Raw genomic sequence first — 71588 nt, forward strand, 5'->3', positions numbered from 1 at the left:
GCAGCCAGGACTCTGTAGTAGAAATGATTGACCAGAAACCCAAAGGAAATGTCATAGAAAGGGCAGAGGAGGAGCAAACCTCCAAGGAATTTGGATCTGCCACCATCATTTAAGATTTCTCTCTGCTCACTGTATGACTGCCTGGAAACGCTGGACACAATGGAGCACCCCTGTGAGTTAATCCTTTCACATCTAAAATCTCTCCATAGCTGCCCACTCAATCACAAGGCAAGAAAACAACAGGTACATTCAGCTTTAATGAAATAATCATCAGTTCTATGTACAGCTATAACAGAGGGAAAACCAGATACAAGAGAGGATGCAAACCCAACCCCTGACATGGAGCAAGTCACAGCGCAGGGCTGGACTGGGCATTTTTGCCATTCTCCTCCTTCTTTGAAGACGTTTCACCTAGAAGGCAGTACTGAAATAACACCAAATCCTCCCAAAACAGCTTAGCAGGCTGACAGAGGCTGACAGCCTGGCCCTGGGGGGTAATTTTGTGTTTATTTACTAAAGCTTGGACATCCTCCTCTGCAGCTGACTCGAGTGGGATCCCACAGCAATGCTGCAGCCCTCTGCTCAGCACCGGCCTGCCACAGTGCCCAGTGTAATCCTGTAAGCCTCTCCCAGCACCAGGATGGCTTTTTCCCAGGGTGAGCTGTGGCAGCTCCAAAGGTATGTCTAAAAAGTCCTTTAAAAGTCCCTTTTCCAAAACTATGGCAAAATACCTGGAAGGACCAGTATGAAGTACAAAGCCATTAAAATTGTACACACTGAATTATCAATAGCTGATAACTTAATAAACAAATTCACAGGAAGAAAAAGACACTTTTTTTTTCTTTACCACCCTCTGGGTTTTTTTAAGTTTTACTTGCACAGAGATGAGCTGTGGCTCTTGCTGCTGGCAGTCTTCTCGTGACATCGAGGAGATGTTTTATCAAAGTTTAAAACATGTTTGTGCACCAGATAGGAGGGACAGGTACAGCCCTTGTATTTCAGCAGGAATCCAAAGCCTGTGCTGGGCAGGGAAATCTCAGTGCACGGTCAGTGAGCAATCACCAAGCACGGCTGCTATTTCTGTGCCAGCTGAGGAACACGCACGAGAATTCTCTCAGAGGAACACACTGCCTTGCCCACAGCCGGACACAAATCCCAGCCATGCAGATGCAATCCCATATTTTTAAAAGGCTCCTTTCTCCTGGGGTGCTGGTAGCTGGAGGTGATGCTCACACACACACATGGTGCAAACCCCTCGGGCAGGGCAGTTCTGGGGTCTGACAGCAGTAGGATTGTCCAGGCATTTTCCAGCCATGTCCTCATGTCAGGATTTTTTTTCCCTGAGGACTTTGCTAAGATTGCTCCAGCATTTCCCTGCATGTTTCAGAGCGAGCTCCATGGCGTGCCAGAGCCTGGTGGCAGCGAGCCGGGCACAATGCGATTCCCAAGGGACGCCTGGGCTGGATGGAGGCGGGAGGGCTTTGAGGGGGGAGCGGTGCGGGACAGGCTCCGCCAGCAGCCGGGGATGCCAGCGGCACTCAGACCAAACCAAAGCAATCCCAGCCTGTGCCGGCAGCACATTGCAGCTTCCCCAACTCTGCTGACTGCTAACACGCATGCAGCTCACTGCTATTTATATCGCATGCCATGGATAAAAAAATATGCTACATCCGAGGAGAGCTTCAGCACGACACCAGGATGGGGATGGAGGAAGGCGAGGGGGGCGAGGGGCTGCCGGCGGCAGGGCTGCTCCTGCCGGGCCAAGCCCGTGATCCCGCAGGGAATACTGCCCGTCGAGTTCAATGGTGCGAGAAAGGCTCCCCCAGCAGACGAGGCGCTGTCGCTTTCAGCCCGGGGTCAGCAGGGCGAGGCTGATGCTGAGCTTTAGCGTGTCTGGAGATGCACAGGCTGCTCCTGACAGGGGAGAGGCCGAGGGAAGGAAGGAGAGAGCTCGCTGGAACCCGCCGGCTTCGGGCCACAGCACTGACCGCGGCTCCTGGCGCCCGGGCCTAGCGAGGGCCGGTCACAGCACAAAGCACAGCCTGGCATTGATGGTTTCTTGTTAATATTGCAGACACTTCGTTCTTCCTCATCTGCAATAAAGGCCCAGCGAGGCTCCAGCTGTTTCAGCGTGCCCCGAATCCACCCCAGCAGCAGGTCGGCCACTTGCTGCCTCTCAGGGCCTTTCTTCCAACACATGGTATGCACAGATCTACAGCGAAAACAGCGGGGAAACAGGGCATGGGGGACAGCAGAGATGTGGCCGTGACAGAAATGTGCCAATAAGTGGAAATACAGTCACTGTAACACCTTAATGTTTCCGCAGCTGTGGCCAGTGGCGCTGTCTGAAGGCCCAGGGGACGCGCTGCCCTCAGCAGGGCCTGCCCACGTCCCGGGATCGTTTCACATGGACACAACTGAACGGGCATGCAGAATGAACCACGCTGCGGCCCCGGGAGCTCTCCCAGTTCTCCACACACCCCGCAGGCCAAACGGAGCTTGAAATCACTCCCTCTGCCCTTTCTCTCTGGGCAAGGCTGCCATCACAGAAAGCTGTTGTGCTTATTCTGTTCCAGGGCCATTTCGTTGACCAGCTGCTCTATGGATGACTGAATGGCCGCCTTCACGAGGGAGGAGGCAGTCTCTATGAGGAGCAGCTCATACTGCTCCCCAGTTCTGTGCCCCTGGTCACCGAGACCTTTCTCCTCTGCCTGGGGACCGCCACCAGCCTCAGGGCCCTCTTTTTGACCAACATCAGCGTTCCTGTTAGATTTTTTATTCCCTTTTTGCTTTTTTTGGTGCAAAACTGGGGAAGGCTCATAGGCCTGGTCAGAGTCGGTGTTGTCAGAGTCCTCAGCTTCAGTGATGGTGATGACGATGCTGACACCAGGGCCTGCATTTGCTTCTAGTATCTGACGGCTGGAGCATTCCTGCGCACTTGCTGCCTCTTGCACACTTGCTGCCTCCTGCACACTTGCTGCCTCTTGCACACTTGCTGCCTCCTGCACACTTGCTGCCTCTTGCGCACTTGCTGCCTCCTGCACACTTGCTGCCTCCTGCACACTTGCTGCCTCTTGCACACTTGCTGCATCCTGCACACCTGCTGCATCCTTCACACTTGCTGCATCCTGCACACTTGCTGCATCCTCCACAATTGCTGCCTCCTGCACACTTGCTGCCTCTTGCACACTTGCTACATCCTGGGCACTTGCTGTCTCCTGCACACTCACTGCATCCTGCACACTTGTGGCATGCTGCAGGCTTGCTGTATCTTGCATACTCTCTGCATCCTTCACACTCTCTGCCTCCTGCACACTCACTGCTTCCTCCACACTCACTGCTTCCTGCACACTTGCTGCCTCCTGTGTACTCTCTGCATCCTGCACACTTGTGACATCCTGCACACTTGGTGCCTCCTGCACACTCATGGCATCCTGCACACTTGCTGCATCCTTTGTGCCTGCTGCATCCTGCACATTTGCTGTGTCCTTTACCCTCTCTGCATCCTGCACACTTGCTGCATCCTGCACACTCGCGGCATCCTGCACACTTGTGGCATCCTTCACTGTCGCTGCATCCTGCACATTTGCTGCCTCTTGCACACTCACTGCTTCCTTCACACTTGTGGCATCCTGCACACTCACTGCATCCTGTGCACTCACTCCATCCTTCACACTTGTGGCATCCTGCACACTCACTGCATCCTGCACACTTATGGCATCCTGCACACTCACTGCATCCTGCACACTTATGGCATCCTGCACACTCACTGCATCCTGCACACTTATGGCATCCTGCATGCTCACTGCATCCTGCACACTCACTGCATCCTGCACACTCACTGCATCCTGCGCACTTGTGGCATCCCGCATGCTCACTGCTTCCTGTGCACTCACTGCATCCTTCACACTCACTGCATCCTTCACACTGTCTGCCTCCTGCACACTTGTAGCATACTTTACACTGACTGCGTCCTTCACACTTGCTGCCTCCTGCACACTCACTGCATCCTGCACATTTGCTGCCTCCTGCACACTAACTGCATCCTTTGCACTCACTGCATCCTGCACATTTGCCGCCTCCTGCACACTCACTGCATCACCTCTGGATGTCAACTCACTGAAATCAGTTACAGTCTCCTCAGCTTTGCACTCCTTAGAAAGATTTATGCTCTTTTCCAATTCATCCCTTTCAGGCATCTCTTTGGAGATATGAGGGATTTCCTGGCACTCTGTGATTTCAGGGGCATTGTCAGGCTGATCTTTAGAAGCAGGCACTTCAGGAGCAACTTCCCTGCCCTCCTCATCATCTGTGGCTGAGGGCAGACTCTCTTCCTGCAGTTTGTCCTGGGCTGTTTCATCAAATGTCTCTGAACTGGTTATCTCCAGCTGAACAGTGCACTCCGAATGTTTTGCATCCCGCGTGGGCTCTGTCAGGGGCTCACTCTTCCCAACAGAGGTGTCACTTTCCTTTGCTGTATGGTTGTCCTCTTTCACTGAATCCTGGTCCTTTTTTATTGCATCCTGGTCCTTCTTCACTGTATCCTGGTCCTCCTTCATTCTATGCTGCTCCTGCTTCACCGTATCCTGCTCCTCCTGTGCAGAGACTGGCCTGAGGGACTCAGATTTGTCCATCGGAGCCAAATCCTCTGGCTCCTCAATAGCCTTATTCACAACACCCATCACTTCATTTGCTTGAGCACTGCCCTCTGACTCCTCCACTGCTTCTGAGGGGTTGGGTTTTTTCTTACCTCTGGAGAACCTCACACAGGGCATCTTCACCCCAGAACTCGCCCGTTTCTTTGGGAGTTCTTGTGCACAGCTCTCCTCAGCGTCCACCTCCAGCTGCACTTGGGAATCAGAGGGCACCTTCTTCCGTGAGGAGGACTTCTGCCTTCTCTGAGGCCTGGCAAGGTTTTTGATGGCTGCCCAGGTTCCTCTGGAGGATCGTGGTGGATTGGAAGCCTTGGCCTCCCCTTGGTCAGCGCTGACACATTGGCTTTTCTCCTCTGAGGCTCCTTCACACGCATCCTTCACAGTCAGCCCCTTCTTACAGGACTTCTTTCGCTTCTTAAAACACAGCATGGAGGGTTTTTTAGCTTGTTCCTCTGGTGGGGAACATGTGGCCCCTGTGCTGGGAGTCTCTGCCTCTCTTGGGTTCTCCATTTCAATTTCCTTAGCTGCCTTCACCATATTCTCTTCTCCTTTGTTGGCGTTGTGCTGCCGATTTTCCTGATCAATGCTTCAGACACAAGAACTGCAGAGATGCTCAAAGTGCATTTTTTTCCCCAAACGGATTTCCAGATAACGTTTGTTGCTTTGTAACGAGCCTATGTGGCAGTGAGAAGAAGTTCTGCTGGAGCCGTCACATCCACTTTATAACTCCCACTTTGCCTTATTACTCACTTTATCACCTCTCCAAGGAATCCCTGGTAGATGTGCAGCTGAACAGGCTTCTCCTTGGCTTTGCTGGCCTCAGTCACTCTCATCTCTGGAGCAACCCACTTCCAGTTGGTCTAACTGTATAATGGCCAGGCTGACATACCTTTTTTTTCCCCCAAAGGATGACAAATCAAGCCAAGAATTAACAATTTTTATTCACCCCACGGACCTGGAAGGAACTTGCACTTTGTGAGCTCTCTGCAATTCCACATTGCCCAGGGAGCTTGATGGAAGCACCAGTGGAAGCAGTGGCTGTTTTCTGCCCCCCAGTGACAAGGTCAGACGCTGCTTTGCCTTGGCTTTGGTTTCTGCTTCAGTTCCCCTCGCGTGTTACATGAAATTTGCTGCAAAGCATGACCGAGGCTTTCATCTTTTTATCTGGAACACAATAAATGTGTGATAAGACCCGTAGAAAAATTTTTTAAAAGTACTAAAAAGTTTTTTCTCCCTAAACATTTCATTTTGGGAGGCAGACCAGGGCTGGATGCACTATAGCACGTTTTTTTTCACTAATTAGCATCAATACCCAAAGGCAAAATAAGGCCACAAGATGTCAACCCAGTGATGTTCCACCACAGAAAGTACTATTTTGCTATTTTATGTGGTAAAAAAGGACTTTTTTTTATATAACTGCCCATAATATGGTTAATACTTATTACACAGGCACACACATATTTCCTTCTCCTACGGTTTGCTAAATCCTTTCCCCACTGCTCCATATGCACTTATAGTTCCAGCTAGGGAAATTACACCCTGAGACAGCAGATATTTTTATCTTTAATGCACCATATGACAATATGCAAAAACAGAGAATACAAAAAGGAGGCTTGAGGAATACAAAAGCGAAATCACATGGCAAGAAGGGAGCTTATTTATACTACGTGCATGCCTCCCATGGCAACCTCAATTAACACCGTGTGTGCTCATCAAAGACATGATGTTGTAAGATGTGTGTCAACCTTAGCAAAAAAAAAGAAAAAAAAAAGAAAAGAAAAAAAAAGGAAAAAAGCTCTGCCTCGAAATATGACCAGAACCTTTTAGACAGAACGATGCAAAAAGGTGTTACCACAAACAGACCAACTTCTGCAGGACGGGCTCGGGGGCTCCGGGCAGGGCTTTACACGGCATTTCGTGCTCTGCTTTTCAGGAGTAGGGTGATTAAAAGGGGGTTCCGGGGCACGCTTCCCCCGCAGCACATCTGGGTTTTTAAGAGATTATTATGATTTTAATGAGGCTATTTTAAGGGGAACCGAGCGGAGCTGTCAGAGCCGTGCGAGCGCAGCAGCCGCTGCCCCGAGCGCATCCCGCATCCCGGCTCCGCCGCCCCCGCGCCCGGCAAGTTTTGGGGGCGTTCGCGGGGGCGCAGCAGGACCCGCCCGGCACCGCCGCTCCCCCGCCGGGTCCCCCCACGGCCGGACCCCTCCGAGGCCACGCGGGGCTCCCAGGGCAGCGACCGCCGAGGCGGCCCCGGGACCGCGCTGCTGCCGCCGCCCCCGCGGGTCCCCCCGAGGCGGAGCCGCCCCCGGCCCCGCGCCCCCCGCGCCCTCACCTGCAGCCCGGCCCGGCCCGGCCCCGCTCCGCTCCGCGCGGCTGCGCTGCCGCCGCCGCCTCCGCCGCAGCCGCGCCCCCCGGGCCGGCGGGGAGGGCGCTCCCGCAGCCCCCCGCCCCCCGCCAGCCCCCGGCCCGCCCCCCGCCCCGGCCGGCACCTGCTCGCCGCCTCCTGCCGCCGGGGGCTGAGCGCCGCTCCCCGCTCGCCGATCAGCGTCCCTTCCCCTGGCGGGGCGGGATCCCCCGCCCGCTGGCACAGCAACCTTCCGTCCCCTCCCAGGCTGTGCACGGCAGCTGCAGACCCCAAAACCACCAACTTGAGCTCGGGGTGAAGGTCCTCCCAGCAATCGAGCTGCGGTTTGTCGTTCGGATCCCAGCGGCAAGGGAGCCCGGAGCACGCTCCGCGGGGAGGAGGGACCGCTGGGGGTTTCCTGGCTTGGTGGGAAAGGTTCCTGGCTTGCTCTTGGCAGCTGTTTTTTGTGTCCCACCTAAAACCTTCGCAGCCTTCAGCACTCACTGTTGGAGGTGCTGCAAGAGCTACACCTTTGGAGGTGGAGATAAGGACAGCCAGCTCTTGGCTTCAAACTAATCCATGCCCAAAACACCAGAGAAAGTGCCTCTTTCATCGGAGCCTTTCTTCTCTCCAAAGCAGCTGAGATCTGACTTAAAAAAATCACATCTCCAGCTGTGATGATTGATGGGAGAGCCTTCAGAAAAAGGACTTCCCAGTGCAGCTGATGAACTACAGGAAACTGCAGTTGAGATGCCCGAACGTCCCCATTCATCTCCACGGGGAGCTGACGCCCACAAAGCCTTTACAGACATTAACTGCTTCACAGCGTGTTTGCACACGAGAAACTGAGCAAAGCAGCACTCTGAACTTGCAAGTGGCTTCCAGTGTAGGCCAGGCTTAGAAAAACACACATGGCCTCCCCCCTCCTCAGCTTCTTCATGGGAAAAAAGGTACAAAATGGATTAGTTGGGCTGAAACGCCAGCCAGGAGGGCTGAAAAAGTGCATTGAGCATCACAAGGAATTGCCTTCTTAAAAGCTCCCCTCTGAGATGTGTTTGCTCGCATTCACTCAGGATAATAAACTTCATTTGGAAACAGCTTCTCTCCTGAGGTGGGTGGTGGGTTCTAATTATGATCCACTGCTTTATTAAAGCCAAGTGAGGCCCTTCAATGCAAGGAGCTTTTCCCTCGTTGCAGTTGGAGGCAGGAGGGAGGGAAGCAGACAATGAGGATGGTAATTCGAGGCTGGGGAATGTGGTGGTGTGATGGAGGCAAGCTGCCATGAATCCCCTCGGGAGCACTGTGCATGGAATCCAATTATTGCCGACTCTCCAGGGGCAGATGGCAGCACCAGTGGCTGTGGTGAAAGGGAAATAAAAGCCAAACAAAGCATCAGGTCAGAAGCTGGGTAAGCTGGACAGGAGATCCTGGCCCAGCTGGATCCTGTTTTCTTTCTGTGGTGCTGGTGACACATAATAAGCCAACCAAGCAACACCTTCTCCTCTTTCTTGTCCCCAGCACTACCTAAAACCATAAGTCTGTGTTATTTCTTACAGGATGTGATGCAGTGCTCTCACAACAGCCCAGCACAGGGACGGATTTGTGGACCACCAGCTAAGGAGCAGACCCACAAATAGCCCACAGAGAAGAAATTTGTACATAATTAGTTTTTTCTCCAAGCAACAGGAGGGGAAGAGAACCAGTGAGTACTTAGGTAGGAGAAATTAAGTGTCCTCTGGGTCCTATTTGATAGGACAAGACCTAGCTGGCACCCTTAACTGCAAAGGCGAGTATTAAAAAAATAACCTATTTATGTATCCATCCTGCAGGAGAAAAGAGAGGTTGGAAGTGCAGGTTAGAAAACATTCCCCATTGATCTCTGGAGATGCTTGGGGCTGTTTTTTTGGCCCTTGTGCTTTGTTGTTGTGCAGCAAACCCTTCAAAGCTCGTGCCTGATCCGGCGCTGTGCCTCACTGCAGGAGGGGGACTAGCAACCTCTTGAACCATCTCTCTCAAGCACATGGCTATGATCTCATGCTAAACTAAAAGGAGGCTAATCTTAGCATAAATTTGCACTTATCCCATCTTTCATAAGCATGAAATGAAGGTGGAACACAGAGCACTTGCAGGAAAAGCAGTGTAGCAGGGAAGATTAAATGTAGGAACTGACAGCAGCCTTGGCAGCATCCTCTCTGGCACCCTGCTCCAGGGAAGGCTGGGCCCAGGGGCTGCAGGGACCCCCAGCCAGGCTGGGCAGCACTGGGGGAGCCCCTCCTGACCCCCTGCAAGGGGACTGAGCCTGCCAGGAAGCCCTTGGCTGGATTACATCAAAAGGAACATTTCAGGAGGCTGTGAATGCATCTCAAATGCTCTCATAACCATTTTAAGTGTTCTGTCTGCTTGTGTCACAACCAGGTAACTTTTATGTAATTATTCTTCCCTCCTGCATAACTGAGGAGATAGAGATCTTTCTCTCCATATCCATATATATATATATATATATATATATATTCACACACAGTATCTGTGTACTACAAATGCTCTCCTACGTTGGTGCACACCTACATCCTGATCCTCCCAGTTCTCACCAAATTTGGAATGTTTTTAGATTCAGTTCTGATACAAGCAGATGGGCCTCATGACTGTTAATTCAGATATTCTGCAGTCAGATGCAAGGATCTCACATTCACAGAATAATTCAGGTAGTTTATTTCCTACAGACAACATACATCATCCAGGGAAGGAACCAGATTAAAACACACACACCCTGGTGCATTGCAGGCTACTTATTACTGCAATAATCACTCCTACATGTCAATACAATGATTGCTGTTGTGTGTAGTTAATCACAGAAATAAATGCTAATTCAGTAATCTCAGTGCATACATTAAAACCCAAAAAGCACTTGAAGTATTTGCCAGTTTATTTGTATTAGTTAAAAAATTGGCAGCAATGCTATCTTCATGTTACAAAATGATTTTTGGCCTGCTGATAAAACCTGCTACAAATCACTTGATCACTATTCACATTCTCTATTGATCAGAAAGGTACCATGTGAAACAAGGCCTGTCAATGGTGTAACTGCACTTATGGTTGAGCAGGAAATGGTTCCAAGGACACATTTGGCAGAAGCCACAGATATGGGCCAGTCCTTCCAGATCTGCTCTGCAGAGCTTTCATTCCATGAAGAGAAGAACACAGCAGTCACAGCTGGGCTTGGGCTGTCTCTGATGTGGCTCAGGTGCCTGCAGGAGAGACTCCCAGCAGAAGGCAGGGGAAGCACTTGTGGAGAGCCCTGGGGAGCAAAGGGGATCCTCCCTGCTCCTCTCAAGTGACACTGGAGCAGTGCCAGGGCACAGCAGCTCTCCCGTGGTGAGAACAGGAACAGAGGATTCCACAAAGGGGAAACTGCAGCCAGCAAGACTTCTAAAGATAATACATGTGCAAAACCCTGATGGTTAAGACAATTAAAGTCCCAAGATTGTTTCAAACAGCTCCAGCTTTAGGATTTTTAATTATTAAAATCGTGTCACTGAATCAAAAGAGGTCATTAAAGCCAAGCTTCTGTATTCTGCTTCAGCTACAATCATGAAGAGGGAGGTTTGCAGAGGAAGTTTGCTTTATATGCTCAGTGTCAACTATCTTGGAAGGCAGTAGTTTAAAAATTATTACAGATTAAAAGTTACTGGTTGATTCTTCAGTACTCCTCCTTACAGTCACTTCTTGCACTATATTCTCACTGATGTCTTATTCTGACTTTAAAAAAGATCAGAGCACAGTTCCATTTACATGACTCATCAGGTGTTCTTCTGGGAGCTAAAAACAAAAATAAAATTTAATTACTATTATATAGTACTGCAGGCAACTTTCAGGCTGAATTATAATGAAATGTCATTTGGAAACATATGGCATAATATGGGATTGGCTTAACTCCATTATCTCAAGATCTTTGCAAAAATAAAGCCCAAATATTGAAGGCTTTCAAGAAGGCACCAACCTTAATCATTCCTTTCAGAAGAGCCCATTTACTTCTCCTGACACTGGGTCCAGGTCTATATCATAGAAGCAGGGTCTTGTAGGGAGTCCTGGCATAGTGCTCATCTGGACAACAAGAGACACAATGTTAAATGGCAGTGGCAGCATTTTTGGGCACAAGATCCAACACTGAAGACTTGGATGGCAACAGCTCCTGAACACCAACAGACCAGAGAATGATGGCCACGGATTGTTTTGAAGCACCCCATGAGAACTAGAAACTCCTGGCTCAGTAAACAGATACGAAGATTTGCTTTTTTTGAGGATTTAGTTTGATTTCTGCAGCTGCAAGTAACTGAGCCCAAGATCTGGCAAAATACTTGGCTATGCAGCTGACCAGTTCACTGTTGAAGGAGTGTTTATGGACTTTGCTGTGATGAGACAATTACTTCTGAAGTTTTCTGAGTACTAAAGTGAAGATACAAATTTTAATACAACTTTGCCAGCTGTAAAGGCTCAGTTGATTACAATTCCTTGAGAATCTAGAACTAGACATGTTAAATAATTAGGAATAATTACTGAACACAGTCAGAAGGGCTGTTCAGAGGCAGAACTGAAGCTCACAAAGCAGCTGCCAGCACTACTGCCTCAGGCCAGTCCTCTGCACTTGTCCCACTGCTGAGTACCCAGTTTCAGGGATGCAGAACAAGGCTGGCAGGAACTACACCTGACCTGATTTATCCTTGCAGCTGACAGCATTTCCCCTCCCCTGGGGCAGCATTTAGCCCAGCAGCACACACAGGCTGAACATGGACTCTACAAGGGTCCCTGACCATGTTTGGTAGCTTGTGTCAATGGTCATTAAATGCTTTTATAAAAAGGGAGAACTTGAAAGGTCTCATTTTCTATCTGCATCACCCTGCCTCAGCTTTCACAGTCAGTATTGTTATGCCTGTCTCCATTAGATTAAACATCTCTTTGGCAACCTGGTATTTTCTCCCTGAGCAAGTATTTTGCACGCTAATCAAATTACTTCCCCATCTTCCTTTTGATAATAAGCTAAGCAGCAAGAAGGCAAAGCTCTGTTGGTGAGGTCTTTTCTGCAGTTCTCAAAACTGGTCAGGGAGCTTTTGGAGTCCCAGCCCATTTTCCTCAGCCATTTACAAGTGCTAACACCAGTCCCCCATGTACTGTACCACTGCAAGTCTTTCATGGGTTATGCAGAGGTAACAATCACTAAAGTCCCCTCTTTGTAATGAATTCTGGGGCTGCATTAGCTTTTTATGAGAGCCACTGCCTTCCCAGACAGAGAAGAAGAGGGTCACAGAGAGGACCCCCATTCCTTGTCCTTGTGCTCAGCTGTATAAATATTTTGCTCTCAAGAACATCTCACAGAAGTATTAAGAGGTTCAAAGTGCCCAGAGGGGTTTTCCTGTTCTCAGCTCTCAGTCTCTGGCCACGAAGAGCAAGAAACTTCCTATTTATTTATGTACCACTGGAGACTCATGGAGCCTTGCAGATCTCCACCTCCAGATTCAGAGGGCCACAGCAGGAGCTCAGAGAGTGACATTCAATAGAGTAGGAGGTGCTGAAAATGTGCCTGACTTTGCCATTTCTTGCACTTTCTATTTTGAAATGAACAGTCAATTTTTCCTCCTTTCCTATCCAGAGGGCAGCCCACAGTGGCTACTCTGCTATCTATTACTTCAAGGCAGTCTGCTCAAACCCCAAATTTCCATGCAGTGCAGAATAATTTCCATCCAGGCTACTAATTTTCTGTACAAGTGTCTACAATGCTTCATGCAGTTATTTTCAGAGCTGAAGGAATGAACTTTTTCTCATTTATCCTCCTCCCCTTTAATACCACATGTGCTCAAAAGGAACACAGGGCAATTCACACTATTTACTTCTAAGAAAAACTTAGACCACCTGGGTATAATCAAACCCCTTGCATGATTTCAAATAAAACCAATACCAACCAAACATATATTTGTTGCTCTTGTGGATTTTTCAAAATAAATGACATTTAGGATCTAAAAAACAGAGCTGAATAACAGAATTGTTTTCAATTCAGCAGCAGCACCAGAAAAGAACCAAATCAATCTGAGTCCAATGATTTATTTCATTTAAATCTAGATAACCTTTGAAATTGTATTTCCTTAAAAATTTCACAGCATTTCATGGAGGTACAACAGTTTCAACTTTAAGCCAGAAAGGAAAATTCTAAACCTCAGAACCTGAGAAAAAAATAAAACATGATGTGCCTTTGTGATTAACTTCAGATAAAAAGAATAGGCACACACCAGTGATTAATTTCACCTCACATTTATCCTAAAAGCTTCTGCATAGAGCTACATATTGGTTGCATTTTCAGCTCACAGTTCAATGGCTGCTGCCTAAAATTTATTCTGAGGCTAACACATCCCCTGCTGAATGGGTTTAAAATAAGGATCTGATTCAAAATGCCCCAGATTGTTTCTCAAAAGGACATCCATTCCCTGGGCTTTAGACATCACAGAAGAGTGATCACGTCCCAGCCAGAAGACTTATTGTTAACTCTGGCAGAATTAACACCATGATTTGCTACATAGCCAAGAAAACATTAGGAAATGGGTACAGGAGCAGAAAGGAAAAAGTCCAACTCCATAGAAACTGAAGACATCAGAAAAAGAGCCAAAATGTTAGTTTTAATGTCTGAAAACATCTCCCTCTTGTTTACTCATTAATGCAGTGTACCCTTTCCTTCTCCAATGCTTATGGAATAAATAATAAAATAAATCATTGTTTGGACTAAATCTTGGCTTGCAAAAAATGCCATTTATAACAGGAACAGGCATGCTATCTTTCATTCTATCCCAAAACACACATTAGTCTTTAGAACATGGATGAGCCAGACTTTAATCAGGATGTGATTACCTTATTTATGCTGGATAATCTGGAAACCTTAACTACCTTTAAAAAAAAAAAAAAATTCAAAGAAAAAGGCAGCCAATATTTGGCTCTAGCTAGCATTTGAAGGAAGAAAGGATCCAACTCTTAAATCAGCAAACTTCATCAACTGAGTCATGCACCCTAATGCTTCTAAAACTTTATTACAACAAACATGTTGAAATGAAGACCTCAGGAAAAGATTCAGGGCTAGTAAACATGAAGAAGAGCTGCTTGCTCCACCTGCCTCATGCCCTAAGGTAATCTAACTAGTTGCTCAACATTTGCCCAGAAGAGATTCCCCAGGTAAGATTTCCAGTGGATCCTTTCATCCTAGGGCTGTTTCTAGAGATGCAAACCTGAAGGTGGGCTCATTTTGCACACAGCTCCTCTTTCTGCCAGGCAATTCACAACAAAGCTGCTCCAGGATCCTGTTTCCATTGTTGCTACTCTCTCCCCTCTCAGCTGACAATATGTCAATCATATCAAAGAACAGAAACTAAAAACTGAAGGGCACAGTGAAATGAGTTGCTGGAATTGTTGCAGGCTGAACAGCAAACAGATGGTCAGCAAAACCATGAGAACCAAAGAGGAGGGGAGCCTGATGAATGATTGATAGCAGACCTCAGCTTTGCTTTGGAGGGGTCTCATCCAGAGACATCTGCTCTGTAAGCTTAGCTTGCTGTGCCCTGATCCCCAGCTGTACACAGAGGTCACCTGCAAAGTGTTTCACCAAGAAAGGAAAGCCTCAACAGCAACCAGGTGGGCCAAGGATTTCTCCCTCTACCAGCCTGCTGTTCCTGCAACTCACAAAACTACAGAGCTCACCCTTTTCTCAAAACTGAGAAAAAGAGATGTGGGACCTGAGAAATACAGCAGGGGCTTGCTAATTATTCAAATGTGAAATGGTCTATTTCAGCCTCCCTCTTCCCCCTGAGAAAAGCCCCTATTAAGGCACCTGGTACACTGGACTGTTAAAACACCAAGTGTAAATGACAAGGGCTCTCCTAATGTAGGACACGTAACAGAAAGTGACTCCTGGAATGCACATGAGGTTTTTCCCTCACCCACAGCTGCCACATACCGTTCCCACCAGGGGATACAAGAACCCAGCCCCAACGCTGGCCCGAACGTCTCGGATTGGCAGAACAAAACCTGTAGGTGCTCCTTTTTGTTCAGGGTCATGAGACAATGACAAATGAGTCTTAGCCATGCAGATTGGCAGGTTTCCAAATCCCTGGGAAAAGAGAAAGAAAATGAATGACATAAGTGGAAAAACCAGTAATTTTTCCAGTACAAAAATCTAATTGCTCTATTGTGCCACTCTCTGCAGACATCAGGCATTTTATTCCCCAACAAGTGCTTCATCCTCAGCCTGTCAGATCCACTGATCATGCTACATCCCCATTGCTTCTCTCTCAAATTCTCTCCCCATCCTCCATTAAGTACTAAAGAAAGAACCACCACGTCCCTTGGCACATCCAGCTGAGGAAAAAATTAGTGGTATGGAAGTGTCGGATATACAACCTTGACAGCCAACTCTCTTCAGCCTACTCTCCTCCCGAAATGTTGAACAGCTCAGAGTTAAAGTTTTGTTCAGATGAAGTCAGTTAATTGGAAGTGTTTGATCAATACAACTGCAGGTTGTGAGGAAGTGGCAATTGCATGCCTTTGGGATGGACTTGTAAAGGAATATATAAGAAGCACGAAAGTGAGAAGCTCTATATACCAGTAGTAAATGGACTGCAAAAGGAAAACTGGTTACAGCACCCTGAAGCCAATGAACTCCCAGTCCTCACATTGCTTTTCTCTTCAAAGACCTTCAATAATGCAGAAGCAGGTAAATTGACAACAATTTCACATTTAAGAAGAGCAAAAGCAACACCGCAACCTGAAAACATTGAATTCAACAACCAGATGGTAGGTTCAAAACTTAAAAAACTTTCTACATTAAGTCTTGTATAACCCACAGAACTCTTTCCCCAAAATAATTGTGACTGAGAAAAATCCACATGGAATCAAAAACTGATTAGTGGAACTTGATCTCAATGGAACAAGACAGAAAAATAATCAGAGACTATTTAAAACCAGCGTAATGAGTTGTAATTCCCTAATTCTCTAAATGCTGAAAGACTGGAGAGTATAGCAGGGAAAGATCATTAAATCCTCCTACCCCTTCTCCCCAAAACTATCACAGATGGGTGGTACTGGGCCACATGAGTGAGTTCTGTCTTCTTCACTAGAAGACAAAGTCAATTTCTCCTTTCCTACATCCTTTTCTTTGTCTGCCATAGCAACATTTAATGAGTCCTGGATAAGGACATGATGTGAGTGAAGATTCCCTTGTAACACAGCTTCAACACCCCTGTTCAGTATGATGATTTTGAATGGAAAGCACCACTGCTACTAGGTGGTGTGGAAAACTCACCTGCTTGGTGTACAGGGCAACTTTCTCCTGTGCTTCTGGAAGTAGCTCAATGTCTCTTGCCCCATAGACCTGTTGGGCAATAAGCCTGATCTTGTCTACAATAGGTAGCTAGAAAAACAAAAAAGACAGGCAAGTCAGCGTGGCCAGGGCACAAAGCCCTGCAGCATCACAGCAGTTTCAGATCCTCCACACATCATCAAGTGCACTTCTACAGACATAAGGCTTAATTCCATTTGATGTAGAACAAAATACAGAGTAATTTGAGAGCTTTCAAAACATATTTCAATGGGTACCCAAAACAGTAAGAACTGACTAACTAGGTCTGTGAGACTCGTGCAATCAATGTTTCAGTTCTAATACCACATTTCTTCTCAATTTCTCAGGCAGCCTTTTAGCCCTAAACAACTTAAGCTAGTGAAACCAACTGATATAAACAAAGCATCTCTGCAATAGTGCAAGTTCCTACCTCCACATTGTAGAGGAACCTGAAGTTGTTGGGTGCCTGGGATGCTCTCTGAACAGCTCGGGCCAGGGCCAGGGCTCCTTTCCCTCCCTCTGCCCAGTGACTGCACTCCACAGCATCGAATGCTCCTGCCTCCTTTGCATGTTGGACTACAAGGGCCAGCTCAGCCTTTGTATCTGTCCTGCAAGGAGAAAGTTTGCATGTTTGTACCAGGATGCACACACAGTTAATTTAATGTTCATTCTTGACAAGATCAAAATGTGTCCCAAGAAATCACAGCCAGCAGAAAGCTGCACAGGGGTTATCCACCACAGCCTCCTCCTTGGCTGTCTTCAGCTTTAACACCACAGCTCAAAGTACCTCTACTGCATAAAAAGACCACACAGTGGTTGTTTGCTGTGCAGTACAACATGCAGAGCCCAATTCATGCATTTTCCAACAATGCAAAACTGTGACCTTCCAGTATCTGAAGGGAACCTACAAGAGAGCTGGAGAAAAACTTCTTACAAGAGCACGTAGTGACAGGAACAAGGGGGAATGGTTTCAAACTGACAGAGTAGGTTTAGATTGGATACTAGGAAAAAATTCTTTACTGTGAGGGTGCTGAGGCACTGGGACAGGTTGCCCAAGTGTTGTAAGTGTTCCTGTTCAAGGCCAGGCTGCTGGGGCTCTGAGCAGCCTTGTCTTGTGAAAGGTATCCCTACTCATGGTAGGGGAGTGGAACCGGATGATCTTTAAGGTTCTTTCCAACCCAGGCCATTCTGTGATTTTATGACTGTATGGAAATGCTGCCAACAACACATCAACAGCACTGAGAACGAGAGTTTGTGTCAAACATAGAACATGAAGTGGCACAGTGCTACACCCTGCACCTCCCCATCCCAGCTCACTCACTTGAAGGCATTGACAGCCACGACCACCGGGACACCAAACATCCGCGCGTTCTGGATTTGCTTGTTGAGGTTGCTGCAGCCTTTTGCCACCAGCTGAAGATTCTGTGGAGAAGCAGCAAGCAGAAAGTGTATTTTATCAGGGGCACGGAAACTTTTTTTCCAAACCCACTAAACCAGAAACTAACGGTAAAAATGTCAAATGGGAATGAAACCACAAAGGCAAATCCCCAGTGCAGCTTTTGGAACAGTCCAGACCACTGCAAGCTCTTGGACAGGAGACAGGAAAATGAGTGACTACTTCTGGTGATCACTGGTTTCAGCTCCCAAGTCAAGGTAAGAGAAAACATTTTTTATCACCTTTTGTTACGCTTAAAAAGTTAATGCCTGTTCTCATTAACTCCCCACAGAAAAGCCTCAGTTTCCTCTCTGACACATTTCTCTTTATATATTAAATATCACCAGCAGTGAATTTCATGAAATCCATTTGAAGTCTGTGGCAACAGCTTTTAGTTTACATATATTTACATTTTGCAGCATCAGAGACTATTCCTGGAAATTCAGACATTTCACCCCTTCCTATGCAAAGGATAATATATACAGAAGCTCCATGAGAGAACGAGCTGCAGCAATGTAAAGAGTCTGATCAATTATCCAAAGGGTACACAACCATTCAAGGCATAGGGATGGAAGGTGAGACTTTAGTTCACTTTCCTTGCTTGCAAATGAGGGGGGTATAAAAACAAAATCTGCTGCTAAGAAGAGAGTAATTAGAGAGGCACTCTGGATATTTTCAGAGACAGTATTTCAGCTAAGCAATTACTCCACATTGAGAGGGTTGGGGAAACAGAGTAGATACTACTATGAAAAACTGAGCATACAGAGTGAGTTAAGGAGAAAAAAGGCTCTGAACACTGGCTAGGTCAAGGACAATAAATATTTGAATAAGTAGAGCCAAGGTAACATTTAAAAAAAAAGAACATTACAGCTTGCATGAAGAAGCCTTTCTGTGGCAGCTAAATAAGTGACACACTAGTAATCCAGGCATGCACTGCATGACACCATCATGTCATGGCCACAGTTAGCTGGTCCACTGTCACAACAGCTTAAAGATTACCTCTTCTGTGTATTCCTTTGGCAAAGGTACCCCAGCAGTGACCTGTGGAAAAAGGGAAAGAAATGGAGTCCCGTAAGACTTTTATCCATGACAGCAATCCCCACTTGATTCTTATCAAGATACAACACTCTACTCCATGCTGATCCTTTTTATTTCTAAGAGAAAATAAAAGGAAGAAAAAAAAGACTGCATGGTAAAATACATGACTCACTCTGGAACTGTTACAAGTGGCCCAGCACGCAGGCACTTCACTAGGGCAATAAAATAAACAGGTATGAACCTGGAACATACTACAATGAGGCTGTTGACAAACAGGGAAATATCAATTCCTTTACAACTCTGAATTTCAAGCTGCTCAAATGCTACAAGGCTTTAAGTGACTGGAACAGAACAACAGGAAACCCCCTCAGACCCACTGAAAACCTTCCCCAGCACTTACTGCAGGTCCTCCCCCGTGCATTTTCAGAGCTCGGACAGTGGCGACCAACACCACCACGTGAGGCCGGAGACCAGAATAGCGGCACTTGATGTTGAAGAATTTCTCCATGCCTATGTCTGCACCAAATCCTGCTTCTGTAACTAGAGTAGGAAATAAAAAGAACTTTGTGAAGGATTTCTGGGTGGAGAAATCATACTCTGAGAATATAAATCAGAAACTTCTTCCAAGGGTAAAAAAAAATTTAAAAAGCCTAAAGAAAGTAATGATAAAAAAAGGCAGATCCCTCCAAAACAAAAAGCAAACAAAATACCCCACACTTACCAACAAAACCATCTTTGCCCACAAGCTTCAATGCTATTTTGTCTGCCAACACAGAGGAATTCCCATGTGCAATATTGGCAAAAGGTCCAGCATGAACAAACACTGGTGTTCCCTAGAACAAGGGGGATGCAGGAGAGAGAGAAAGAGGAAATCAGAAAGTGCAATTCTGCAAATATGCAGCATGTCAGGAGCTAAGTACTGTGGTATTTGAAAGCAAAGAAAAACACTTCTAGAAGACAGATCTTAAAGCCTTCTGATCAGACATTTGTTATCAGCAATAAGGACTACAGGGCAAACAGGATTATAATAATCTCCACAAGTGGAGGTATTAATCCGCTTAGGAAAAGGATGGCTAAATCCCAGCAACTCTTTGTCATTCTCCTTCATCCACACCATTTAAATTCCCAAAACACTTCTTGACATTAAAGACAACAGACCAAAGACACAGCAAATTTTAGTGCATTTGCTCAGGGTCATCCCATATGCCAGTGGCAGACCTAGGAGGAACCCAGCCCTGAGCACAAACCACAGCAAACCCCCAACTCTGAGCTGAGCAGAGCCACACTGACTGTGATGAATTAACTAAATCAGTAAGTGCCTTCTCAGAGCCAAGAACCAAATAACCTGTGCTCACCTCTAGTGTCTGCATGAGGTTTGGTTTAACAGTATCTTTCATCAAGACAGCCAGAGCTCCAGTTACTCCCTAAAAGAAAAAAGGACAATCAGTTCCCAGATGTACCAAGACCTTGAGATGGCTCCTATGCAGTGTAAAGGCTCTGATTTTGTCCTCAAGGGCTTTTGGTACCAGAAGTTGCTCAACATAGAATGAACTCCAGTCAGGGCAAAGCACAAAAATGACCTTTACATTCCTGTAAGAGGAGCTGTGATTTCTGGTGGGAGCAGCCTCTTGGTTCTGACCTTGCTGGGCCATGACTTTGTAGCAAAGGCATAAAGAACAATTAATTCATGTTTCAATGCTATGGCAAGGTCAGCAGGTAAGAGCAGCAAGGCAGTAACCTCTCAGTAAGTATGGTTTACTGCAGCCCATGCAGCAGCAGAAAGCAATGTTCTTAGATTTTGTAGGTCCATTTATCCTGGATTTTTCTTCCTTCTTTTCAGCAACTTTGTCTACATACTGGCCTTAAAATGTCATAACAACCTGCTACATCCTGCTCAAGTCACTTGTGCAGAAATAACTTTGAAAGTGAACCTTTATGCTGATGAGAACAACCAGACTGACATGAAAGGCAAACATTGGAGCCCACATTTCCTCCCAGGTGCAGCCACGTACCCTGCTGAATTCTGCTTCCTGAGCAATGAAAGTTTATGATTTCATCCCCATGTGCTTTGGGAAGAAAAGATGTGGGTTTGGCCATTTTTGTGACTGACAGTCCAGTGGAAACCAAACCAGCTGTTATCCAGCACTTGAAAAAGTAACTAAAATTGCTGTCATGAGTCCTGAGCCAAATGTTCACAGCAGTTATGAAAACCTTGACCCATAATCTCTTTCTTCCCTTTCAATTTCAACTGAATTGCAGCACTCAAAGACATGAAAGACTATTTCTTTCTAAGACATTCACTGCTTTGTTTCATTAGTTTCAATCTTGCCACATGAAAGCTTATTTAACATTTAATGGAAAAGCTTTAAACTTCACTCATCTCCACAATAATGAAAACTGCAGAGCAGGATTTCCGTGGTGACATTTCAGACCCACGTTGCTCAGCACACTTCATACATCCCATCCCTAAAACCTGAAGTCAGTTTTTGATTCCATGTTCCTTCCCAGATTTTTTTTGCACTTCCTGGTAGCACACTCATGACATTGATTGCATCACAGCAGCAGGACCCAGCCTGGTCTCTGCAATCACATTTCTGCCTGCATGAGGAGAGGGTAATATGGCCCTAACAACATCAGCCACTGGCTGCCATCAAGTGCAAACATAACAAACCAGAGAACAAGTTGGATGTCTGATACCATCCTCCATTCTGCAATTGGAATGGAGAGAATTAAATATAATTAGATTTTTTAAAAAGTTAAAAAAAAATTGAGATGAAAGACTTCTATCACCTGGACTCCACAGAAAAGTCAAAGAAACTCCCAAGCCAAGCACCATCTGCCTACAAGGCTGATGGGCAGTAAGAAACACTCTTGTTTTCCAGAAAAAGGGTTTAAGTCAGTTACTCAAGTTAAACTGGCAGCATGCTAGGTGTAGGAATTAAAATCTCAAAGCTACCTACAGAACTTTGGCTCATGCTCTTTCTCATTCCCAACCAATGTCTCACATAGGGATTTACAGATAAATTGTTCCAGCCAGGCACTTTTCCTGCAAGGCCAGAGTCAGGCCATCCATCTACTGTTTCTTAGCCCGATCCTGGGAGGAAGTAAAACAAACAACACTCTCACATCCCCCCCAGAATATAAGGAAACAAAAAACCTGCAGCAAGATAGCAAGAGCTGGGTAAGCCTTAATGCCCTGTCCCACCTAGCTGGGGACACAGGTCAGGAAGAAGTGCCTGGGACACAGGGCATTGCCCTGACACCATGCTGAAGCACCATTTGGGAAAATGCTGTTTGACACACTCCACAGACCTGCCAAGAACTAACAATTATTGGAGGGAGAGCTGCAAAACAGTGCTGCAGCTGGAAATGGCTGCTTAGGGCTGCTTTACACACTGGTAACAGGCATCACCAGCACTATGACATTCACCATTTCATGAAGGGAAATTAAACATTTGTGTCCCTATCAAAGGCTGCCTTACAGAGAACACACACTTTTTGCAAATGCTTTGGCTTTTATAGCATTCACAGACTCCCAGAAGAAGATATTTCATTGTCTCTAATTGAATATGCAAACACTTTGCTCCTGCTCAATGTTTTCCTCACTCCAGGGAGCCTAAGAAACAGGATGGCCAGCAGGATGCATTTTGAGTCCTGATTCATAAACATGCTTTTTATGTAGAAGCCACCACGTATTTCCCTGTAACTCCTTTGGTGCCAGGTGCAACTTGACACACAGCACATCCCACAGGACCCTTGTCCCTGCCCAGGTCACACACACCCCCTTTTCTGGATAAGGTGTGAAGGTGCCACACTGAAGGAAAATAACCTTCATTAACTGCAGGGGCCAGGATTTTATCTTTGCTCTTCTATATGTTAATTTATTTAATTTTTCATGCAACTATCTCACTGCTTTTTAATCCAAGGACTTTCAGAAATAACAGGAAAAGGCATTTAATGGCAATGACTCTTACAAGGTCATCAGCTGTAACTGGTTGTCCTTTTTTGCTGGAAGCTACCACCATTCTGCCAAATCGCTTTTTCATATCATCCAACCCATCAGCCAGGGCTAGGACTGCCATGATTTCACTGCTCACTGTGATGTCAAACTGAGCCTGCAAGAGATGAATGAAGGATATGAACTCATTAAGATTCCCTCCCAGCAATTCTTGCCTCTGTTCAATTCTTGAAACAAGGCAAATCATCACCATTGTAATAAAGAAAAGAAAGAAAAAAATACAGACATAGAATATACAAGTAATCCAAAGCATTGCTCTCAGAACACTTTCATTTGGCCATTTTAAACTGGATTTTTTTTCCTGCAAAATTAAACAAAACCTACTCATTCTGTTGCTATTACGTGTCTCTCCTGGCACGAACATTAGTGATTCATGTAAGAACACGTAACACTAACAAATTATATTTTTGAAGACTGAGCTCACTAACTCATCTGATCATTGCTAAACAATACAGTAAAAGACAAAAAGCCCACCAGCAGAAAAAACAGATTCTATAGGAAATGTAGGGTAAAATTCATCTGACAAAATGCAGACACTTCCACCTTAGGGAAGCTAAGGACCCTAAGGACACTTCAAGTGAAAAGAAAGAGGCTTTTCTGAGCACAATTCATTTGAACTATAAATGTAACAGTTACTTAAGGGATGAGGGGAGTCACAGCCCAATTTCCTCTTTTACTCTATTGATTATACAATAAATCTAGACAAGCTCAGATTCTGTGTCTAGTTTTGGCTGGATAAACCCCACCCAAAACACCTGCAGTAGTGAAGATGAACCACTGTCATGAGCAGCTTTACAAAGGGCACTCCTGCACCACTGTAATGCCACACACATCCCAGTTTGGGAAGCCAATACTGGGGAGACAACAGGGAAGGAGGGAAGAGAAAATCAAGCACTGAACAGTTAAAATTTAACTGTTCAGTTGAGACTTTCTGCTTTCTATTTAACAAGATAATGGTCAAAGATGAAAATAACTGGAGCTACAGCTAAACCTCCTTCAGGAACACCTTTTTCAAAGCACTTTTTAAACATGTGAGAAAAGGGAACAATTACCGTCCGTGAGAAGCCTTTCTCTGTTGCAGACTGTCCAATGGTGATTTTCCTAAGGAATCTGTCATTTGTATCCAGTACTGCAAGGAATGCAGAGAGGTAAGATGTCACATTGCCAAGCCATAAATTCTCATCTTTGCCCTGTGACAAACACCCAGCCAGGTCATCAATGAAGAGAAGATGGCAGTTTGAGAAATCATCCTCTCCTAAAGAATGGCAAGTGCTTCTCAACATGATTCTTAGACAAAAACTGCAATGAAATTAAGATACCCAGAGATACACCAGAGCCTGCACTGCATTCAGAGGGAGTCTGCATCCCTTTGTGTGCATTAACCACCAGACCAAAGCTTCTCTGAAAAGCAGAACTGATAATGTTATTCCAATTGATTTTTCACCATCATTAACCAATATAAATCCAGGAAACTACTGCAGTCAAAGAGAAATAAAATTAACACTTTAAAAGTTAAGTGATAAAATGGTCAGATACTATTATTTAGTGAGAATTGTTTTATACAGCTCCATTAAGTCAAATTACCTTGGAAACACAAACTATGAAACACTGGCTTAAATTTGCTGTTTCCTTCTATATGCTTGAAATATTCCAAATGTTTTATGAAGTATTTCCCATGAGGGAGACTACTTTAGTCTCATTAGAGGTTATGAAGCAAATTCTGGAGAATACATTTTATACTGTATTTTAAAAGAAAGAAGAAAAAGCAATACATTTGGAGTCTAGCTCAGGAAAAAAGTCCACTTTTACAATTCTTTTGACAGTGAAATGTTTAATCTGCCAGACCAGAGAATGATTCTACCTTCAACTATCCTTAAAAACCTTAAAAAAATCTGGTCTTGTTTGCTGTCCCTGATAGAGCAAGCGGGCAGATTGGAACTGAGTTTAATTCCAGAGCAGAACCCTCTTACTCACAGAACAGTAAGGTAAAAAGGCTGTTGGCTACAGTTGCCAAATTCAGCTCTCTCAGTGACTGACAAATCCAGAAACACAAACTGTCACCATTAGCAAACTCAATGTTTGTGAATTCAGAGCAGATTCAAGCCCCTGTGTAAGACCCTTCAGATATGTGATCCTAGCTGCAGGCAACTATCCCACCAAACCTGGGGAAGGAGGAACCAGTTCTGCCCCCTTTCCCATTTTCCCAGGAATCACAGTTTCAGCTGCAACTGCAAATGTCTCTTTTGACAAGTTTTCTTTTATTTAATGTCTCCAGTACCTCTTTGCCATGTTATGGTGCCTGGGTCAATGTCCAGTCTCACAAATGCATTTACTTCTTCCTTTGTCAAAGCCATAGGATCCGTTTTGTTAATGCCCAGTTTCTATGGGAAGAAAAGACAAATAAGAGGTAGAGTGAAAATATTAACAGAAATGAACCTTTTACTGCACCACTGAGGATTTGGCAGCAGCATTTGCACATTCAGAAATAAGGAGGGGCTGCCTTTTTGTGACCCTTTGTTCCAGACCCCACAACAACCTAAGATGATCCATATCAGCATATACTGGACAGAGTTTGCTGCTGTCCAGCTTGGGAAGGACAAAGCAGACAATGGAGCTCATTAGGGCAGGGTGTCACCAAGCTTTGTGCAAGGCACCTACAGAAAGAGTAAGAGACAGCTCTGCACTTCCTTCCACGCCTTGTCCTTGTCATTAGCCTCACATGCTCACATCCATTTCTCCTCAGTTTGCCTGGGGTCGCTGCACACAGCCACACGGATTTAAAGGCACGGCTTTCAGCACGCTGGTTAAAGCAGCACAAAGGAGGAATTAAACAATTCAGTCACAAGGCTGTCAGCATCCCAGAAAGCTGATCTTGAACATACTGAGAGGATGGGCACTTTGCCAAGTTGCTTAATTGAGAGAAGAATTATCTCAAGAAGCCTGATAGAAGCACAAGCTTAGGCATGAGGGAAACGATACAGTTGATTTATGAACGAGCAAGGTTTTTTAATTAACCAGACAGTTAAGTCATATTTTTCTTCTGAAGAACAGCAGGGAAGAAGAAAGTCTGTTCTTTTCCTCTTCAAGCATATCATTTGGAAAAGGAAATAAACAACAACAATGACAGAGATACCATCTTTCTGGAGTATTAGCATTCTGTTCGCATCTTGACATTTAATAACCAGAAGAGTGGTTAGGGTAGAGTTCCCTGCAGTCCATCAGGAACACCAAGCAGTATGACATCATTTCTTGCTCAGCAATGGAAGCAAACCACACACTCTCTAATGGTTTAAGACATTATAGCCAATTAATATATCAGTTGTACCTTCCCAAGTAGTCTGACTATTGCTCCTGACTTCCAAATGGGCAACTGAATCAGCCTGAACACTGTACAAAACAGGCTTGTACCTTGAATGAGCTCAGCAGGGCTCAGTCTCTCCTCCTAGCTGCAAGGTTCAAGCCCAGTGCAAAACTATTCATCTGCAAATCCTCATTTTCGCAGAAGCCAATGTGAACTTGCACATGCCCTTAAGTTTTGAGAATCAGAGGAGCTGTGGGCTGCTCAGGGACTGCCATTCAATGACAGGGCTACTTATCTAACTGGGAATTCTCTGGGTTTTTTTTTTTAATTTTTTTTTTGTGGGTTTTTTCGTGTTTTGTTTTTGGTTTTTGTTTGTTTGTGGTTTTTGGTTTTGCCTTTTTTTTTTTTTTTTTTTTTTTTTTTTTGTAGAGGAGAAATTGGCCACATAGAGAACAGGTGGTTGTTTTCATTTTTCTTTGTTTTCTCAATCTGGATAAAACAAAGAAAATTCTGTATGTTCTCTTTTTGTGCTGAATTTTATGAATTGCATTTTTTTTGTGTGCTGCATTATCTACACAACTGTCACATGGGAGCCACTAATCTCTAGCTGTAACTGTGTGTTAGGTACAGAGACTGATTCTGGTCCTTTCTTAAACTGCATTAAGGACACTGAAGTGACACCACTAATAAAGGACACTAAGCTCTATTTCTTCCCATTGTGGTAATCATAGAGTATCTGACAGAGTTATAGCAATGATTCCTCCCCTTCCTACATCTGTTTTCTGTGCTGTATGAAGGGTTACCACACTTCTGCACACTTTGTGCAAAAAACAAATGCCAGCAGAATGGCCTAAGGGACAACACAGGGGTTTCTGTAATGTAGCTTTGCCTACCTAAAGGATAAGTAAATGGAACCAGAAACCAAGGAGAAAGCAGTGAGCTCACCTGCAGCCTTCGGATCTGAATGTCTGAGAACTTCCTGACACCACTGACAGACGGCACCAAACGGTTGTAGAGAGCCTTGCAAAATGAAACAAGCATTTAATCAGCACTGCTGGCACACCCAGAACAGCCTGGCCAAAGTGGGCTGGGGTCACACACGTGGTAAGGAAGGACTGTACCTGGTCAGACTGAGTCAGCTCGTGGAACATGCGCGCGTCAATGGCGGCAGCGACCAGGTTGTTGGCTGCAGTGATGGCATGGATGTCACCAGTGAGGTGAAGGTTAAACTAGAGGACATGGAACATATCAGTTACCTCATCCTGCTGCAATTTTCATTTATTCCAACTCACCGTAGACAGATGGAAAGAGGAGTATTAATAGTAATGTTAAAGTGGGTGAGGGTGGAGGGGGAGAGATTGCTCAGTGCAGTATGTGGAAGAGAGGAAAGAATTTCTTTAAAACATAAAAATGCCTCCCCCACACTCATGTCATTTTACAAACTTCTAAAACAAAGCTCCCAAATAAAAAGTTGTTTGTTTTTTTTTTTATTTTCCCCTCCACCATAACAGCTCTCACAGGCTCCTTGGCCCTTAAAAGACCCCACTCAGAAGACTCTGTGTTCTGCATTGCTCCTCCTTCACCCTCCTACTGACCCCCTCATTTGCACAGCAGGTTTCACACATACACTAGCTGAAGTGGCTGCTGCTCCCACAAGGGAGTCTGAGCTAAACTGGAACTAACAACCTTGTGCAGCACTAGCAGTGGAGCTCTGTGGTTGCACGGAGCTCTGCTTAAGGTAACCACCCAAACAGAGAATCACAGGCAGAGCTTGTAGACCACGTACTACACAGTGACACTGCTAGTAGTTTTCTTAGTTCTATCTCATTAAAACATAGTTTGAGTGGGTTTGCCTACATGAGTTATCTGGCTGCACTGTAGCTGTGAAGCTGGTGAAGGATTTAGATTGGCTATGAGGGAAAATTTCTTCATGGAAAAGGTTGTCAAGCACAGGAACAGGCTGCCCAGGGAAGTGGTGGGGTCACCATTCCTGGAGGTATTTCAGAAACATGCAGAGGCACTTGGGGACACAATTTAGTGGTGGGCTTGGCAGTGCTGGAGGAGTGGTTGGACTTGCTTAAAGGTCTTTTCCAACCTAAATGATCCAATGATTATGGCAGGTGAGTAAAAGGTGTGGTTAAAACAACCCTCTTCATCTCTAGCCAAACAGCAAAGGAAGAAGATGAAAAGGGGATATTAGAAAAGGTGATATGACAGAATACCTTACAACACTACTTTATTGAAGCCTTGTTACTGTGGTCTCAAAACCCACAAAGCCAAAACAAAATGCAGCTAGTCACACACTGATTATAAATCCTAATCAGTAAATGATAATTGTGTTCTCATTCTGCATACATCCAACAAGAAGCAATTATTATTACCTTTGTTCTGCAGTATGAACTCAAAAGTTTTTCACTTGCTATTTTTTTTCATAGGATAAAAATTGCATGCAGAATTATTAAATTATGTATCAAGGTCATTATTTTAACTAGTGACTCCAGATACTGTGAGTTTAACCAGGCATGCATTGACTAAACCACTCCCACAAAACTCTGTGTATTTGTATCATGTGGATCATACTTAAAAAAGTCGTTCCAGCCACTTTGGCTCCCAGAGTGTGGCTGTTTCCCACTGCAGCACACAGTCAGGTATTTTGGCTTGTCTTACTAACATTCCCAAAGAGGAGGAGGTTATTTTTCCTGTCACATTTATTCTTCACACATGCTCTTGGCACGTGACTAAATCAATATTCTGCCTCTTGAACATCTTTATCTTTTATGGACTTGCTGCATCAATTAGAACAAACAGCTCCTTTTGATCGTTTTTACTTTTCTTCCTGAAATTGTCCCGTGTCAATCTACAATGCATGAGACAAAGGCAGAATTCTACAGGCAATTACTCTGAGAGCTGAGAGAGGCACGAGAGCACATGCTACACGTGCTTTTTAATTCTCTGCCTCCAAACACAGAATTTTACTTGTTGCCAAGTCACACCAGAAATATGCTCCAGTGCCAGCCCCCCACAGGCTGAGGTCTTGGCATTGCTGATTCCCAAATTCCTTTTTCCCAGTTCATGTTAGTAATCTAAAACACAAATACTCCAAAACAGCTCACAGAAAGAGTCTGTGGCCACTACAGCTGACAGAACTATGCAATATTCTTCCAAAATTCATTAAGCCATTATCATCTTCATTTCAGCACTGGGAAAATGAGGCACAGGATGTACTTTGCTCCAGGGTACACAGCAATTCAAGGCAGAGAAGGGGAAGGAAGAGAGGAACTGGGAATTCCTAGCTCTATGAAGTTCCCTGACCATGAAGGCACATTTCTGAAACGACACAAGGATGGTTGTTTGCTAAAAAAAAACAAGCTTTGCTGAAATCAAGCACCCAGTTCTATCAAGTGCTACACTAGGTCATAAACTCATACATTTTCTAAGTTATCTGACTGCAGTATCTCTTCAGGGTCTGTGAGCTGTGAGGGCAATGAGGCTTTGTATAAAGAATTACCTCTTCCATTGGGACAACTTGACAATAGCCACCACCTGCAGCTCCACCTGCAGAGAGACAACAGTCAGACCACACCAATCCAGGTGTCTCCAGCCCAGTGCTATTTCATCTGTTTGCTTAATGGCTCCTACAGGGCAGCTACCACTGAGCAGCTGAGTTTAAGTCCCAACACAGTACCTTGAAGACAAAACTGAAGAACTTACCCAAAGCTCTTTTTTCATAAAATAAATGCACTTTTAACTAGAAATAATGTAAAACTACAGTGCAGAGAAGAAGAATAGTATTTTTGAATGCCATTTTTGTCTATTTAGGCCAACTGCAAGCAACAGAACAATCATACCTTTTATGCCAAAAGTTGGCCCCTGAGAAGGCTGCCGAACACAGGCAAAGACATTCTGGTGAAGGTGGGCTCCTAAGGCTTGGACAAGGCCAACAGTGGTGGTGCTCTTCCCCTCTCCCAGGGGAGTGGGAGTTATTCTGCAGCAACAAAGCAAAAAAGACACAATTACACCCTTGAAGTGGGTGAGAATCAAATCCCAGGGATATAACAGTCATCCAGTGATTGCAGTTAATGAGAATTCAAATTCTGAACTGGCTCACACTTCAGCTAATCTTCATCAATTCAAAACTGGAAGGAGACTGGCAAATTATCACATAACTGCTGACAACTTTGCTCTGAAACAATTTATTAGTTCCTACTGAAAGCAGACTACTAGACCAGGGGAAGTTTGGCTAGGAACCAGTCTACCCTTCATAACCCTGACCTGCAGACCAAAACAATTCATCTGCTGGAGAGAAATGTTAAGCTACATCCCCACTGTTTGCCACAAGTGATCCATCTACTTCCCAAGCTACTACATTTTCACAGTGTGATTTACTAAAACCAGAGCACCCCATACAGTCACCCCACCAAAAGACAATTCAACAACAAGCCATGCTAATAAAATTTCTTTTCATCTTGTAAGTGATGTGTCAGCTCAGGAGGCCCCTACCCAGTCACAACGACGTATTTGCCATCGGGCTGGTTCTGCAGGCGTTTCAGCACTGAGAGCTGGACCTTGGCTTTGGTCTGGCCATAGAGCTCCACCTCATCAGGGAAAAGGCCAACTTCTTTTGCAACTTGTTCAATGGGCTTGGGCATGCAGGACTTGGAGATTTCAATATCACTTAAAGAAAAAGAGCAAGATGAGTTTATTAGACAAAGACTTCCACAAATTCCCAGCTTCTGTGTGGAATAAACTACAAACACTCTATATTTCAGAAGTCAATCTTTAAACCCCCACTAGTTAAATAAATCAATCCCGCAAGTATCAGGTACACTACAACAGACACATTCTCAGAGCTGCCTTTCTAAAAATAAAAAAAGGCCAAAACAAACAACAACCCCTCTCCTCAACCTCTCCATTTCCCCAAATGCCTTTTGTAGGCAATGTGTTATGATCCCATATGGTATTTTGCATATTTTCAGCTGCTCCTTGGGGATTTGAGCAACTCCTATTTGAAGATACTACTGTTTTGGCATGCTAGACTGAAAATTTTCCAAAAGACAAGGTTTTCACTATTTCCTGAATCAGCAATCATCTAGCTGGCCTAAAGTCTGTGACAGTCCAAGAAGACTTCAAGGCACTTCAAGAGATATCACAGCACCACTGCAGCTTAGCTCTGCTTCCTCAGGAAGACCTCAGACTGCTTTAATTTGACAGCATTACCTTGGAACAGGCACCTTTAGGGTAAGCTGGTTGTATTGGATGGTCCATTTTCCAGGCTGGAACTTCTCCAGAAAACGCTGTGCACTCTCCACAGTGCTCTAAAACAAGCAAGTGAGTGCATTAAAGCAACCACCATTGCATGAACTGCACTGGTTAACAAAGAGACCAGACAAAGGTTTGCCCTTCCTATCTGTCTCAGTTTGGGATTAAACAAAAGTGCTTTTATTAAAGCATTTGCTAATAATACAAAATGAGATTCTGCTTGCTGTTTTCTTAAAAAGAAAACAATCCCACCATATCTATCTCTCTCCTGATCTTTCAGTGTGCTGGATTTTTTTGATGTTCTGTGTCAGCAGGGTTTCTTCAGCAAAGCATGGAAACAGAGGGAGCTGGTTTATACCGCTACTCTCCTTTTTATCCAGTCACCCTAAGGAAGGTTTCAGGATTACAGCCAGAGCATTATAAGACAGTCCCATTTCTTATGGTTTTGAGAGACCACACTCAAAAACCCCTAAAAAACCTCCCAATACTGACCAACCAGAAACCTCTGTTCTAACATTTCCTTGAAGTCCATCATCTTCTTTACTTAACTCAATCCAAATTATCTGAACTAGAAGCTGGAAATCCTAACTAGGTTTTTCAAGAGCAAGAAGGGAGCACAGCAGCTTTGGCAGTGTGCTGATGGTCAGCAGCAGCAACACCCCCCAAAGCAAACAGAGGAGATGACCACAGTCTGCTCAGTACCTGCATTAGCATGGCCACAGTCATGGGCCCAACACCACCAGGAACTGGGGTGATGAAGGAAGCCTTTTCCTTTGCTGAATTGTATGCCACATCTCCCACAACTCTTTTTCCACTGGCCTTTGTGCTGTCTGGGGATTTAAGGAGAAAAGTAAGTTACACATCACATTTCAGCACAGCAACAGAGGAGACAGCACTGACTGAAGCTGAAGTCTTTAATTCTGCTGGAGCAAACAAAATAGAAGCTGAGTACCCAGGAAGCTGCAAAGAAAGATAAAACAGCTAAGACAACATCACAAGATGAAGCTGTTATCATCATACTTCACTTGCAGAGTGTCAACAGCTCATGCAACACATCCTCCTGTTAAGCACCACTTATCCTCAGCCAGACAGATCTCCCTTTCCTGGAGGATGCAAGTCTTTTCTCAGTGGCTCATTGCCCACAGGGCAGTTTCAATGAGATATAAACCAACAGTCATGAAGAGGTGAGACATGAAACATGGCTGACTTGCTCCAAACCCCCAGGTTTACATTTGCTCTGTCCCATTTTGGAGGGCATCTGGGCCTTACTACTGAATAAAATCACCTGGTTTTACAGAAACTGAAGGCAGAAAGTGCTGAGCTTTTCAGTTATCACTGCTAGTTTAATGATGGCCCAGTAAATACTGCAGTTCAGAGATCAGTCTTGTCAAAACAAACTTCACAGGTGCCTTAAGAAAGATTATTCTACTGAGGCTTTCTCTCAGGCAATGTATTTTGCTATATCCTGCTGCACTCTATGACCTGACAGTTCAGAAGCAGACATAGTCCTTTTTTCCAGTGGTGACCTTTAAACTCACCCAATAAAGAGAGGAACAGACAAAATGAATTAATAAACTAGTACAGTCACCTAAGGAAGTCACTGATTACAGCACATGAAACCAGAAAATTGAAGTTGCTCCTGGAATGGCAGATTCTCACTTCAGATAAAGGACTCTAGGGAGCTTCTAACCAGTGTGAAAATCTGAAAATAGATTCTAATGTTGCTGTATTGAAATGTTATATTGCATACAATAAGTGTGTATTTGAACAGAACACAATCACTAACTTTCATATACATCTGGTGAGGGGGAGGAGTGGAGCAGAAACCAAACTCCCCAACAGCAGATTATGTTAAAACCAAAGAGAGAACAAAAGCCAACATTATTTTTTAGCAGCATTGTTACTGACAATTAGCAGCTTGGATGCTTTGCTGTGTGTTTTAAGCAACGCTGCTTCTCCCTAAAGCTCAAACCTGAACAACATCACAGCTGGTAACCAGTGTTTCTGCAGCCTGCTGTCAGTTTGCTGCCTGAACTGCAGACCAGCCTGGCCTTCCCCCCTAGAGACCAATTTAATTAAGGCTGCAAACAGTAAATAATGTAATTTTATTTTCTTCCAAGGATGCCAAGCAGGCTCATCAGCCATCCTGGCCAGGAAGGCTCTCAGCCCAAGAACAAGGAAAACAAGCTGGCACTCCAAATTGCCTCATCTGTTCCACAGACAGAGAGATTAGCACAGGCCAGACAAACCCCCAGTCCCTGCTTCTGCATCTGCACCTCACACAGGCACTGCAGAGCACAGCTCTTCAATTACCTGCAAAATATTCTTTTGAAAGAAAGCTCACACACAATACTTGCCATCTCTCCCCATAATTTCACCTTTTCAATATTCATCATCCCACTCTTAAAAAATACAAACTAGTTACAGGGAGTATCAGTGACACTATAACCATGCTGCAAAAAAGCTGCTCTCATATTCCACTCTCATGGCTTCTTGTTAGCCAGGGCTGCAAAATCCCACAGCAGGCAACTGTGAGCAGAGGTGCTTCCTCCATCAGGACTCAGAGAGGGATTTTCCAGGGACTGCCATCTCTGGGAATATCCTCTACCTGCACTGCTTTCCCTTTCTGCAGCTAAGCAATTTCTACAGGCCTGGAAAAAGGCACCTAGGTATTTGCTGAACCAGCCCTCCAACTGCACCAGTGAGGAGAGACCAATACGACCCACTTTGGAAAGTAAGAGGCACTTGCCTGCTCTAGTAGAGGTATCAGGAGACTGCTTGTTCCTCTCTGTCTACGTGAAGGAAATTCTGTTAATTGCAGTACACCAAGCCAGATGTGGCTCAAGTGTCTCTTCCAGCCTCCAAACCAGCACCCTTGGAGCATTCAGGCCATCCTCCATTCAAAAGCACAACAGCTGCACTTGTATGGTGCTACATGGCTATAACTTGTGCTAACTCCAGCCTGGCAGGACAGCACAAGGAAATGTCCTGGTATATCAAATCAGTTTGGGATCTGCATGCATGGGGTACCCTGACTAGCAAACCAAAGGCATACCCAGAGATTGCCATGTCCTCCAGCTGCACCTGGGAGGCACCTAGAGCTGGGTGCACTTACACCTGTGGTAAGATGCATGTGCTCTCACCCCATCGCATTCAAAGCACCATCACAGCCAGCAGCAATATTCTATCTGCACAGTGACTTGGCTGGAGAAGGCAGCAAGCTGGCTGCTGCTCTTGCTGTAGCACTGCAATTCCTACAATTCTGGTACTCATTTCCCAAAAGATTCAGCTGAAAACCTTTTCTCAACATAACAGAGGGGAAAAAAGTCAGGAAAACTCAGCAGCTTCAGAAAACCACAGGAAAAAGAAAAACCAAACCAGAGCCTATAATACCCATCATTTAAAATGTGACAGTTTCCATGAAACTCTATCAAGTCTCAATTATCAAATCTCAATGCCATTAAGGGTACTCCATGTGACACTGACTGGGCTGGCTGCACAAGAAGCTCAGATGTCAGAGCACTGCTCAAGGCAGGCTGATTGCAAAGGAACAGGGGTGTGTCCTCAGACATCAGGTTCAAATAAAGCCTGAGAAAAGGTCAAACCATCATATATCAGAAACACAATGGGGGTTTTATTTGCAACATGTCAGCTGGGGAGACTCCAGCCCATTCTGCTTCATGCACATCAGCAGTGACCTTGTGGGTTTTGGCAAATAGCCCAAGTTTGGGTTGTTTGGAACAAAACCAACAAGCAACAAACAGAACAGCAGATGACTTTTTAATTAGATAGAGGACTAATGTTTTTAAAAGCAGCCTAATGTCAACTTTGAGTAACAAGACCACTGAACAGAAATTTCTTTACATTCTCTTAAATAATGGCAATAAAATGACTGATTAATTATGAAAACTACTTTTTAAAAGCCTTGTGGGTGTAGCACAGTAAGAGTGACTAATTTTCCATATCATTCAATATCTGTAATTTGGATTTAAAATGAGATGAAAACAGAAATTGCCAGACTGTCTGTAGCATCTTTATAAGGAAGGTGCAGCTAAGTGAAACCCTACCCTAAAATCCATTATGTTAAAGCACTTTATTCTCTGCCTGAGCCATTGTCACCAATACTCTTGCACAATCTGCTTTGTTTCAAGACAACAACCATTCAAGCCTAAGAAGTTAATGCTGTGATTCAACAAATCCACAGCTACTTTAAGAGACTGCTTGTCATTTCTGTACTTCAAAGGGATCTGCTTCAACAGATCCAAGCATGAAGTAATGACAGCAAAGCCCTGAGCTCCAGAGTGACAACAGTGACAAGACTTCACCATGTAGCTGGAGCAAATTAAATGGATATTCTGCTGCAGTATGTCATAGGCCTCCTCTTTCCTCTATTAATCATCAGCCTCGTTGAAGGCTGAATCAAAACTGCCTCTGATCTGCTTTAGGAGAGTGCTTCAGACCAGTGGTTACTTTGGCATTGCCAGAGGTTGTCATCACTACTTAAGACAGACTTAGAGGAGAAAGAAGTCCATGTGGACCAGAGACACCAAGGAAACAGAATTCATGAGCTTAGCAACTGCATTGATACACAAACAAACACATCCCCACGTGTTACACATTGCCCACACACCTGGCACATGGTTAATTCCACAGTCTATCACGATGGCACCAGGCTTGATCCATTCACCTTTTACCATTTCAGCTCTACCAGCCGCAACCACCAGGATGTCAGCTTTGCCAACCTACAAAAGAAATTTAACAACAACAAACAACTGTGTATCACACTGGCAGGGGAAAAATGCAGAGCTGCTTCTGCAGCAAGTAAAATCAGGTTGAGCTGCAGTGAACTGTGCTCACCCATTGCCATTGGAGGCATGGAAGGGCACTCTCAGCATTTAAAGGTAGCTGCCAGTTCCTTGGCAAGGACAGATTCCTGCAGCTAGAAATAATGGCCTATTTTCACACTCCTACCCTGAACTATTGCTAGTCAACACTTCACAACCTCCTCTAACTCCTCCATGATTCCCAAGTGGATCACACAGGCTACATTTAGATAAAATTAAAGCCTTCTGAATATTCTTCTCTTCCTTCAAATATCCCTGCACATTCAGTGCTAGAAATATACCCAGCACTCATCAGACAGCAAGAACTCATCTTGCTCAGCCAAGAACAACCCCTGCACAGAACTAAGCAGCACTTCACTGGTGACAGCACTGTCTTGTGCTTTTCATGTCCAGGACTGCATAACACACAACTCCAGGGGAAGCTGACTGCATTTCAGCACTAATATTCATTCTGGGACTATTCAGTAAATTTGACAGATCCATGAAGCTGGTGTTAAAGACTCCAGCTAAAGCTCATTGTCAGTTCCTGCACTGCTTCATTCACATTTGCTTAGGAAGCTGCTATCCCTTGGATTTTTTTCCTTTAATCTTCAAGGGAGATAAACTATTTTTAAGATATCATTAAATATGAGCACTTCAATTTTTAATCAAGCTAATGATGGTCTTACTGCACAGCAACTTAACAGTGTGAAGCATTGCAGTGTTTCTGATCTACTTTGCGAGTTATATTCAAACACTCCTACTCCCTTTTTCAGCTTTAATACTTGCCTACAGAGCCTGGCAGTGCTGATGGCTCTACGAAATCCAAGTAGGTGGCAGCACAGCAAAACACTATTTCTGTCACTCTCACTGCTGAAGAGGGAAATGGTACCAACTCCCTGTCATAGAAAATCGACTGAAAAAAATAAACCCACTGAGAAATCATTTGGCCTAATGTTTCTCAGTCATTAGAGCAGACCACCACCTGGTCTTTTTGGTTAAAAAAATAATCAAAAAACCAAAAACATATGCTGTTTTGCCAACCCCTACATGGAGATTAGGAAGGGATGATTAAATTCTCAGCACTTGCTCAAAGACCACAAAAATAATAATTTTATTGTTATAATTAAACCCTTCTAATTAAGTGCCAAAAATAATCAAGATCCTAATTCCAGCGGAAGTATTTACACAACCACACAATGAGCACAACTGGGAAACCAATTCAGATGAAAGGCACCCCAGACCTAATGACTCACAGCAGCAGCACAGTACATGAAGCAGAGTGGCCTGGACAAATAACTGCAGGCTGCCCTTACCTCCTCAGCCAGGGTGGAGGTCTTGGAATGGCAGGTGGTGACTGTTGCGTTGTTCCAGAGCAGCAGGTCGTGCATGGGAGCCCCCACGATCTTACTGCGGCCGATCACCACGGCTCTCTTCCCTGCCACCTGGACACCTGCCCCACACACAGTCACAGAGAGCAAAGAGAGGTCACTGTGCAGCCTGGTACACACTAACTCAAGCTGCTCTGGAGTCTTGGTCAGTTTAACTCTGGCCCTGGTACTTCAGAATTCTGCTTTTCTTTGTTGTGTGTGGTAGGGAATTGCAGCTGGGAGGGAGGGAGGGAGGAAGGGAAGACCATTTTAACCTAGTTGTTCCACTATCTAGGGCAGCAGAGATGAAATGTGGTATCTCAGCAAAAGCTATGAAGCAGAGCCTCACAATGTGTGATTTCTGCACTTATTGAAGACTCCTGCACTCATGGATAGTGTATGGAAACCTCCTTACCTGTCTGCCTGATGAGTTCCATGCATCCCTTTGGCGTACATGGAATAAAGCAGTCTCCAAGGTCCCCTCTAGAGAGTTTCCCAGCATTGATGCTACTTAAGCTGTATTTTGAAAGAATAAAGGCCAAGTAAGTTACCCACCCTCACTGTTGAAGAGAAAATAAAGAAAAGAGGTTTCTTTCTGGAGTAGCTGTCATGCTCTCCAGGGGTGAAACCAGCTTACCCATCCACGTCCTTCTCAGGTGCAACAGCATTGGTTATTTTTTCTGTGTTGATGGGATTATCAGAGTCAAGTGGCAGCTGCACTATAAAGCCATGAACAGCTGGGTCTGCATTCAAAGAGGCAATGCACTTGAGCACCTACAACAGCAAACATCAAAAACTAATGGCTCACGAACTGAAATATGACTGATGCAAAAGAAAAAACATAATCTTATCTGGATTAAAATATACAAACTTTATGTTTAGCTTTTCCACCCAAAAGTATAAACCAATTACATTCTTTATTAAAAAAAAAAGCTCCTAAAGTCTCTAAATTTTACATGTAGGGTTTTAGTTTTCTTTAAAAAAACACAAAAACACCTCACCAGGTTCCAATTCTTTTTTCATTAGTTAGTAGCAATAGGCAAGTAGCCCTTTTTATACAATGACAGGGCAAAGATATCTTCAGCACAACACTGAAGTTATGTATTTTTTCATCACTGGCTGTATTACTTACATCAGCTTCTGTTGCTGTATTTGGCAATTTTATGTGATTGGCACTGATCCCAATCTGCAAATGAGAATAACAACAAATTATCTGATTTCTGAATTGACATCCAATTGATCTGGCTAATCTCTCTATCCAGCTAAATCACAGCTGCATTCTGTCACATTTCCCAAGTCTCTCTCCTGTTCCTGAGGTTCCAAGTCCTACAATTTAGAAATATCATTAAAGAAAGATTAGTGCTTTGCCTACTGACTCTGTCCTCTAACTGTCCTATTCACCTTTTGACATGAACAACATCAGCTTTGCTTGAGAGCACACTGCCTTAAAATACCAGCAGAAATGCCAGGTATCACCTAGGGAAAAATGCACTGATCTGTGTCCCTGCCCTGTTGTAGTAAGTAATGCTCTACCTGTGACAAGCACAAAGCAACTGCAGGTACCTTGTTCTTATCTTCCTACAGGCAGGGAAGATAAGAACAAGGCCAAGGGTCAGGAAAGACACAGCACTTGAGACAAATGTAATCTGTGATGATCACACAAAAAGTGGCAGCAAGGCACACTGCTGTGACCAGAGCACCCCCCTTGGCTCTCAGGTTACACACCTACACAATTCTTGTAACTGAGAATTCAGGCCAACACTGCTTTCTCTAATACTGGAAAAACTTAGACAAAACTGTTGACTTGCATCTGGTTTTTCATATTCAGATCTGACCAACTGTAGGAGGGTAAAAAGTAGTCCTAAAAGTCCAGGATTACCTCAGCAGCAGCCTTCAGCTTCATCTGAATGTAGAGGTTTGAATCATCCCGATTTCCAACCTAAGGATGAAAAGCACAGAATAGAGACCCAGACACAGGCTGAGATGGGCTTAACCCTCAGCTTCCTTGGATCCACATCAAGGAGACAGAGGTATTCCTGAATTACTGTAAAACACACTGATAGAGGATATGAACAGCTGGAGCTAACAGGAAAGTTCTTTCAAGAACAAGGCAGTTAAAGACAAGTTTCTGATCTCCTGCACAAACTATTTGTATCTGTTGAAAAACCTTAAAAACACAGTGATCCCCAAAGCAGAAAATACTGCCTGCCATCTGATCTGAGAAAGTTAAATCCTTAGCTAATTAACATCATCAGCAGGTGCTGATAACATTCAATTATCTGATTAAGGCTTTCAAAAACGTTGGGCCTCTTTGATATTCGGGAATCTTAATTTTATGTATGTGTGTGCTTTGATGGAGACATTTCTTCCCCTGCAGTTTTGAACCTTGGGAATTTTCCTGCCAAACAAAAACCAAAACAAGGACAAAGTGGTGCACAAAGAAAAAGCAGCAAGTGGAACAAATGCCTGCAGTTTTTGGCAGCACTGAGTGCTCACAGTACAACTGCATTTCAGGAGACTACTTCCATCATCCAGTATTTTTGTTAAAGGTAATATTCCTTCTAACCTTAAGAAAATAGGGGTCAAATAGGGAAAAGCTGATAAGCAAGCTCTTGAAATTCTCTTCCCTGGTACTCGGCAGCCATCCCTGGTTCTCACATAGACTACAAGCTGCAGGAATGACCTGATCACCCAGAACACATCGGTTCTTCCTCCTAGGTACAGATAAAGTGGCAGTCTCCCCCTGTAAAGTCTGCTGGATTTAGGAAAAGGTTTGCTTCACAAAGGGAAGAGAAGCAGGAGATGTCAGCAAACATATGTTTTGTGAATAAGGAATTACTGACTACAGGACAAAAAAAAATAAAGATTAACTGACTTATTCTTTGAGCTCAGAGGACACCAGACACCTTCCAAGAACAGAGCACATAATGTATTGTGTGCTACAAATAAAAACAGCTCATTGTCCTGACTTCACTGAAAAACAGACAGCTGCAAATACCAATATTAGGAGATGAACTCCAAGTCCAGATTGTTTGACAGCTTACAAAAGTGTCAGATAGCCAAAGAGCAAACAGGTTGTAAAGGACTCTGAGACAATCCAGGACTGAATACAAGGCCCACCAGGAAAACAACCCAATAGCACCACAAGACAGCAATTTTTCAACACAGTTTATGAGGTGAACAGTTCAGCAGCTTTCATCAAAGCACTACTAAATTTTTAAACCCTCCTTCCTCCCAAGCATCTGCAGACAAAGCTTCTGTAGAGACCATCCGCTTAAAGCTAATGGAAAGGAAAACCAGAAAAACAAACCAAAACAAAACACAAGCACAAATTTGTTCCTGGCATCAAAGAGGAGTGTGGCCTTTGTGTGCTATGGTGGTATTAGCACTGGAATCCACAGACAGGCACCAAAGGCTCTGCAGGGGCTCAAAGTACTGAAAAAGGACAAAAGTCGCTGCTCTAAGCAGCCACTTCCATTCCCTCTAGCTTTTGTGGACACACGGGTCCTTCCTGCAGCATGACACTTGCTACTGCTGGTCACCTTCTGACCTAAGAACAGTTTCCATCTTTTTATAGCTGCAAAGAAAAAAATATGCCAAACACAGGTCAAACCCCTGTACCTGTTATGTGCTTTTTAGTGCTTTTACCTCTGCAAGCCTTTCTGGTAGACTCTAACACCTGCTCACTTCTGAGGGACATTCAATTCAGCAAAAGAATGTTGTTCCATCCCTTGTACTCAAAGTCATCCTGGCCAAAGGTAGTTTTAGTTTTGTTTGGGTTCCCTCCCCTCTTCTACCCCTCTTTTCTCTCCATGTTTTGACATAACAGCAGACCAGATCACTTAATAAACTTCCCATTTGGAGGATTTCTGGTACAAACACATCTCTGAAAGCTGCCAAACTTCAGGGCTCACTCAAGTGCAGAGATTTCAAATGGAGTTTACAAGCACTGCTTGCTCTTAACAGGCAAACAGCTTGATTTTACCATTTCACAAACACAACACTCCAACAGAGAACAGGGTCTGAAGAAAGAAATAAAACAACTTAAAAACCCAAAAATGTCGCTGGGCTCTGATACTTAGCAAAAAGACATAGCAGGACTCTGGCACCATCTCACAGAGAACACTGTTCCTAATAAAATGCTACCAACTTCAAGGCAGCCTTGATGAAGCTCATCAGCCTTTACCACTGCAAAGAAACTCATATTTTCTGTAGTTGGCATGAAAGAAAACAATACCTGTAAAATGGCAAGTCCTGGTCTGAAGCCTGGAAATTTCTGAGTCATCTCAACAACTTGCTGCTTTAGTCTCTCTCTCACTTGTCTGAAAAGGGGAAAAAATGAAAAGAAATACAAGGTAGAAGTTAATCACAGGGCTGAATTCTGATACAGTCAGGAGTTGTAAAAGTGACAGATGGGCAGACTGGCAAACATGCACTTATGCCTTGAGTACACAGCTCCCAGCAATCTCCAAATAAAACTGATGTAAAAAAAATCACTGAGACACTCTGGAACCAGGTTCATTCAGATTTATTTAAATAACTTTATTTCTTTGAAGTCTACATTGTGCCTCTTCATGCTGTCAGAGGATGCAAGGGTAAAAAAAAGATTCAAAATTTGGCATGGAAACTCTTGGGACTTCAAACTCATTTCTCAAAAGGAAATCCTCTTTTCACCAATGCTGTACTAAAATTACCTGAATCCCAGAGGCACCAGTTGTCACTGTCACAAAAGCTGTCCTGGTAAGGGGTTATGAATCTACAATGGTAAAATTCTGGGAAATAACTAAAAAAGCAGGAGGTACCCAAAGATAAAGCAGGGAGGAGAATGGGAGGTGGACAGGAGTGAGGAAAAGTCACCAAACCCTGGTTCACAGCTCAGGCCAACTCTTCAGTAAAGGCAGGTTTAAGGATACAGTTGTAAAAAAATCACAACTTTGAAGCAGAGCACTGACTGGTTGTTCTAGCTCAGATGTGAACTCACACCCAGTTCACCATGGAACATTTTAATGACGAGTACCCAGCACTGAAATCAGCCACAGACAGCTCAAAAGTCACTGTTATCACCTCTCCCCAGCCTTGTGCTCCTCTCTAATTTCTCAACCATCCTCTGGCCCCACAGGCAGAATGCTTCACCAGGGAAGGGGAGGCCCAACTGCTCCATCTCCTCACCAGAGGCAGTCAGGATTCTGAAAGAACTGACCAGTTCTGTCCATCTCACAGGCTCATGGCACTGGAAGGAGCCTGTGGCACGGCACTGCAAATCTAAGAGACACTCAGAAGCAAAAGCCAGGTAAGCAAAACCTCACAGGACATGGGAGGCTCGACAGGTCTGTCCATGTGACCTCCATCCTGTGTCCCATCCCCATTCTCTGAGATGAGAAGGTGCCACCACCACACTCAGCAAATCCACCCTGCACCAAACAGCCTTTTGTGTAAAACACAGCTCTCCTTGTGCTCATTTAGCCTCACATCAGTATCACCAGGTGTGCTACTGCCCGAGTGGGACCAGACTTCCCAGACTGGAGCAGGTGCTGCTGGTGCCAGTTCATTAAAAATGCGAATGGCAAGGGTACAGGGACAGGGGACACAGCTGATGCCAGCTGGGAGCCTGTGATTCCTGCACAGAGGAAAACAAACAGCCAGCGAGGCAACTCCACCCTGCAACTGAGCTCCAAATCAGAGCTGCCAGAGGCAGGAGACAGGGGAATGGCAGCAGCACACAGCTCCTCAGCCCAGCAGCCTGATCCCAGGGGACAGCACAGCTTGCCCAGCCAGAAGCAGCCCTAAGGCTGTTTGAAGCCTCATCTCAGAGGGAGTCACAGCCTCCAGCTACATCCCAAATCATGCATCTCTCCTGCTGCATCCTGGATCACGTGGCCAGAGCTCTGCTGCACCTGAGGAGTGGGTTCAGAGTATTTATAGGTACCTGCATCTGCCCAAGTGGTTCAAAGTCTCAGTGGAAGTGACTGTTCTCAGCCTTATTAAGAAACCAGATCTGAGCCTTTCTTTGGCTGTCACCTCAGTAGAACACTTGACATCAGGACCAGCTGATGAGGTCAGAAAGTCTCATAGCAAACCTTAGCCCAGTGTCACAGATATCTTTTGTGAAAAATCTTTTCTTAAGATTTTTCCTTGTGAGAAGCTGCAGTTTCAGCAACAAATGTAAACAATGGTTATCTGTTGCTGTAGAATGCAACAAGTAGATCTGTGATTAGTCTCCTGTAGATGTTTAAATTTACTGACTAGTCATGGCAGAGGTGGCTCTCGCTCTCAGTCTGAGCCAGCTGCCTTTGTTATTCATTCTTTTCTATTCTTAGCTTAGCTAACCTTCTGAGAACCTTTCTTTCTACTCTTTTTAGTACAGTTATAATGTAATATATATATAATAAAATAATAAATCAAGCTTTCTGATCATAGAATCAACATTCTCATCTCTCTTCACCTGAAAACCCTTGTGACCACAGTCACAGCCCAGCAATTCTTTGTGCTTAAGTGACAAAAAAAATCATCTGCTGGGCAGCAAAATCCCCAAGTGCCTCTCCTTACACTGCAGCTGTAAGCCCCTAGGGAGCACCTGAGCTGGCTCATGAGCAGCCTCTAACAACACAACAATCTCGAGGAGCATCACAAACCCCCTGGACGTGGCCAGTGAGTGGGGAACTCCTCAAGGGAACTATTTCTGAGATCTCTGGTGTTCCAGTAAGTTCCAGCGCTGGTTTGTGGCCAGCAAACAAAAAGAAATACAAACAAACATGAAATATTAGAAAGGGCCCCAGGTTTAGGTATTACTTTTATTGCAGTCTTCTCAGCTGAAGAGAAATGAGCCCACCCAACTTCCTCTGTGAAGCAGGGCTGTGGTGTGCTATCACCCCCAGCAGCCACAACTGCTCACACATGGCATTGCTGTCACTCTCCATAATTAGGTGCCAGGTCACCTCCCGAAAAAAGGCAGCACACACACAAACGTGGTGCTGTCAGTGTGATTTTCTTTAGGAGCCTTCAATCAAGGAATCATTTGTTAGACAGCCACCTAGCGTTTGGTGCCACTGCTTCCAGTGTTCAAAGCACCACACGGGCAAAGGTTTAAGAGAAAATTCAAGAAAAAAAGAAGAAATCATTGTTTTTCCCCAAAGCCATAAAAATTATCTTTGCAAACCAGCAGCTATTTAGTTATACAGTCTACAAAATTCTTTTATGGACCTCAGGCCTTCCCAAAGATAAAAGTTCATATTGATAAATCAACACTACTTTTTACTGGCTGTATGAAGATTCTTTTAAGTCTTCAAATAGCAAATTTGCAATTCTATGTGTCTGCTTCCCCAAAAGCCTTCTCTCTGACCCTAAGCCCCACGTGCCCTTCCACAAACAAATTCATGCAGCAAACAAAAGTCCAGGGTCCACACAGGTTAAGGACAGCACAAGGTTCTAAGCATACAATGCAACAGCCAGCTCCAGAGATTAAAGAACTTGTTAGCATTTCTGTCTGTGGGCTGCAACAGTGAACTGAATTTAAATTTATTAAGTGAATTTCCCAGTAATTCAGACAAAGGACAAACCACACTCCTTTAGCTCTGCTGGAAATGGAGAGAACATGGTTCCCATATTAGCAGAACCTCACACCCTCCTGTGGGATTATGGACTCAGTGCCCAGCTGGTGAGGACACACAGCACCACACTGTGTGTCCCCAGTGCGTTTCTGTTCCTCCTTTGAGTAACAGGGTCAGAAGTCTATGTAAAGAGTGCCAAACACAGGACCTGGAAACACCTCCTCAGAGACACTGATGCTCCAGAAGAAGCCTGTCCCCAAAGGGGAGGGTCTGGCTCTACTGCCTGGATCACAGATTCCCCAAGGGTTTCATAACCATGCAGCAGAAATGCTCCTGCTGCAGCCCTGCAGAGACAGCTGCATGAGGCTGATGGTCCTCCCCAGGTCCTGCTCCATCCTGGCCAGAGCTGCTGTTCTTGCAGCCATTCCTCCTCACAGCCACCAGCACTGCCACTGCTCCCATGACCAACACCATAATGTGGAAAAACAAACTTTCCCATCTCCAAACCACCATGGCACCATGTCCAAGGTCAGGACAACTGCATTGTCTTAAAATGCTGTGAGGGGACGGCAGAGAAGAATGTCACAGAACATTCCACTGCACCCAAAGGAGGCACAGAGGAGTCTCTCCTCAGGGAACTGACAGCTTGGCTCAATGAGTGGCACTGGGATAGGAAATACCTCGGGAAAGACCATCTGAACACTGCTGGCAATTCAACAGCTGGCTCCAGACATCATTTAGAGCTGGAATGACTTCACATCTCCCACCCTCTTGTCTCATGCTCCTGACACACTGTCATTATCTCCTAGGAAAAATGCCTTCTACTTTCTACCACTTCGACACTCACAAGGTTTTTTAACCACCTTATTGGCTGGGTCAGCACAAATACATGCATGAGCTCTCTTCAGACCAGATAAACACACAAAGACATTTCTGATTTTTAAATACTTTTTCATCATGTCCAAGGTGGGTCTGAGAGACAGCAATTGAGGCACTTTGCAAATGTGGATGACTGACAATAGAACAACAGAGTTTAACACAAAGCTGAGTCCTTAAAACTTGGAAAAGTTTGCCCCAAACATGAGTTATGAGACCACATTCCCACGCTGCAACATGCATGCAGGCCTGCTTCCCAAAATGGATACTTGCATATAATACCTACTATCAGGTGATTTAATCAGAAAACACAATAGCAATAGGAAAGGACTCAATCCACCTTTGGACCTAGTGGCTGCCAGCACTCCACACAATATTCTAGGCCTATCTACAAAGGTTTGCCTTCTGAAGGAACAATATTGGGAATTTACTCATTCCACAAAGGGGGCACAGCAGTCCCCAGATGTTCTTTGCCTTCCCTGTAAGCTGGTGCTGATGTGCACAGACCACACATCTGTGGCCCTGCTGTCCACCAGACAATGTTTTCTCCTCTCTTATCAACTCTTTAGAGCAGGGTTCAATTTTTTTAAACTGAGTCTGCACAGCACTGAACACAAGGGGTTCTTGCTCATATTTGGGGCCACCAATAGCACTGGCAGCTCACTTTAACTCAGCCCATCCACAGTGTGGGACCCTTCCGTGCAAGCCTGAAACATTGTGGGTAGGATCTGGTAAAAGAAAGCTCAGGGATCAGGGAATTTTTTCCATTTCAGACTAGATTTACTTGGAGTTACAATAGGAACTCTGGGAGAAAAAAAAAAAAAAAAAAAAAAAGGCCCAGACTGAAAAGGCTGAGGAGTTGTTTACTGCACTGTTAGCCCCAGCTGTAAGTTCAGCCTGATCACCACTTAATTGAGCACTCTAAACCCAAAGCACTACCCGGCCCACCCCTAGGAGCTGTGAGAGGGGCCAAATCTTCTCTGCCATCACAGCTCATCAGCCACTCTTCCAGAGCAGAAATGTTGGTCCACTCCTGCTCCTACCAACCAATTTGGGCCAAGCCAGAGTTTCCCAAACCTGGGTTCTTTCAGATGGTAAAGTCTGAACTCACTGCAGGGCACAAACTGTAAAGAAGAGTCACTACCATGTTTTGCCCTGATTATCTCTTTAGACAAAGAAACAGAGATTGTTTTTTCTTCTGGGAATACCAGCAATAAAAGGTGTAGAATACTGTATTTTTATTACCTTCAACCCACCATATCCTGCACACTTAAAGCACTGCTTTTCCTCCTCCCATCAGTCATTTGTTTACTGTGCTGTTATACAATAACTCATCTTTTGTAACTCATTTGCCAATGAGGCAAATTTAACTTGTAGCAAGATCTGAGGCAGAATTACTAAACAGCCACTCAGAGAAGTAGAGGAAATCCATCCTGAGGTAACCAGCCAACTCAGATTGATGCAGAACCCATCCAATATTTAATATATTTCACAAACTGTGCAAGCTTCTTGTTTGTATTGACAGAAGAAGACTAGATGCATTTTGATGTTGATGCATTAATATCAACACCAAAATCCTACAGAGAAGACAATGCCTGCTGTGTTCTCCTTCCCATGCCCAGCCTAAACACATTTCCATCCTCACAGGAAATACTCAAAGCCACTGAAATTGTCAATTTTCCTCTGTACCTGTTCTGAGCCTTTCAAAGGTGTGAACTGCCTTTATCACTTCATTAAGTTTTCCTTATTTATAGAGGCAAGGAAACTCTCTCAAAGTACTTATTCCCTTTACATGTTTCACAAGAATAAGAATGCCAATATCCACCTGATTTTTGTTTAAATAGCTGGCATGATTGGGAATTAGGTATTTTTACATCTATTTGGAGGAAGGGGTGCTTGGTGGCTGGAGGAGAAAGTTCACAATACTTATGAGCTTTGATTTAAAACACACACAGTAGCCCAGCTTTACATAGCTGAACATTACTTGTTTGATTCAACTCATTTGTCAATATTTGACTGACTTACAAATAAACATTTTTCTTGATTAAAGGGTAAAGTAACAAAACCCACCCCCTACAAGACAGTAACTGAAAACGTTTTGCAGCTGATACAAAGTCAGAGACATTCCCTTTCTACAACAGGCAGTTCAGTTGAAAATTCCTAGAAAAACCACATGCCTGTCACTTCTGCTGCTGCCACTCTTGGCCTGGAGGTGAACTCTGAACAGGGAGAATCCCTTGGACCAGCACTTCTCCAGGGGTCTGGAGGAAAGGCACAGCTGTCTCCTGGCTGGACAGCCCAATCCCTCATGACTCCTTCAAGAACCCCACCAGAAAAAGGCAGAACTACCTAAGGCCCACAGGCAGCAGGTGATGCTTTTGCTGTATTGAACATAAATACAGCACAAATAAAAGGAGTGAAGGACAGCTGAGCAACTGCAATTATTTTTTTATTCTGTGGTGTCTTCAGGTCAAGATTTGATGAGTCTGGAAGAAGACTTCAGCCCAACACCTTAAGAGATGTGCTGGAAGTTAATCAAACCTTTCTCCTGCATGTGCCTATTAAAAGCTCATGCCTCTTTCCCGCTATTTGCACATCGTGAATGTCCTCTGATAACTGGTAGTTTATAGCTGCTATTATATAGTACAGAAAACAAACAGAAATAAAAAATTTCACTCCTATATCTTTAAAATTAAGTAATGCAACATGCCACACCAAGGAAGCTAGAAGTTTTAATGTGAATTGTACCCCAAGTAGCATCTTTCCAGGACCAACTGCACTTCGGGGTGACTTTTTATGACAGGAAAGAAACCTACAAATCATCACCTACCCACCAGCAGCAAGCACAGGCATTAGAGAGTGTGCTGGCCCCAACAATGCCAAAAGCATCAGGTGGAATGAAGCATGTAAGACTGAGAGACTGCAACACACAGGTGGTACTGGCTCCAAAAATACCAGGTAAAAAACATGTAAGCAGCCTTTCCTCATGGATATTCACATTCAAGGCACATTAGGCCTACTTTTCAGTACTGCTCCACTGTTGGTTAGATGTAGCTGTGTCATACACAGCAATACCTAAGAGGAAGACTAACTGCTTTGCTGAGATTACTTTATACCTTTTCAAATGTAACCTTTCTACCCGAATTCCCTGATTATATCCACAGCAGATACCCAACTAACCTACCTAACCGAACTCTGTTTCCACAGAATGCAACAGAACCACTGCACTGCATTTCCCCCAGGATTAGGGACATTTATTTGGCTTTCTTACCAAATGTGTGTGTTGAGTGGCAGCAGAAAAGACAAGCAAAAGTTGTTTCTTTTAAAGACACAATGCAGGCTCACCTATACCCACGGCTTGCTAGCTGCGTAAATGCTGAAAAGTACAAGAACACTTTTTCTTTTAAGGTTTCCCAAACCTTTTATATAGCTTTGGCAGGACACCTGTGACCATTCAGCTATGTGTTACCAACATGTGAATCAACTTATTTTCCTTTAAAGAGGAAGAGTAAGTGCTTGTAGAGTATGAAAACAGAGCCCATACCTAAAGCACATGTTCCCCACTCCTGCTGATAAAGCATCCCACCAGCCCAGCCTGCAGGCACAGAAGCCGCAGGTCAGCCCGTGCCTTCACACCTGCCTGGGCTCTCATCTCATCCATGCTGAGCAGCACCCGGTGCGTTCTGGGGCACTTTGCACTCTCCTTAAGACCTTTAACACCGTACTTCGTCCAGAAACTCCCAGTTTACAGCCAGGAAGAAGCGAGCTTTGGCTGCAAGCTAGAGAAAAAGCTGTAGGGTGTCTCCAAACCTGCTTCGTCCACAGAGCCAGAGTAAAACCCCCCAAGCCCCATCCCGCTGCCAGCACACCCGGGGATTTGCCGGGGCACCCCTCAGCTCCACGGCCACACCGAAGGGCAGGAGCCCCACAGCTCCCGGACTTTCCCGCACGAGGGAACCCGGCCGAGCTGCGGGCAGGGCGGGCGGGCGGCCCCGCTACGTACCCGGAGACAATCTTGCCGCTGAGGATCTCGGCGGGGGCCATGGCGAGAGCCGGAGGGCGGGCGAGCAGCGAGCCTGAAGAGGCGAGCGCGGCGGGGCTCCGGGGCGCTCTGCGGGACGCACTCTGCCCACCGCCGCCTCACTCCCGCCCCACGTGGCCCGAACTTCCCGCGGCCCCGACCCCGGCCCCGCCGCGCAGGCGCTGCCCCCGTCCCGCCCCTCCGCTGCTCCCTCAGAGAGGGCGGCGGGGCTGGGGCCGCTCCATGTCCCGCCCTCCGCGGCTCCCTCAGTGCAGGCGGCGAGGCCAGGGCCAGTCCGTGTCCCGCCCCTCAGCGAGGGCGGCGGGGCCGGGGCTTGTCTATGTCCCGCCCGCGGCCCGGCTGTGGTACAAGGGAGCGGGGCCGAGCGCTGTGCTGAAATGGCCGCCAAAGCGGCCTCCAAAACGCCTCTGAGGCAGCGCTCCCGGGCGTGCCCGGCCCTGCTCCGCGGAGAGCGGGAAGGAGAGGGCAGCCCCGGAGGGAGCTGAGCGTTTCAGCTGAGCTGGACTGTGCGCAGAGAATAAATACGGAAATCTCACATCGGTGTCACAATAATCTGTTCCTTGTCCTCTTGTGGTTCTTATGTCATGCCAAGAGTAGAAATTAAGAGTAGAGTTATAGATTCACAGAGTGGTTTGGGTTGGAAGGGACTTAAAAGATCAGCTAGTTTCACCCCAAAGCCAGGGGCATCTTCCACCAGATCTGCCCAACCTGGCCTTGAACAGGGATGGGGCAGCCACAGCTGGGCAACCTGGGCCTCACCACCCTCACAGTAAAGAATTTCTTCCCAAATATCTAAATCTACCCACTTTTCGGTTTGAAGCCATCCCCCCTTGTTCTATTGCTACATGCCCTTGTAAAGCATCCCTCATTTGTATAAAAAAAAGTAATTTTAGTTTTCAGGATTTCAACACATCTGTCCAACATAGAGTTGCCAAACCAGTGGCTGACCAGAAGGAGGGCAATGAAAAGGAGGTTGGGACTGTGGCCTAAATTCATAAAAGTTTTCAAGAGTGAGAAACCGGTTCCTAACAGTGTCCTCCAAGGGATGTATTTGCACTAAATAATCCCATTAGAACTGGTGAAGGTGGTATTTTCCCATCAGATCCATGCAGTTGTCCACATGCACTGTTATTTGCATGACCAATGTTTTTCCTTACTCTGCAGACCAGTGCACACATTTTAGGACCTTTCTCAGAGAATTGTCAGTGGTTTTCTCACACATCTGGCAAATAAGTGATAAGCATCCAGCCAGAGCTAGGGACGGGAAAAGCAGTTGAATATCACTGAGACAGACTGGCCCAGGCAAGATAATGCTGTGACCCAGAGAACTGTGAAGGAACTCATCAGTGTTCCCTGCTAATGTCTAGCACAGAGTTAGAGAACAGGTCCATGACTCAAGAAACTGGTGATAAAGAGTTTTGGGGCAGAGAACTGGCTGGTGGGGATTGATGCTGGGCTGACCCCACAGTGTTAGGTTGCTGCTGGGGAGTAGTAGCACATTGCTGTGCCTCCACTAAATCTGTGCTCTTTCTGCTTTGGGATCTAGCAACATCTGCCACATGTTGGCAGTACAGCAAAGAAATGGGATAATCTTACTGCAAATCATCAAGCTGTGGAAATCAGGAGTGAATGCTAGAACAGCAGTGCTCCTGCTGAGAATTTGAGGCTTAAAAGGTCTGTGTGAAGTGCTTTCACATAGACTTTGGCTTTACCTAGAATGCTTAAGTTTGGAGAAACAAAGTATCTGTTCCGAAGAGTTTGCTGAGAAAACTTTCAATCCTGCTATTCCGTAATGTAATTAGCTCACAAAGGGATTTGGGGAGCTCTAGGATTCTGAGATGAATGAAATGCAGGTCTTGCAGCTTCCACTTAGGGCACAGAGCTGTGAGGACAGAAATATACAGACCCTTCTGTTTTAGAAGGTCAGAGGCTTTAAGGTTGCTTCTTTGACATTCTAGGAGGAATGTAAACCATACATAGTCCAAAACCCAACTGAGGATAAGTTACCTTTGTGTTTCCTTTATTACACTAAAAAGTGACATCTTTTCTGCCTTTTTTTTTTTTTTTTTTTTTTTTTTTTTTTTTTTTTTTTTTTTTGTTGAGGGTAGAGATTGTTACCTTGGGTGATTAAATTACCTTAAGTTAACACAGTTGTAATTGTAGGATAAAAGGTCAGAAATTTCTCTTTAGGAGTGACTTGGAAACGAGAGAAAACATTATAGTTTGAAGGTTTTATATGTTAAATAAGAAAAACTATAGAAATAAATACAAAAAGCTATAAGAAACTTCTTTTCCCCCTTTATAATGTATTCCCTGTACTCCTGGAATGCAGCAACAGGCACTTGCAGTATTATACAGTCAAAACTCAGATTACACAATTGGTCAAGAGAAGTGATTTTTCTAGGCTGCTTAAAATTCTGTGCCTTGGTTGTTTCTTCTGTTGCTTTTATCTGAGGCCTGAACGAACTCTTGGAGGGCAAAATAACCCAGTGTAAGGGAAAAAAATCCCCACAAAACATGAACTCCTTCAGCTAAGGACTGGATAAACTCACAAAAACAACTTTTGTCAAAAATAGACCTAACACCCAGGATTACAGTGTAAAAATATCAGGCAGGGAAAGAAAAAAAAAAAAAAAAGAAAGCCTTTTTGTTCAAAATATTCAAGTGACCTTACTTGCAGAGTGAGCAGAAGACACTGTTGCCATCAGGAGCTGGAGATTCCTACCCAGAACTGCTAATTTGTATGATTTACATGTGTGTGAGCAATAATCCTCCCTTCTTGCTTTTCTTAATGCCCCAGCTTTTGAATAATACATATGCCATGATGACAGATAAAACTTTGAATATTACCCAAATTTATTGCAGGAAAGGAATTAAGAATACTTCCAAACAACTTCTTCTATCACTTCTTTAGTTTTGATCCAGATTCTAATTTTCAGGAAGGGACAGACTCATGAATTCTAAATATGCTTATGCCAGAAAATCAGACTAACCTTCTTTTGTCAGAGCAGGAAGTCCTTTTGTATTTCTAACTTGTCTGATGTGGCAGTTAAGCTGGGATTTTTCCTCAGAAGTTATGCACATCATGTCTCTAAGTAAGAATGTTCTATAACATTTATTCTTAATTTTCATCCTGAGATCAAAATGCTGGAAAAGGAAGAGGAAAGAAACAGAAAAGGGATTATGTGATGAGAAATGGCTGAGCAGACCTTTCTGCCCAGCTCAGAGCCACATCCAGCCCTGAAATGCAGTAAAAAATTAAAATTCCTACTCATGTATAGGAACTGTCAGAGAAACACAGTGCAAACGAGACAAACATTGTGAAAATGTTTACAAAGTGGACAGCAAAATCAGTGTTTTATGCATTCAGTATCAAAGCAAGCTTACTACTTAATGGTTGTTGGGATAGGGATAAGAACAGTTACTTTGGGATAGGCTGAAGCCTCAGTGTAAGAGTTCTCTCTGCTCTGAGTGTTGCTCCAGCATGGTCCTTCTCCCTCCCTCACCTCCCTGCCAGGATCCCTGGGTTTGATTTGGCAATTCCCACAGTGTGACTGTTTACCTTTGCATCCACCCCCTCTTACCCAACATGTCAAAAGTTATGAAGCTTGCTCTTTTAAAAAAACCCTGAGGGCTGCAAAATACATGCCAGAAAGACTTTCAATGTTATTGGTGAGCTAAGAGCTGTGCCTCTGATGACACAGGGCCACAGAACCTGTGATTTGTCATAAGAAACTGATCCCAAACCATCAAAGTGAGGAAGAACTTTAAGCTGCTTTACCTGTTAGGTGGGATGGCTAGGATAGGACATTGTCTCTAGTAAAGAGGTGGAACAGACAAGTTAGATTAGTTTTATAAACCTTGGTCAGAAAAGGGATTTTGAGAAAACCTGTTTTCAGGAGCACACCAGAAAATCAGTATTAGACTTTGATATTCAAATATTTATGGGGAACTTTTTGTGCTTAAAGATGCCCCACTGAACAATGAATGACATTACCCAAGAATGTCCCTTTATCTACCATGGTGAGGGACACAGATTTGTCATGGGGTAATAGTGACACATTTAATCACATGCTCTTGGTCCACTCTCCCTTTGATCAGAGCATGGCTGAACTTTGACTGTAAGGCTTGAGACTGATCTCAGTCTATGCTCTTTGGAACAGCCCTTACAGCTAAGCTGTGTTAATGAAATAGCAGATGGCCTGAGCTATGATTTGTTCCATCATAAAATGGTCCCCAAGTGTAGTTGTTTCCTATTCTGTGCAGCCTTATCATGTTTTCCATCACTGAAATAGGAAGGTGGTGACACAGCCAGCTGTTGGGCAGTCGCTATGGAAGGTGCTCTCCTGGGTGAGGGTGGTGTTTCCTCTCTGGATTCCTGGTGGTTCCTGGTCTGATGGCTGAACCAGCAGAACAGATACTTGGAGTGCTCTTTGTCCATTTCAGTGCAAAGGCAGACAAATTAACCAAATCACTTCCAAGCACAGATTTAACTCCAACAAACTGGGTTTTTTTGTAAAACCTGTGAAGGGTACTTTCATCACAGGTATTTCTGGCGAGGAGGTAAAGCTGGTTGTGCCCCACAAAGTTGCAGTAACAAACAGATCTCTCAGATGCTCTCCTGACCCCTGTCTCCAGCTTGCTGATCACTTGCCTATCATGCAGGGGTTTTGGATTGACCATTCTTTATCTGTCACTGTAAAGACAGCAATAACAGTTCAGATTATCTCTGAATTTCCACTTGTGTTACTATGCCAATGACACAAAGATGTACCTAGTTGACTGAATTTTCCATTGGCTGTTTTTCTTATTCTTCCAGCTAGCTTCCTTTAGCTACATCATCTTACCTTCACACAGAAACCCAACAGTTCCCATTGACCTCCTATGGATCCTGCATAAGGTCTTGGTAACAGTTTGAGGAATTTTATGTCACACTTGATTCCACTGAAAACAGTGCCAGAGTGCTTGATAAATGTGGGCCCGAGGTTATCACAGCTCTTTGATGGTAAGAGAGAATTCAGATCAAAGAGACTATTTTTGAAATAGTTCCCTCTCTCACATAGTAACCATTCCTAATACTGCTGCAGCATGCTGGGGCACTCCATGCTGTAAACAAAAGCCTAATTCACTGTCCCAACCTGCTTGTGAGTCATGTATTACCACATTTTTCAGATAAGCTGAGAAAGAAGGGAATATTGATTGCCTAAAGCAGAATACAAACTGAAGCAATGGAGCTGTGATTAACTACCTTGACATTTCCACCTCCTCCTAATTCTTTTAGGTAAAATTTTTAATTAACAGTGTGTGGCTATAGAGGACTTCTCCCTTCTTTTGCCTGAGAGCTGAGTGACTTGTCTGATAGTTGTACCAAGAACTGCTCCATTAATAAATAGGGCAGAGCCTGGTGAGGCACCTTGTCCAGAGACACATTGCTAATGTTTGCCCTGAAGCTGTGGAGTGCGTCCCTTCCCTCATGCTCAGCTGCATCAGGGAAGAAAAGCAGTGATTCCAGTGTTTTAATCTCACAAGTCTGCAGAGCTCCTGTGCCTGTCCTGCACATCTCTGGGAGAAAGATTTCTCAAAAAAAAGCAAGGCTTGCTCATGTCTGCTACTGTGAGCTCTCTCTGAGCTTCCTGATTCATAAACCAGCTGGAGATCTCATTAGAAAGTCTGTGCCATGAAATGGTCCATCCTTTGCTCCTGTCTCCAAGACCTTTACATAATCCAGCCAGGCAGTGGTAATGTTTTGTCCTATGTCAGCCATAGCTGGCAAGAAGCACAATAAGGACCTTTCTGGTCCTCTCTGTTGTTTTGAAGCTTTGGATTTTGACATCTGTAGCCTGAGCACCCAGTGCAGATGCTTGTAGATGTAGTAATTCTACTCTGGAACCCCAATGTTTTGCAGATAAAAATGTGATGAGCCTGTGCTTCAAACTGTTCTGAGACAGAGACAGTGGCTGATGCTTCCTGGGCACAGGAAGATCCAGAGCCTGTAGACTTGCTGAGGAATGGAAATATAGTGAGCTCAGCAGGGAGAAGTCTACTTGGCCTGTGATTCCTCTTTATGGCCTGGAAGCCAGGAGAAGAGAATGAAGAATGCCTCCAAGAGGAGCTGTGCCAAGCTGGGATGTTGCTGGTGTCCCTTGTGCCCACCAGAGCAGCATAGGACTGGCAGACAGATTCTGTGAAAGAGAATTGGCCAATTTGTCCACTTGCCATTGGCTAAATGACATCTCTTGAAAGCCCTGGGAGGTTGGGAATGGAGGAGTCTGGTGGGCTGCTGGTGTCCTGCCAGACTGCACTGCAGGGAACACGTGGCAGAGCCTGTGCTGAGCATCTGGATGAGCTCAGGCTTTCTTTCTAACTGTCCCAAATATCACCATGAAATAAACATGTGCTTCTGAGCTTGGACTGGAAACCAGACAGCTTGACTTCAAGATGAATTTGGGCTTAAAGCTGAACAGACTGGCTTAGAGTGAGTGAACAGCATTACACAGGTGTAGTGGGTGACCCTGTCTGGGTGCCAGACACCATCAAATCCTGTCTCACTCCCCTTCACACCTGGACAGGGGAGAGAAAATATAATAATGAAGATTCATGAGTTAAGGACAGAGAGAGATCATTCACCAAATACTGTTACAGGCCAACTGGACTCCAGTTAGAGATATCAATTGAATTTATTGCTGACAAAATCTGAGTAGGATAATGAGATGTAGTGTAAGACCTTACACACACCTTCCCCCCACCTTTTTTCCCTTCCCAGCTCTAACTCCTCCCCACCAGCAGTGCAGACAGATGGGAATGGGGGTTATGGTCAGTGCATCACACATTGTTTTTGTCACTGCTCAGGGAGAGGAGTCCTTCCCCTGCTCCAGCATGGGGTCTCTCTCACAGGAGACAGTTCTCCATGAATTTCTCCAATGTGAGATCATCCCATGGGCAACACTTCTCTCCAGACTGCTCTAGAGTGGGCCTTTCTTCCATGTGGTCAGCCCCACAAGGATGGGCTGCTCCAGCACAGGTCCCCCACATAGTCACAAGTCATGCCAGGACACCTACTCCAGTTGGGCTCCTCTCTCCACAGGTCTGCAGGTTCCAGCCAGAACCCTGCTCCCATGGGGTCACAGCCTCCTCTCACACATCCCCTTGCTGTGGTTTGGGTTTCCTTGAGGGGTTGCAGGTGGATTTCTGCATCCCTGTGGGTTTCAGGTGGATTTCTGCATCCCTGTGCTCCTCCACGGGCTGCAAGGGCACACCTCCCTCACCATTGTCTGCACCACAGGCTGCGGGGGAATCCCAGCTCTGGTGCCTGGAGCAGCTCCTGCCCCTCCTTCTCCGCTGACCTTGGTGTCTGCAGAGCTGTTCCCATCACATATTCTCATCCTGCTCTTCTCTTGCTGCAGTTACATCTGCACAATAATTTATTTCTTCTTCTTAAGTATGTTATCACAGAGGTGTTATCACCATTCCTAACTGACCCAGTCTTGGCCAGCAGCACGTCCAGCTTGGAGCTGCCAGGGTTTGCTGGACAGCCACCCCTATTACCAAAACCAGGCCATTCAAACCTAATACAGCAGGTCCATACCAAACTTCCCAGCCCATGGTCTCTTGTGCTGATCACTGCAGTCCTCTGGGTTAATGGAAGATGTGAGGACAATTTGCTCTAACAACTGCCAGCTTTGGCACTGTGCTTTGTTTAATCTAAAATTTAAGGTGTTGGAACCCTTGTTAGCAGGAGTACTTTCCAGGTTTTTATGGTAACAGTTCTTGTAGGTGCCTATTGCATGTTCTTAATCAGTCAGAATACTCTGGTCTGGAAGGACAAATCTATGAACATGAGCCAGTGTTGTGTTTCTACAGTGCTCCCTATAGATATATAATTGGAAGAGTCTGAAGGGGGGTGTCTTCATGTGTGAAGGAATTAGAAGATGTGGGCATAGTTCAAGTGTCCCTGTTACTTCCTTTCTAAGGAAGACAGGAACTTTTAGCACTTCTTATGTGGAGTTGGCTGCTGCACATGAGGAATTTGATTGTATGAGTGGTCCCTTGGAACATATGAGACATTCATGTCATAGTATTTTTATAAAAATGGTTCCTGGCCTTATTTTAGCAAGCTTTGGCAATGTTTTCTCCTTTTCAGTCCTGACCTCTGGATCCAGCAGACCTCTCTGTTGTAGTGCCAGCTGAGGATGGAAGGGACCTCTTGAGAACCGCTGGTCAAACTTGCTCTACTCAAGCAGGGTGAGCAAGATCAGTCTGCCCAGAACTTTGAAGATGGCCAAGGATGCAGAGCCCATAACTTCTGTGGGCAACCTATTCCAGAGTCCAGCCACCCTCATGTCCCACATTTATTGTGGTTGCTTTTCCCCTTTTGTCTCAGCCATTGCTTCCTTGAACCACTTATGCTGGACTGTGCTCTCTGCTCTGTCCATCTCTAACACTTGCACCTCTCCCTCCTCAGCCTAGCTCATGCTAGGAAGCTCTGAGCCAAACCAGAAGGAAACAGAATTTATTTTATAAACCCAGAGCATTGCCTATCAATAAAGCCTTTCTCAGTCAGCTTTGCAGGGCAGAATGAGCAGTTAATTAGTATATGAAAAGGACAACATAACCTCCTATCAGTTGCTCTTTGTAAAATTTCATACTTTTTCAGCACTGTATTTTTAGAAATGCAGAATGTTATTTTGTTTTCTTTTCTGGTGTTTGTTACAACAAGGTTGCTATCATGAAGGAAGGAGGCTAAAATTCAAGTCAGCCTGATTACTTTTTAATCTAGAGTTTACTGGAGACTTTGTATACCCACATTAAGTGCCCAGTGAGAGCTAATGTTCTGATGGGAGGAAGAAGGATTTTCCTGAAGATACAGACAGCAAACACTGCTCGTGACAGTGCTGAAGTCAAAAAATTATGTCCCATTCCCCATAATTCACAGATCTCAAATACTTTCTTGTGGCAGGTTAAGAAATGAACAAATAGAGTTGAGTGATGTGAAGAGTACCCGCACCAAACCCCATCCTTGGGCCAACCATTCAAGCCTTGACCAAGATAACAGGCTAAAAAGCCCCTTGTTTGGGTTTGGGTGTCACTCTGCTGTGGCAGGATCCTAGGAACATCCTGCTGTGGTGCTGTGATGGAACACGCTGTGACATCCCAGCCCACTGAAGGGGGTGGAACCTTGTCATTTGTCCTGTGACTGTCAGTGACTTCTGTTATCACAGGTGATGCAACATCTGTGGTACAATGATACCAACGTCACAAGTTGGTGACGTTGTAGGTGCTTGACCCAGTGGGAAATAAAAGCAAACATACAGTAACAGTAGCTGCCAGCCAAGGCAAATAAAACTTGGAGGAAGGTAAATTGCTTAGGATTTTTTTAACTTCTACATGTATGTAGAATTTCTATTCTTGCTAAATATCTCTGAAGAAGAATTAGTCATCTTTTCTTAAATAGTGAGAAACAGTTTGGTTATACCACAAGTTCAAAGTAAATGCTCCTCACCCATCAGGAGCAGGAATCAGTGCTTCTTTCTTGGAGAAATATGAATTCCACAGACAACTTCTTTAATTTTATTCTGTGAGATCTAGATGGGGTTACATGCCACCTATATCCATAGGCTATTCCCTGTGGGCTGAGCCCTCTGAAAGTCTGAGAGGCCAGCTGAAAGCAATCACTTCAAATGTGATTTTAGGCTTTCTGGATATGTCTCTGACTGCACAGGTATGGCAGATACTGCATTTGGTAATGGTGAAGGTCTGCACAAGCTGAAAATCTGCACAGATCAGAAAGGACATTTTAAGCTGTGTAACAAATGTCACAAGCTCACTATCTCAGTGCTTTTACACAAAACACCAACAGCTGTGTTTAAACAATCCTGAAGGACTCTCTTGGTAAAAGGCAGTGCTGTGTTTTCAGTTCTGAGGGAGTGATGGGTATGAACTGAACCTTTCCCACCCCTCTCATGACAAGTGCAGTGACAGCACTTGCTGAACACATTCAGACAGTTGGCAGTATTCCCAGTGAAGCACATGCTCCCCTGAGCTTCAGGAGTGGAACTGGCTGGGCCAGACAGCATTTTGCCCAAGGCCTTTCCATGCTCCCAATTCTACTTTGAGGGAGCCAGTTATTTATAGAAAGCAGTGAGAGCTCTCCTGTATCAGTCTCTCCCTTGCAAACTATTGCTCTTCAAGACATGTTTTTGCAGTGCCGTGTCTTGCAAGTGGTAATATTGTCAGGAGTCTCTCTTGGAAGAGTCCAGATATCCTATGGCTTATTTGGAGAGTTCTCTACACCATTAAAAAGAAAAAAAAAAAAAGGAAACATGTTAGACTGAATTCAACAGCCTGTGAATTAAGCATAACCTGCCACTCAAACCTGCATTATAAATATTTATAATTTCCATTAACTTGAACAAGAACTTTGTGGATCTAACTATTTATTTTGCCATTTTGCCCTAGTGCCAAAACCGTTTGTGGAATTCATCTGGTAAAATTGAAAATGTCAAAAGGCAAAGCAGTTTCCCAATGCCTGATGTGAGATCTTTAGACTGAGAACTGACAATAGAGTGGGTTTTCTTGCCAGGTGCTTTGGTTTTCTCCTCAGAACCCTCCTACTGCTGTAAGAATAAAATAGGTTACACACTTTTCTATCAGAGTATTTCAGTACTGAGTTTACACTCCAACATTTAATAAATATGCTCCACTGTACACTGAGTGACCACATGGCCCTTGCATGCCAGAACCTGAGGGACTGGACCCGAGGCAGATGCTCAGTGAATTGTGCAGCCAAAGCTGTTACTCAGATGTTTGACACACAGGGGAGCTCTGGTAACAGAGAAGAGAAACTTGCCCTGCATCATCTGCAGACACTGAACGGGAAAGGATGGTGTGAGGCAGCTCCCAGTGTTAGTCTGGTCCTATGGCTTTATTTGCAAAACCTAAGTGTATTTATCTCATTTGCTAATAAAGAGCTTTTTTTGTGCAGGCAGCTAAAGCCTCTGCAGCTGGTGAGATAATCACTTGTGTCTGTGTGCTATGGAGCTCCTGCCTGTCTGGCTGAAGACAAAGGATTTCTTTTTGTCTTTCTCATCTTTAGGTTTATCCCCAGTTTTACTGATTACAAGTTAGTTCAGTCCCTGCAACTCCTTAGTTTGTGTTAAGTCTGAAAAACAGGGCACATACTTTATGAAGGTCCTGTTATAAAATGATCTTATATGTATTGTTCCATTGTTTTTCACAAGGGAAACAAAATAGTATCATTTAATTAATTTTTTTCTGTTTTCCTATGCGCAGAATAAAGGCAGAAGGAAAGTTAAAAATTGCATAAATTTTTGGGCACTGCAATATAATTGTCAGGGAGCAGCAAGGGCTGGTTGTTCCATAAGGGAAGGTGAACCAGGAGAAGAGGGTGATTCCAGCCTGGTGAGTGTCCTCACTGATGGCTGAACTTAGAATAATGGAATGGTTTGGGTTGGAAGGGACCTTAAAGACAATCTTGTTCCAAACCCCCTGCCATGGGCAGGGACACCTTTCTGTAGATCAGGTTGTTCAAAGCCTCATCCAACCTTTGACTCCAGGGATAGGCCATCCACAGCTTCTCTGGGCAACCTGTTCCAGTGTTTCACCACCCTCTGAGTAAAGAATTCCTTCCTAACATCCTATCTAAATCTCTTCTCTTTTAGTTTAAAACCATTGCCCCTTATCCTATCACTATCTGCCTGTGTAAAAGGCCACTCTTCCTTCCAGTACCTTTGGGTACTGGAATGTGCTCTAAGTTCACCTTGGAGTTTTCTCCAGGCTGCACAATCCCAGCTCTCTCAGCCTGTCATTGGTATGCTGCATTGTGGATTACAGATCCTTCAGAGACTTGGTGAAATTGGGGGGGGGCAGAAAAAAAATCGTCATTTGGGTCTTCTGTAAGATTAGTTTAAGTCATGATAGTGAAAAATTAGTATTAATCATGCTCTTCTGGATTTTTGTCATTGGGCTTTTAAAGCACTGCAATCTGCATTGCAGGCTTTCCCTAGCAGCAGCCTGAATGCCAGAAATTGTTTCCTCATTTACACCCAAGCGGTAATACTTCTTATATTACTTATAAGAAATATAAGTAATATACTTATACTTCTTATAAGTAATATAAGAAGTATTACCATACTTAACATGCTTATACTTCTCATTTGCTTTTCACCCAAAGAGCACAATTCATGAGAAACAAACTCTATGAAGGAGTAGGACTTAGGACTTAGTTCTTTCACAGAACTAATTGCACTTCCTGCAGCATCTGTAGAGGTTTGAGCAGGATATTAATCAGTTTACCTCTTGGTGTGGCAGATACTTTGTTGTGAATTAACACAGTTCTTGTTATCTTTTATATTATTGTACCTCAGCCCAGTGGCACTTCTCTCCTCTGACTGTCCAGGTTGTTTAAGGAAGATACTGCTCAGTGTAAAGGTCTCACCAAAAGTTTTTATCTGTGGAAGACATTTCTAAAGCCTGTGTTCAAAAGGATGTGGTGGTTTCTTGTTTAGCTATCTTCATCACTTCTAGGAGGTCTCTGACATTTTCCTGTGAGTTTCATAGTTCTCATATTTTGTCAGGTGGAACTGTGTGATTGGGCAGGTAACAGGTAGGGAGCTACTAGTGTCCACATGAAAACCTGGTTAGTTCTTCTGGCAAATGAGAATTTTACCTATGAATTAGGTTGCTTGTGTCCTCCCTGTTTTAGATATCCTGCATTTCCAGTTACACACCTCTTATTTCTGATACTAAGCCATGATTACTTGCTCCTGTTATATGGATTACACCTGCCCACTTAGTAAATCAGATGCTTCATTTCACCTTATGATTTTAGGTTTTCTGCAATCTAATCATGCTCTTCACAGGTATGTAGCTACATTAAGATTAGATGGACAATTTCACACCCACAATCTCCAAGATTAAAGTTGTATTTCATCACAGAAATCAGAATTTCACTGTTTTTCTTTCTGGCTAATTGTTTGTCTCCTCTGCTAGATTAGCTTATTGAAAAAGATCCCACAGAGAAGAACATTTGCTTTTGAAACTGGACCAGTATTGCCTTTTGGGCCAAAAAACAATGGATCATCTGCAGCTGCTTTTCTTTCCAGTGGCCAGTGGACATTACCAAACTGGCCAAGACTGGTGGGACCCAGCCAGACCTGATCCAAACAGAAATGACTTTTGGATACTCAGCAAGTGAGGAAAGCCAATCTATTATGGTATGACACTGGTCTCACTTCATCAAAAAAGCAGCAAGGAAATAACTAGGAGTGACTGATTGGATTTTCTGTTCAGCAATGTGCTAAAATAGATTTGAATTTCAAAACAATTTCAGTAGCACTAGCAGATTCATACTACATCAATTATATAAAGATATGGTAAGGACTTGTAATTTGTTACCTGGAGACTGTACCAAGCACCTCACACAAGCATGGATTGGAACTCATTAGCTCTTACTCCAATGAGTGCACCAAAAGTGTAGCAAATAATCAGTGGAGAGAAAACATCTATCAAAGATCATATTAAAAAAAAAAAACAACAGAAGAGGGGTGGCACTCATACGCAATCACAGTTTCTCATTTTTTTTACACGAAACTGAGATTAGTTTAAAAGTACCTGCTTCTGACACCTGTTTCCATGACAACAGGAGCAGCAGCTAGAAATGGCATCCTTGGAGTTCTTGTTGGTTGCACTGGCATAGGAAACTGGAGATATCACATACAGGCATTGGGGCCATTCAGCAGAGTGTTACCGGGAGAAGAGGAAGGTTTCATGGTGTGTTAAAATCCCTTAACACACTTATAGGAACTCCCTACAGCTAATATTACTGTTATTCTTAAAAAAAAATTAAAGGTAATTTTCAATTTAAAACTAAAATTATCAATGAGAAGTACATTTTGCCTGGAAAAACTGCACCTCTCAAGCAGCTCATAACTTGAGGCTTGGAAAAGAAACACTTAATGTAACAACATTATTGTATTTTTCTGTGCCTCTAAAACTGCTTGGTAGACACTTACTTGCCTTTTATCAAATCCTTTCCTTAATGGTGTTGCATTAGAATCAATTTCAATATGTGCTGGCAAAACATCTTTTTGTACATTGCTGAATCATATATTTACTTGGAGTTTATTACACTGAGCAGTCTTATTTTTCTATGTGATTTGCCTAAATATTTTCTTGGACCAGAAGTGTTTTGCAGTGGAAAACTTGGACATGAATTTCCTACTTGGTTGGGCAACACTGTAAAATCTGGAAAGGACCACCCCCAGCACGATGGAGTGTGGTACTTCTGTGGAAGTTGTTCTTTAGATGCCTTCTAAGTAAGATGGAACTGTGGGACATTTGTACAGAATTTCTGAATGTTTGCAAAGTATCAGAATTGAGCAGTCCTGAACTGAGCATGACAGCTTTCTGCTTCTTCCACAAATTCTCTCTCTCTCCTAAGAAATATAGACAATTCCTTCATCCAGAAAGTGTATTAAAAACATAATTTATGAGTCATAACACCTATGACTTAATACATGGTTTAGAATAAAGTTCTACTTAGAAAAATATCTTGTTTTTAATGTTGATCAATAACTGATGTCCAAGAAAAAGTGTGAGGAAGGGTTCCTGTATGGAGTGATCCTTCCTTGCTATGACTACTTCTTAAACTGAGTTTAGTTTTTGTGTGAAGGTAAAAACCCCTTTTTTCCTGTATCTGGTTACAGGTACTTAATTGTGCCATCTTTTTTCCTAAGCTCATTCTTCAATAAGTTGCTCCATGCCACATTTAACAGGATTGAGTTAATTGGCAACTTCTTTTTTCCCAAAGGGAAAAACCCTCAAGGAAAAAAGGACTAAAGCCTTGAGGTTACAAATAATTCATTTGCATGCTGCTTTTGTAGGGAGAGATTTCACAGCTTGTAATTGATGCAATTCCTTGCAGTAACAAAATATTCCCAACCTTTTATTGATCCTTTTTATTGCTATTACAGTTATTAAAAATTCAGATGCACCAACTGGTGACATGAGGTATTCCAAATGAAGGGGAACCATCAGAACCTGTCTGGATCCAGCCCACCCATGATGTGTCTCTGTCAGGAGATGGGACAGCACTCAGGCCTCACCCAGCCCCAATGCAGATGTGATGGGGCTGCAGGGAGTGGCTGAGGGATGTGCACAATTATGGGATTTGGAGTATGGTTACCCCTGGAGTGACAAGATGTGGATCATCCAAGCTTTTCCTGTGGTTAGTGTCTTAAATGCCGTGAGTAATAATCATAATTAGTGACATTTTTATTCTTTTAGACAGTGTCACAGTGCCACTAGGCAGGTTTCAGTGGTGTTTCAGAACAGATGATGGTAGGTTAGAGGTCTGTCTTAGGTTGGAAATGGGGGGTGTGTTCTATTCCTGTCTGTTAGAGATGGGGCAGTTATCTTCTGTTAATTGGGCAGTTTTTCTTCATCTCTTCCACAACCAATCCTCCCTCCAGGCGGACATCTGCTGTTCATGGGCCAGTGAGTGTCACTGATAAAATGCCATTCTCTCATTGGGAGATGCTCCACCCAAGAGGAGGAGCCAAGCATTCCTACCTGGATACAAACTGAGATTTGGAACACCAGAGCCAGCCTTTCCCACTGGATTCCCTGAGGAAGACCAGGAGCGTAACACCACCACTGGATCTTCATTTGGAAAACTCCACCTTTCTACAGGATCACTGCTTTAACAGAACCACACCTGGCACTGCAGGAGGGCTGCAGCCACCATGGAATGGGACTGCTGCCAACACCCTGACCCACAGGGTGTCAGGTTGTATTCTGACTCTGGCAATGTTGTTTTGTTTTACTGCATTGTTTATTTTCTTATTTTCTTCCCTAATAAAGAACTGTTATTCCCGCTCCTATATCTTTGCCCGACAGCCCCTTAATTTCAAAATTATAACAATTTGGAGGGAGGGAGTTTATATTTTCCATTTCAGGGGAGGCTCCTGCCTTCCTTAGCAGACACCTGTCTTTTCAAACCAAGACACCCTCTTTCAGTAGAAGTCTGGGACCCTTCCTGGGGATTTCATACTCCATTGGAAGCTGCACCATAAGTTTGGACTGGGGGCACTGGAACCCTGCCCTTCTTGATTTTCTACCTGATCACAGCCTCTCCTGCCTCCTCCCCTACCCCTGGAGTGGTACATCAACACAAATAATGCTGGCAGCCTCCAAGAGCAGGACATTTGAAGAGACAATATGACAGCATGGTACTGGGTAGATCCAGGCTACACCATGGAAAGCAGCACAAGAGGTATACAATAATACTCTTTCAAATTTTTCAGACTATGGATACCTAATAATTTGATACTGAGTGGTATTATGTGCATTTAAGAACTGTTGTGCTACCAAAATATCAAGGGATTGCCTCTGACTAATAGAAGTGACTGTGAGAACAATATGAGAACAGTTTAATTTACTGTTTCCTCTAAGGAGATGAAATTTGAACAGTGTTAAACTCTCAACACTGACCAAAGCAATATCTTGACAGGCATTTTCAAATATTTTAATTAAAAAATAACTACTATGGACTGCCGTGTATAATCTTATGTCCAATATATGAGTATTTATTGTCCAATATGTAAGAGTATTTATTATCTTTGGGAAGATCTAGGCTTCAAAGATATTCTAGCCCTCACACACAGGCTATGCTGCAGTTAGTTATTCCTTGAAAGTAGTTATTCCTTGAAAAGTTTTCCTAACTTAAATCAGCTCTTTTAACCCTGAGAAGCCAATAAATATCCAAGAGATGTGCAATTTTTTTTTTCTTGATATTTGCTTATCCCTAGATACCATTTTCAGCCAATTTTGTTCTGGAGAGTGCTCATTTATATTTTATTCTTGATATCCCTGTAGAGGGAGGAAAAGAAGAGCAGCAACAGCCTAAGAAGAGTCTGAGAAGCCAGAGGCAGGTTATCCTCTTACATGACGTTAATGACAAGAGGATCTGCTGGGATTTCTGCTAATAAAGGTGAGGGTATTCAAGTCCCTCTTTTTTTGCAGAGATTACGAGGGGAAGCATTGCAGTGACTTGCTGTGGTAGTTTTCATGGCTGTGCTCTTCTGCACTGCCAAAGGAAAGCAACTTCTGTCCATTAAACAACTCTTTCCAGAGGGGACATGCTTTTGTTGTTGTCTCTGGTCAGATCCACCTCTCATTTAGTAGATAATGAGGGGACTTTTGTGCCCAGCTCAGAAACTCCAGCAGATGTGGAGCTCATTTCTGTCATTGGAAGCAATTGACTTTCAGCTGAGATAATGATCCTTCAGGGTGACAAGGACTGAGCACATGCTCCCTCCTGTGGGGATTTGAAGTCTGGAGGCTTGGCTGTTGAGGTGAGTTGTGATACCCAGCTGTGAGTGATATTTGGGTAAAGCCACAGGTGAATTTAAAGCCTCATGCTCCAGCTTTGCAGTGATGCTCAGTAAACACACCCGTGGGCAGGAAGAGCTGAACAGAAATGTGCAAACATGCTCCTCATCACCTCTCAGCTATTAGTGCCAGCTGAGACCAGTGCTCCCTAAGAGTGCACAGGTGGATTTAGCTGTGGGTTAGCATTCCAAATCTTCCTGTACCTGCAGTGCAGCTGCAGCCATGCTGTGTCTGGGACCAAGACCTCAGTAGGTGTGATGAGAGTCAACAGCTCCTCCTAGAAACCAGTAGTATCTCCTCTATAAATCTGAAGCAATGTCTCACTTCCTGCCTGAGGTGAACTCTAGCTGAAAAAGTGACAGTGCTGGTGGGGCATCCATGGTGCACATTTTTTTGTGCTGAAATAAAAGGTTCTAGGAAAACCTTTTGAAGCATTATGTGTGTGGATTCCTCACTGCAGCCAACATGTTCCTGTACAGTAATTTCCATTCTGGTGAAATGTTCCTAGAAAATACATTCTCACCAGCTGCTCTAGGTCAGAGTAATCAATGGCATCTCAGAGGTACAAAATTACTCCTTTGTTGGCTTGCCACTCACTTTTTATATCCACAAGTACATTAAAGCTTTTTGTAAATAATGAAAGGAGTTTGCTGTTAAGTGACAATGGTGTTCCCATATTGCATTATATCCTGTTCATTACTTTTATTCCCTGACTCGAGCCATAAGTAGGACAGCAAAATGTGTCACTTTCCCTGCACATCTGCCTTTTCTAGCTCTGTGATTGACAATAACTTGAAGGAACGTTGGCTGGGGAAGACCAGCACTGCCCTCTTTAAAAGGCATTGACTATTCAGGAAATTAAAGATAGTAGAGAAGCTAAGGTGACTTTATCTTGAGAAATAAAGTGAACAAGCAGCAGCAGCTGGCTTCATTGAACAAGTGATGCAATGAAATGGTAGGAAATTCTTCTTACTGATCTCTCCTGATTGCTATCAGCTGGCTACCTCATTGTGAAGAATCATGTTATTTAGCAATAAAAGGAAAGCATGATGCCCCTTTTTCCTTGTGAGAAAAATAGCATTAATTTATGATACCTTGGACTCCTATCAGTTGATGTTCAAGGAAGTACTTATCAAGGGCAAAGTACTTGCTCTTCTCAAATTTAAAAGTAGGTCACTTTCTACTGTTGTTGGGCTTTAGTGCCCAAATTCTTCCTGGTTAAAAAGTTATTGGGGTACTGGATGATGCAGGCCCTGAAACCAACCCTTCAGGAAGGAGCACAAAGAACAGGTATCAGCCTTGCCACAGACAGGAGCAAACTGTTCTGGTTTTCTCAAATGAAACAAAACAAAACAAACAAACAAACAAACAAAAATCAAAATATTGTGAAATATAAAAGGGTTTTTATTCTCTTTGGAGATTAACAACTTACAAGAAAACAGAGTACCTTTATGAAAATTGCATTGTGGGAATACCAGTATATTTAGGAGTCATAAAAAGATTGAGCAAAAAAAGTCACAATCTTTCTCTTTGAAAACACAAGTAACATGCAGTATTTAATAGGCAGGAGAAAATAATTGCTGTTTTTCTGAGTGAAGCTGGTAGCTGGTGTTAGTTGATCATGACCACCTTCACAGCCTGAGAATCAATGCCTTGATGTAGTTTGGTCCTGTTAACAGACATGAGGCTGTCCTGACCATGCAAAATACTGAATGGAACAGTAATATTTTTACAGAGGCAGGTAAAATATTTCCCAAGGTTTAATTCCACAGAATTCCACATAAAGAGGAAAAGATAAAGAAACCCCTAACTTAAAATTCTGATTTTACCTTGGTTGGCTACATTTGTATGCAACAGATTATTGACAAACTAAGACAAAAAAAATTTCAAGAAAAAAGATAAAATGGTTCTGTGGCAATGAATATTCCAGAAATTTGCAAGATGGATCTGTCCAATTCAAATTGCCATTTCCCTTAGGCCTTGTAGTAAGTCCTCAAACACAGACTTTAGATATTCCATTTGAACTCTGTGTACGTAACTTTTCTGCTATTTTACAGTATAAATAATTTTCAATAGGATTTGCAGTGCTACAGTTACATGAGTTTGAAAAGTAGAGCATACAGAACCATATACCTTTTTCTAAAAAATCACATTTTCTCCATCATTCTTTATCACAGTTTTGGGGAAAGCTGGCCATTCCCAGAACCTGCCCCAGGAAGGACTTCTAGGGAGCAGGAGTACCTTGTCCTGCAGTGAGGGCATGGCCAAAGGATTTTCAGGAGCAAGCAAATCAGGAGATTGCCAGCTGAGCTGTCAACTAATATAAGCTCAAGCCAGTAATAAAATCAGAGAATCCTTAAGGCTGGAAAAGACCTGCAAGATCATCAAGGCCAGCCTTAAGCCAAATATCATTATGCCCATTAAACCATTTTGTGAAGTACCATGTCTACTCATTCTTTGAATACTTCCAAGGATGGTGACTCAGCCATTTCCCTGCAGAGACTGTTTCAGTGCTTAATCACTCTTTCAAGTGAAGAAAATTTTTTGCACTCCCCTGGAGCAGTTTTCACAGTACTCAAAAGATTCTAGAATGCAATATTAAAAAAAAAAATCCCAAACAAACAATAACAACAAAACAAAAAACAAAAACACACAAAAAAACAACCAAAAAAACCCCAAACAAAAATAACCACAAAACCCCCCCCCCAATAAAGCATAAAAGTCTCAAATATGTCTCCCTGAAGATCAGCAGCACAAGGTTTGGACACCCAGCATAAGGAAGGAGCAGACACTTTGCAGTCTCATGACACACAGGCTGTTTTCCTCTGTTTGTAGCACAAAATCTGGTGTTTGCTGTGAGGAGAATTCTGTGAGCTCCCCTAGCCAGCAAATCTTTTTGCCCCTTTTTAATTAAGCTTGAAAGGCTAAGGAGTGTATGTGAGGAATGAGAAAATGAACTAATCAGGTTTGAACTAATAATTTTTTCCTCTTTTAAATTTGCATCTGACAACCAAGCTGGAAGCCCTGGTGTGGGCTTTTTGAGAGGTTAGAGCTTCTCCTACCCTTGTCCTGTCCACACAAAGCATCAGTGTAGTTCCCAGGGCAGGCTGCAAACTGGCAGGCCTGCCAGAGTTCATCTTTTCCTTTTTTCCCCCAAAGCACCTCACCTTGTAGCCATGGCAACTTGCTGCCAGGAGCAGGCAGCATCCCTTCATGAGCAGCAGCATCCCTTTGTGGTCCACAGCATCCCTTCCTGGGCTGCTCCCACATCTGTGTCAGGGGTATGGAGCTGGAGATGCTGGACAAAACCTCCACATTAAATCTGAGCAGGAAAATGGGTCTGTTCTCTTTGGAAAAGCTGTTACCAACATTTGAGTTTGCTGCTGTCACAAACAGCCTTGTACCCACAACGCACATTCTGTCTCAAAACAGCAACAACAAAAAAAATCTCAATTGAGATGTGTATTCTGGGGTGGAAAAGGAATCTGATCCTTTTCCAGCAGCAAGGTTAAAGCAGTTAAAGGGATGGAATAACACAGCCTGGGATGTTTTCCTAGGTTTCTTGGTGTTTGCTGTTGCAGATATTTGTTATACCCTGCACTACTTGGGGTGTCTTTTAAGATACCTTCTCATTACAGCAGCACTCCCTCTTAGTGAAAATTTCTTAATGAAGATTTCTTCATGAAGAATTCTTAATGAAAACCCTTTCTTCAGTTTCCCAATAGGAAGCTCTTTATTTACATAGCAGTCCAAACCCTTTCCCTTCATTGTCTTGAGGCGTTGTCCTGCTTCTCCTAGGCGCCTGAGGAAAAACAGGAGGTAAGAGAAAAGCAAACTTTGATTCTGACAGCACCTTCTGAGGGCTGCAGGAGGAGCTGGGGGCAGCTCCCTTGAGGCACCTTCGTGAGGTGATGAGTGGAAACCTTACTGGGCATATCCTGACCTGAGCCAGTGTGACAGCAGCCTGGTGTCCGGCATGGCTCCATCCTTGATACCACCTTCTGCAGTTCATTCCCTGCTGCCCAAAAGCATCACTGTAAACAGGAGCTGCAGCCCCACAGGCCTCCACATTGATCCCTGTGGAATCATTCTGGCTTTGCA

General features: G+C 44.2%; 2 protein-coding genes across 5 annotated transcripts; both read right to left on the reverse strand.

Annotated features, from left to right (window-relative positions):
* Positions 1-237: 237 nt before the first annotated feature.
* AKAP5 (A-kinase anchoring protein 5) lies at positions 238-7232 on the reverse strand. 4 transcript variants are annotated; one of them, XM_059474839.1, is made up of 3 exons: positions 7148-7232; positions 6508-6639; positions 238-5819 (listed from the first exon to the last, which is right to left on the reverse strand). In XM_059474839.1, exon 3 carries the CDS (start codon positions 5190-5192, stop codon positions 2544-2546), a length of 2649 nt encoding a protein of 882 aa, XP_059330822.1. In that variant the 5' UTR covers positions 5193-5819; positions 6508-6639; positions 7148-7232; the 3' UTR covers positions 238-2543. The 4 variants fall into 4 exon arrangements, with proteins under 4 accessions (XP_059330822.1, XP_059330823.1, XP_059330825.1 ...); XM_059474840.1 differs by lacking the exon at positions 7148-7232 and adding an exon at positions 6991-7006; XM_059474842.1 differs by lacking the exon at positions 6508-6639 and having other exon boundaries at positions 7148-7228.
* Positions 7233-9692: 2460 nt separating this feature from the next.
* Positions 9693-50218, reverse strand: MTHFD1 (methylenetetrahydrofolate dehydrogenase, cyclohydrolase and formyltetrahydrofolate synthetase 1). The gene is made up of 28 exons (XM_059474324.1): positions 50040-50218; positions 41851-41935; positions 39493-39552; positions 38746-38799; positions 38251-38387; positions 38029-38129; positions 37560-37696; positions 36051-36162; positions 32123-32250; positions 31379-31476; positions 30662-30835; positions 30010-30146; positions 29670-29716; positions 27283-27390; positions 27107-27181; positions 25139-25241; positions 23913-23989; positions 22817-22957; positions 20198-20266; positions 19564-19675; positions 19243-19382; positions 18804-18845; positions 17691-17791; positions 16800-16977; positions 16334-16441; positions 14990-15142; positions 11000-11103; positions 9693-10818 (listed from the first exon to the last, which is right to left on the reverse strand). Exons 1-27 carry the CDS (start codon positions 50078-50080, stop codon positions 11014-11016), a joined length of 2808 nt encoding a protein of 935 aa, XP_059330307.1. The 5' UTR covers positions 50081-50218; the 3' UTR covers positions 9693-10818; positions 11000-11013.
* Positions 50219-71588: the final 21370 nt, after the last annotated feature.

Source organism: Ammospiza nelsoni, chromosome 6 (assembly GCF_027579445.1).
Source record: "Ammospiza nelsoni isolate bAmmNel1 chromosome 6, bAmmNel1.pri, whole genome shotgun sequence".
In the NCBI taxonomy this organism is placed as follows: Eukaryota; Metazoa; Chordata; class Aves; order Passeriformes; family Passerellidae; genus Ammospiza; species Ammospiza nelsoni.

Bases quoted from the DNA above. Each gene is read 5' to 3' on its own strand.
- AKAP5 (XM_059474839.1), bottom strand. From the start codon at position 5,192: ATGGTGAAGGCAGCTAAGGAAATTGAAATGGAGAACCCAAGAGAGGCA.
- MTHFD1 (XM_059474324.1), bottom strand. From the start codon at position 50,080: ATGGCCCCCGCCGAGATCCTCAGCGGCAAGATTGTCTCCGG. The intron at 38,388-38,745 runs GTAAGTAATACA...TTGCTGTTGTAG, and splicing joins ATACAGCAACAGAAGCTGAT to GTGCTCAAGTGCATTGCCTC. The intron at 25,242-27,106 runs GTGAGCTCACTG...TTCTTCCCATAG, and splicing joins TTCAGATCCGAAGGCTGCAG to AAACTGGGCATTAACAAAAC.